Source organism: Aethalodelphis obliquidens, unplaced genomic scaffold (assembly GCF_003676395.1).
Source record: "Aethalodelphis obliquidens isolate GAN/ISIS:26980383/991018 unplaced genomic scaffold, ASM367639v1 scaffold7, whole genome shotgun sequence".
Lineage (NCBI taxonomy): Eukaryota > Metazoa > Chordata > Mammalia > Artiodactyla > Delphinidae > Aethalodelphis > Aethalodelphis obliquidens.
In genome coordinates this window covers 3,088,148-3,157,505 of record NW_020837951.1, presented here as the reverse complement: position 1 = coordinate 3,157,505, position 69,358 = coordinate 3,088,148, and the positions used below count along the sequence as shown (strand labels likewise).

At 54.9% G+C, this 69,358-nt stretch overlaps 2 protein-coding genes and 1 long non-coding RNA gene across 4 annotated transcripts; 1 reads left to right on the top strand and 2 right to left on the bottom strand.

The window, feature by feature from the left end:
• The first annotated feature begins 30,134 nt into the window (after window positions 1–30,134).
• Window positions 30,135–39,428, top strand: LOC113619540 (ficolin-1). 2 transcript variants are annotated; one of them, XM_027104397.1, is made up of 9 exons: window positions 30,135–30,266; window positions 31,620–31,733; window positions 33,199–33,252; window positions 33,725–33,760; window positions 34,536–34,568; window positions 35,006–35,133; window positions 35,638–35,767; window positions 36,643–36,777; window positions 37,865–39,428. In XM_027104397.1, exons 1-9 carry the CDS (start codon window positions 30,164–30,166, stop codon window positions 38,110–38,112), a joined length of 981 nt encoding a protein of 326 aa, XP_026960198.1. In that variant the 5' UTR covers window positions 30,135–30,163; the 3' UTR covers window positions 38,113–39,428. The 2 variants fall into 2 exon arrangements, with proteins under 2 accessions (XP_026960198.1, XP_026960197.1); XM_027104396.1 differs by having other exon boundaries at window positions 33,199–33,261.
• Window positions 34,038–35,009, bottom strand: LOC113619541 (uncharacterized). The gene is made up of 2 exons (XR_003432422.1): window positions 34,724–35,009; window positions 34,038–34,617 (listed from the first exon to the last, which is right to left on the bottom strand). It is a non-coding gene; the product is annotated as an uncharacterized LOC113619541 (long non-coding RNA).
• A 12,905-nt stretch (window positions 39,429–52,333) lies between the features above and the next one.
• On the bottom strand, window positions 52,334–58,951 carry LOC113619382 (ficolin-1-like). Its single transcript, XM_027104096.1, has 9 exons — window positions 58,849–58,951; window positions 58,250–58,363; window positions 56,724–56,777; window positions 56,212–56,247; window positions 55,404–55,436; window positions 54,839–54,966; window positions 54,205–54,334; window positions 53,036–53,269; window positions 52,334–52,581 (listed from the first exon to the last, which is right to left on the bottom strand). Exons 1-9 carry the CDS (start codon window positions 58,940–58,942, stop codon window positions 52,334–52,336), a joined length of 1,071 nt encoding a protein of 356 aa, XP_026959897.1. The 5' UTR covers window positions 58,943–58,951.
• Window positions 58,952–69,358: the final 10,407 nt, after the last annotated feature.

The window sequence follows — 69,358 nt, the reverse complement described above, 5'->3', positions numbered from 1 at the left end:
ATTTATTGCATATCTAGATATGCACGTGTTGTATACATATTAACCAAATGTTCTCCCACCTCCCGGCTCCCATGTCCCCACTTCTAACCTAAGTTGTGTTAACAGCAGTTAATTGTCTGTCTCAGATGGGGGTGGGCAGCCTCAAAGCTGATCCCCTTTTCTCCATATTCACGGCCTTACGTAACCCCCTCTCCTCGAGCGAGGGCTCACGAGTGACTCACTTCCAACAAATGGATAGAATCTGGCAAAAGGGATGGGTTGTCACTTTTGAGATTCCACTTACAAGAAGATGTGGCCTCCACCTTTCTGGCCCCTCAGTCTCTTGGAGCCCTTGCTCCGAGGGATGCAAACTGCCCTTCGGAGAAGCTCATGTGGCAAGGACCTGACCACTCAAGGCAACAGCCATGCAGGTGTGCGTGGGAGCGTCACTGAGCAGGACCCTCTGGGCCCTTCCTGGAACACACCCCCTCCCCTCTATCCTCTGTTGCGTCTCCTCTGAAGTACCCAGCCAACAGTATCTGAGGCACATTTCCTGAGTTGTTTTACAGACGCTAAAGCCACACGAGATGGAAGAAATTAACGACCAGATGACCATGAGCACGTAGTCCCTACACTTACTGGGGCCTAAGGACTGATACTGTGAACCCCTTTGACACCACCCTGTGACCTCACCATCAACTAATCGAGACTTGTGCACGAGCTTCTTCAGACACCCTGGGGCCCCCCTCCCTTACCTGTCCTCTAAAAATGTTTTGCTGAAACACTTCTGGGAACTCAGGGCTTTTGAGCACAAGCCACCCGCTCTCCTTGTCTGGCGCCTTGACGATAAATGCTGCACTTTCCTTTACCACAACCCAGTATCAGTAGATTGGCTTTACTGCATATGCAGGCGAGTAGGGCCGAGTTTGTTTCGGTAACAGAAGGCCCTCCCCCCGTCCAGCCTCCAGAGCAGACAGCACCTGCTGGCCGCTGACTGCATCTCTGTGGGACCTTGGGTGGAGGCCCACAGCCAAGCCACCCCAGACTCCTGTCCTCAGGGGTATCGATGACGCCTCCAAGTTTCGGGGAATGTGTCACGCAGATATAGGCAAGTAATACACTCAGTGTTTAAGTCACAGGAGACAAAAGGGGCATGTGGCTCAGCGGTAAGAGGAACGAACAGCCCCAGAGGGGACGAATGGGCCCCTGTACCCACTCTAGGGAGAAGCTTAGTGTGTTTTCAATTTTACGGAGGTCGGTGGCCTCACACGAGATCGTCGGGATGGACCTTGCTGTTTATTCAGGCACTAAGTCTGTTTTGATGAACTTGGTACAGATGCCAGGTTGACAGGGTGGATGGCAGTGGATTTCTGCTGTGTCCCCTGCCTGAGCTGCATTACTGCCCTTTTCTGTACAGCCGTGGGTTGGTTTGATCCCTAAGAGCAGTCATGGCCAGGATCGGAAGGCTTCAGTGGAAGGTCGGCCCCAGGCACAGGCTGTCTGATCTGCTGGCGCACCTCGAGGGTGTGGGTGGTCAATTCAGCACCTGCCAACTCCTCCCCAGGCCCCGACTCCTGGGCCAGGTGTGTGTTCAGCTCCTGAGGAAGGCCTCCAGCATCTCCCGCAGGGCACCTGGCGTTGAAGCTGGAGGCCATGGCTGTGAGATCACCCTGGAGGTTCCCAGCAGTTTTCCAGGTGTCCTGCTTCTCCACCCAACGTCCATCGCTCCTTCCTGACAGGCTGCCTGCTGACCTCAGGTGCCACCAGTAGACACAGAAGCCAGAGCCCCCCGTAGACTGTGTCACCAGCTCCCACGACTGCATCAGGGCAAATTCTTATAATAAATCCTTTAAATACATCTCCCGGTGGCCCTGCCTCTTTGATCAAAGCCTCACACAGCCCTCATCCCTATACAGTGAAGCCCTATTCTTCTCATCCCAAAAGAGAAGAAAGGTGCTCTCCGTGGTGTGCAGCCACCACCAGCACAATGGTGACAATGTCTGAGGTCAGCCAGACTTTCCGCTAAAAGAATCGCACAAGGACACCCCATGAAATTAATAGAAATTGGCTCTGACTTTTAGAATGCACAGACTAAGGCCCCTGAACCAGGGGAGAAGATGCTCTGTGGTCGCTCTGCTCATCAAATCAAGACGGCAAGGGCTGGGCTTGTGACTAGAGCACACGTGTGTGCAGGCACGCACACACACATGCATGAACACACACAGATGCACACGTACAGAGACACACCAAGACACACACGTACATAAAGATAAAAAAGCTAACTGCAACCCCATTTAGCCCAATGCCAGGAAAATCGCACCTCGAGGGGATCCCGGTGGACTCTTGTCTTTCTTGTTGATTTTCTGAGACTTCAGGAGGAGAAAAGGGTCTCAGAAAATATTATTTCTTGCTGCCATTGACAGACAGTGAAGGTGAGACCAGAATGGGGGAGGTCTTAGTTGGGTGGTGTGTGCCACGTGCTGGAGTGTGGGGTTTCATGGGCACGCTCTTTCCTCCTGGGGCCCACAGCGTGGGCCCACACCTCCGGGGGCCCGTCTGGGTTGCCTTCTCTGCCCCCCAGCTTCCTGCCCAGGACATGGATGGATGCTCTAAACCACAATGGTACAGATGTCCCTGGCTTGGGCCATCGCTCCATCCCAGCAGCTCCTTCCAGGGCACAGGCCACATGGAGACAAGGGAGGCTGGCCCAGAAGCATATGGTGGCCCCGTCTGGCTGGGCACGGCTGTCACATTTCAGCGGCCAGCTGGCCCAGGGGGATGGGGAGGTTGCAACACAGCACTGTGGCCGTGGCCATGGAGAGAGCACAGAGCCGGGATCTGGGATGTCCCGGGGTCGCCAGGGGTCATTCTGCAGGTGCCACACCTGTCAGTCAGCCCTGCTTCCCACGTGGGCCCTGGGCACCAGAAACCTCACTTATCGCCGCATCCAGAATCAATTTCACTCATAATGTATCAGCGTGCGTGCACCTCCATTATCACGCTCCACGTGAAACCCTGCAGTTAGTACAGTATGAATCCGCAGGCTTGTTTAAAGCCAGATGGACAGAGCAAAATACGTGTTGACAGTTAAGGAACCATGTTTAATCTTCACCTTCTTCTGACACCATCTCTTCCAGGTGACAGAGGCCGGAGCTTGGACCCATGGCTCTCGGCCCTCAGCTCTGGTGTCCACCAGCCTTTGTTCCAGCAAAGACCCCACTCCAGCCCCAGGCCCAGGGTCACGTCAGAGTGTAGATGAGACAGAGCGTGGCTCCTCCTGCCTGTCTTACTCTGCCAGCTACCCTTCCCAAGGTCAGTGTCCTGGGCACAGTAAGGCACAGGCACATAGCAGGTCCCTAGTAATGCAAGTCCTCTGGCAAACCTGACTCAGCTGGGAGAAGCCAGCCCTGCCCAGCCCAGACGACTAGTAGAGAAGGCGCTGCGTCCTCAGATAACAGGCCCTGACAGGGCCGATGGATGCAAATCTCCCAACCCACGAGGCTTATGTGCCAGAGGCAGGTCTTCTGTCCATCTCCTTCACTCCTGTTTCCCCAGTGCCTGGCATGGGAGTGGTGTGTAATAGATATTCATTGAACAAATGAACTTGCATGAATTGTAATAAAAACTCTGCCAGAGTCCGTGTTGCTCCCAGATTCCGTTTCTCCTCCTGACACTTGATGGTGGTTCAGTCAGAACGCATGCTCCACCTTTTTTTCATCCGTCCATCTAGCAACGCACTCCTACAGGATTTATACAGCCACAAGTCCAAAAGGAGGGGCCATCTGAATGCCTGTGGTCGGTTTCTGTGTGCTGCTCTTTCCATCCCCCAAGGAGAACCCCAATTAGTGGACTGGAGGTTCTTCTGCCTTGAGGACGTAGGCACTAAGCACTCAGGTTGGTCCTGAGGTCGCAACTTTAGCTGAAGGATTGAGAGCAGTGTAGGAAGTAACTGGTGGGTTTCGTTTGAAATCTTGAGGAGGCAAGGACAGAGGAGGGTAGTGGGGGAGCGTGGGGAAGCCCAGGAAGAACGAGGGGCTCTGGAGACTCGTGGTTGCTGAGAGATTTGTTGACAGAGTGAAGGAAGACTTTGTTTTGGCACCATTTAAAAATAACCACAGGGGCTTCCCTGGTGGCGCAGTGGTTGAGAGTCCGCCTGCTGATGCAGGGGACACGGGTTCGTGCCCCTGTCCGGGAAGATCCCACATGCCGCGGAGCCGTTAGGCCCGTGAGCCATGGCCGCTGAGACTGCGCGTCCAGAGCCTGTGCTCCGCAACGGGAGAGGCCACAACAGTGAGAGGCCCGCGTACCGCAAAAAAAAAAAAAAAAAAACCACGGTGCCCACCGAGAAGATTATCCTTAAAGCAGAAAGACTGGATGCTTTTTGCCTAAAATACAGAACAAGACAAGGATGTCCGCTCTCACCACTTCTATCCAGTGTTGCACTGAAGGTTCTAGCCAAAGCGATTAGGTAAGAAAAAGAAATTAAAGGCATCCAGAAAGGAAAGGGAAAAGTAAACGATCTCTATTTGCAGATGACATGATCCTGTACGTAGAAAATCCCAAGGAACCCACTACTACAAAGACTGGTAGAACTAATAAGGAGCTCAGCAATGTGGCAGGATACCAGATCAATATATATCAATGCTATTTCCATACACTTGTAATGAGCAATCCACAAGTGAAAATAATTCCATTTATAATAGCAGTAAAAGGGATAAAATACCCAGGGATAAATTTAGGAAAAGAAGTGCAAGACTCGTACCTTGAAAACCTTGTTGACGGAAGTTAAAATTAAATAAATGGAAAGACATTCCATGTTCTTGACATGAAAGACTTACTGTGGTTCAGATGACAGCACTCCTCAAGTTTACCCGCAGAGGCAAGGTAATCCCTATCGAAATCTTAGCTGGCTTTGTGTGTGTGTGTGGAAACAGACAACCTGATCCTAAAATTCACGGGGAAATGCAAGAGGTCCGGAATAGCCAAAACAATCTTTAAAAAGAACCAAGTTTCAGGACTCACACATCTGGTTTGAAAACCTCCCATAAAGCTACAAAAAAGAGAGTGTGGTTCAGGCAGAAGGATAGACATATAGGTCAATGGAATAGAATGGAGAGTCTGGAGACAAACCCTCACGTTTGTGGTCAGTTGATTTTCTATCAAGGGTACCAAGGAAATTCAGTGGGAAAGAATAGTCTTTTCAACAAACGGCCCTGGGTATCCACATCTGTGCACAAAAATTATCCACACGTTAAAAATTATCTCAAAATGTACTGAGACCTAAATGTCTATGAAACTCTTGGAGGGAAGCATAGGCATACATCTTTGTCAGCTCAGACCAGGCAATAGTTCCTTTGACAGGACACCAAAAACACAAGGAACAAAAGGAAAAATACATAATTTGGACTTCAAATTAATAACTGTTATACGTCAAAGGACCCAAGAAAGTGAAAAGACAACTGACAGAATGGGAGAAAATATTGGCAAATCATATATCTGACAAGAGGCTTGTATCTAGAATATATAAATAACTCTTACTACCCAATAATAGTAAAAAAAAGAAATAAAAAATCCATTTCTTTTAAAGGGCAAAGGACATTTCTCTAAGGAATATATACAAATGGCCAATAAGCACATGAAAAGACACTCAGGATCGTCAGCCGTCAGGAAAATGCAAGTCAACACCAGAGTGGTACCATGTGATCCCACAACCCCACTCCTGGAGACACACCCGAGAGATGCAAAAACACGTGTCTGCTGGGTCAGCACAGATGTGAGGGGCCCCAAGCAAGGCCCCAGGTCATGGACTCTGGGGTCACGGTTGGGCGGCTAGGAGTGGAGGGAGGGGTTTTGGTTCAGGGTCGGAGTGGGGCAGGGGGATGTGTTCAGGCTCCCCTTCCCGGATGGGGAAGTCTGGGCAGAGGGGCCTGAAGAGGACACCTGCCCAAGGCCTCAGATGACAGGACTAAAGACTAGGGTGTCAGGCTAGGGGCGCAGGTACGAGTGAGCAGGGTGACTGGGGGTCTGAGCCCCTGATGGCAGCTCCCCAGAGACTGTGGTTCATGGCCGTCACGAACTGTGGGACGGGGGGTGGTTCCCCTGTGGGACCCCCAGGCAGAGCCTCTGTAATCAGCCACGCTTGGGCTCCAAGAATCACACAAGAGGCTTTAAAGCAGGAGCTGAGGTCCTCAGTACAGCAGCCGTGTCCACAGTTGCCGAAACGTGGAAACAACTCAAATTCCATCAACAGACGGATAAACAAATGCGGTAAATGCGTACAAAGGAATATCATCCTGCAAGAAAAAGGAACAAAGAACCGACACACACTGCAACGACGGACCTTGAAACCTTTATGCTGAGTAGAAGAAGCCAATCACAAACTCGCACGTTGTGTGATTCTGTGTATGTGGTGTGTCCAGAACAGGCAAATCTGTGGAGACAGTAAGCAGATGGGCCATTGCCTGGGGCTCGGGAATGATGGCCAAGGGTACAGGGTTTCTTTCAGGGGTGATGAAAATGTTCTAAAACTAGATTGTGCTGATGGACGCACCGCTCTGTGAATATAGAAAAACCATGGAATTGTACACTTTCAATGGGTGAATTTTATGGTATGTGAATTATATCTTAATAAAGCAGTTTTTTAATTTTTTTTAATTAAAAAAATTTTTTTTTCTTTTTAGCCGCATTGTGTCTTCGTTGCTGCGTGCGGGCTTTCTCTAGCTGCGGCAAGCGGGGGCTACTCTTTGCTGTGGTGCGCAGGCCCCTCATTGCAGTGGCCTCTCCCGTTACAGAGCACCGGCTCCAGGCGCACGGGCTTCAGTAATTGTGGCACGTGGCCCCAGCAGCCGTGGCCCACAGGCTCCAGAGCACAGGCTCAGCGGCCATGGCGCATGGGCTTAGTCACTCCGCGGCACGTGGGATCTTCCCTGACCAGGGCCCGAACCCGTGTCCCCTGCACCGGCAGGCGGATTCCCAACCACTGAGCCACCAGGGAAGCCCCAATAAAGCAGTTTTTAAATGACAATGACCAGAAAAGACTTGACACTTACCCAGGGCCAGAATCTCAAATGACCAGTGGAATATAAAAGGGAACATGCCGGTCAAAGCAAGCTCTCTCCATAAGCAAGATCCTGCTGGTGGGTGAACAAGGATGATATTTACGTTAAGTGTGCTCTGTTTTCCCTTTTTTTTTTTAGGCATAAACAGACTTTTTTTGGCCATTTCTTTAGCTTTTTAATGACAAATAATATAGAACAGAGAAGTTAGAATAGGTGTACAACTCCCTGCAAATTCATAAAATGAACAGTGTATTTCACATCTAGATCAAGAAACAAAACATTCCAGGAACACAGAAGTTCCTCTCATGTTTCTTTTCCAGTCACCACTCCCTCAAAGGTAGCCACTGTCCCTGATTTCTTTCTTTCTTTTTTTTTTTTATTCAAACAGAAAGTCACAAAAATTATAATCATCTTTAACAGTTCACTCAGTTCCATGTAATTAATTTTTTTTTATCTTGCTCTTTTGTTAGCACTTTTATGAGTTCATCAGTTTTCCATTAGAGTTCTGAAAAGGCTTATTCATTCAGTTCAGCAGTATAGTCAGTTACCAGAAACCTGTACTTGTCAGTCTTTTCCATGAATTCCTTGAAGATGAAATGCTTTTATAGGAACATTTTTGCAAAAGCATCAGAGTACACCCAGGACTGTCTGTAAATGACAGAAGACTTAAAAATGACCATAGTTAAAGATTTGCTGAAAGTTCATAATAATGCAATTGACAAGGAAATTTAGTTATTTCTGAGATATACATTTTTAAAAAATTGAGGAAAAGTTTACATACCAAAAGAAGCACAGATTTTGATTGAATAAATTTTGACAATTATAGGCACCCATGTGAACACCACCCCAAATTATGGAATATTCCCATCACCCCAGAAAGTTCCCTGGAGCGTCTTTCCAGTATCCCCCCTGCCCCCACCCCAGGGATACCCTCATTCATCGACGGCTGTCATTATCATCAGTTGCTCCTGTTCTTGCGGGGGCATCACACGGGAATTCACATCGGGCACGTGTTACTCTTCATACAGTTTGGGAGTTCATCTCTGCTGCTGGGTGCTCCTTTTGTTTGTTGAGGAATATCCCACAGTAGGACCGTATCCCAATTTGCTTATCTGCTCTTTGTGGATGGACACTCGGGTTTCTCCCATTTGGGGTGATCACGAACAGAGTCGCTGTGACTATTCTTGTCCGTGTCTTCCCACCGCCCTCGTTCTCACCTCCTGGGTGGACGTCCGAGTGCCCCCGCCACAGTGAGCGCCTCAAGGGTGGGCCGTCTCTGGATCTGTATCTCCAGAGCCTGCTTGTGCATTTCTTCATCCCATGAACTTCTGCGAGATGCTTTCCAAGGACCAGGAACTGGGTGGACCAGACCCTGCACTCAGTCTCAGGGGGTTGGGAACGCAATGAACAAGGAAGAAACAAACACGCAATAAACACGAGTCTGTGGGGAAAATGCACAGGGATTGGGGTAAAGGGAAGCTGAGGGTAGAGTGGGGATTGTCCCACGGTAAGTCCCAGGGAGGCAAGCCCACCTGTCCCCACACCCGGTCCAGGACCCCAGGGTCGGCACCACCGTGTCCCTGCTTGGTGAACTGCCCCCTGTGCTGACTCGGGGCTGAGGAAACGGTATTGGAGGCTGCACCCCGGTGCCTGGAGGACGGTCTGTGCATCTATGGGTTGCAGCCCTGTGACCCCAGCATCCATCATCAGGCCCACCCAATGGGAATTTGGGGATGTCACAGAGCGTGAGAGAAAGAAAGGGAGCCCTGTGTCCAGCCCAGACGTCGATCGGTGAGAAAAAGGAACAGCCGCCTACCCGGAGAGCTATCGGCGGCAGAAGAAGCAAAACCCCTTCAAGTGGGGAACTGGCAGCTGGCCCAGGGCTCCCAAAGCCCCTCAGGTGACCGTTTCCTGTCTCTCCTTTGTACTCGGCCATTGTTTCAGCCCTCAGTCCTGGAAGGTGAGGAGGGAGAAAGAGGACAGCCCCCATCAACTCCGGGCACACAGGAAAGCAGCCTCAGAAAGCCGTGCACCTGCTCGCCCAGATGTCTGAGCATCTCCTCCCACCCAGGGACCACGGATGGGGTCGGCGCGGGAGGCCCAGACCCCAGCCCTCGCGTCCGGGCGCCCGTGGGAGCCTCACCAGCCGCACTCCCCCAGCTGCAGCCTCTCTACCACCGAGTCTCCCGTGAGGCTGCGCCCCTCGTCAGCAGGGCCTTTGACTCCAGGGCTGTCTGCAGAAATGAGATTTTCGTTGTTGCTTCAGCCATCTTCCCATACAGTTTGGTGCAGGGCCTCCAAAAAGCACACCACGCATTGGGTGGATTTCTAGGGAATCCTGTCACCGCAGAACACGGTATCAGCCACAGTGGTAGTGGAGGGGGGAGGTAGGGTGGCCGAGGTAGGGAGGTAGGGTGGCCTCTGGTGATATCATTTGCTTCCCTTATTTACAGATGCTCTGAACACATCGTCCTCACTCAAGGGCAAGGCCAGTGGCAGCTTCACGTGGCCGTGTGGAGTGGTGCGGGGACGGCCCTGGGCACCCACAAACAAAGTCAGACCCTGGTCTCACTCGCCCCACCTGAGCTGCCGCTCCTGGACTCGAGGCAGAAGCTTCCTCCCCAAGCGATGCCCACAGCTCACCCAGCGTTTACCATCCCCCGGGCCCCAGGCGGGGAAGGCCCCACAGTCCGAGGTGTTAGAGCCCAGCCTCCAAAATCAGCAGAAGGTTCGGTCACAGCTCGACAGGTGGGACGTGACCTTGGACAAGGTGTCGAGGGTGAGCTCGGGTCTCTGCCCGTACAGAAGTGCTAACGGTCGGCCCTTGCAAGGGTACCCTCAACAACACAGGGGAGGGGTGGCAGGTGCGGGGCCCCGGGCGCCACCAGCTGCGCAGGGAAGCAGCAGGAGACACGGTCTGTGCCAGAGCCTGGCCAAGGAAGAGAGGCTGGTCGGGGGAAGGCTCTGCGTGAATGTTCTAGAACCGAGACAGCATGCTGGCAGCCACCAGGGGAATGAGGCTGGAAAGGAGTGTGGGAACACTAACAGTGCTAGTTTCTGGGTAGTTCTAATTGTTTTCTTCGATTTTCCTGCATTTATCCAAACTTCCTATAAGGACCATGCATGGCTTATCAAAACAGAAAACTTTGAGGAAATCTCCGTGATCAAGCCATGGGCTTCAGAGAGGACCCCATCGAGATCTGCCTGGTGCCGGGCTGCTCTGGGTTCTGCATGTGTGACAGTGTCTATCCCTGTGCTCCATCGTACAGGGGAGGCGGGACTCTGGTCAGGAATGCTGTCCCGTCACGCAGCTGGTCACTATTAACTTTTTTTTTTATTTATAAATTTATTTATTTTTGGCCGTGTTGGGTCTTCGTTGCTGCGCGCGGGTTTCTCTAGTTGCGGCGAGCGGGGGCTGCTCTTCGTTGCGGTGCGCAGTCTTCTCACTGCGGTGGCTTCTCTTGTTGCGGAGCACGGGCTCTAGGCGCGCGGGCTTAAGTAGTTGTGGCTCACAGGCTCCAGAGCACAGGCTCAGTAGTTGTGGCGCATGGGCTTAGTTGCTCTGTGGCATGTGGGATCTTCCTGGACCAGGGCTCGAACCCGTGTCCCCTGCATTGGCAGGCAGATTCTTAATCACTGCGCCACCAGGGAAGCCCACCATTAACTTTTAATGTGACCTCGGTGAACTGCACCTGGCTGCTTACAGGACCCCTCGGCCAGGACCGACCCTGTGCGTGGGCCCGAGTAGATTCAGAGGATGAGCGGGACCCGGCAGGCGGATGCTGCCCTGGGAGATACCCTCCAGGGGGCCTGTCTGCGGTTGGTGATGGGCCCCTTGAGGTCCCAGGGCTCACACTCGCGACACCAAAGCAGGTGATGGAGGCGAGGAAGCCCTCAGGGGGCACTCGGGGCTAACATGTGACCCTCACGGCCACCTTCCTGGAGAGGGCTCAGGCCAGACGTGGCAGAGAGGGCAGCCGACTGACCAGAGGCCATGCTGTGACTCCATGGCCCCTGTCCATGGCCTTTGTGAGTGCCATGCTAGTTTTCCAACAGCTGCCCGAGAATGCAGGTCAGCTGCAGGTGTCAGTGTGGCAGGAAGAGTCTTCCAGCACATTCCAAGAAGTCAAAGCCCCCTGCCCTGCTGAGCGTGCCCAGAGACTCCAGGTTCCGGGCGGGTCTCTGGCATCTGAATTGAAGAAATCTGCCGGGGATTCTGACCCATGCAGGCAGCTGACCGGCACTCCAAGCGCTGGCTCTCGGTCTGCGACCCCCAGCCTGCTTCCCCACAGGGCTGTTGGCGGGAGCGGGGGTGCCGCACGTGGTAGATCTTCCTGAAAGCTGCAGGCAGGTGGGTGGTTATCACCACGGGCCGCGCAGTCCACCCGCCCCCAGCGTCCTGGGAGACAGATGGCGGAGCCTGTGCTGAGTGAGGCGGGAGGCTCTCCATCCCGCCTGGAGTCCGGCCTCCGGGGGCCACTGAGCCTGTGTCCCCACCAGGCACAGGCCGCTCCTGGGCATGTGGCAGTGCTGCGGGAAGGAGCCTGGGTCTGCCCGTCCTGGACGGGAGGCTGCTGCTGGTGCATGGGGCCCGGGCGTGTGGGTGTGTGTGAGCACGTGTGTCTGTGCCTGTGAGTGTGTGCGTGCAAGATGTCCCTCCAAGGAGGGTGGCAGGGTTGGCAGACGTGCACAGCCAGGTGTGAGGGCCCCCTCCATCCCTGCTCCAGCCCTCGGGGTGCTGGTGCAGCTGAGCCAGCCTTACCAGGGTGAGCTCTCCGAAGGGCCTCTCAGTTCAGGGCCGGAGCCAAGTTCATTTCCCTTTCTCACCCATCAGCACCCAGCACTTGCACTGTTGTTGAACTGGCAAAACCAAGCCCAAGAGCTAGAGGCAGGAGTTCCAGACGGTCCTTTCGTTCACCAAGGACATCTTAATGCCAAAAACGTGGCGTTAGAACAAAGGGCTGTCTTAGATCAGGTCAGGAAGGGCCCATCCTGCTGCAGACCTGGAGGAGGGTCCCGAGGACCGGCTGCCATTCGGGGGCCCCCTGGAGACCCTGGGGTGGGACGTGATGGTGACCCCAGCCTGACCCAGTGCTGGTTCCCAAGCCACGGCAGAAGTCAGACACCACAAGTCACCTCCCACCTGCCCAGCCATGGCCACCAAACAGTGGCTCCTGTCCCCAGAAGTGGTCCAGCCACGCTTCACGGACCCCAGACCATGATGTTTGGGATGACTAAGCAGTGGGACCCCAGAAGTGCCCCCCAGTACCTCCCCCCAGGCCCCCAGCACGCGTCAGCGGCTCTGCCTCTCCCCAGACAGCGGTCCAGGCCGGGGAGGGCGTGAAGTTTTGCGCTGGGGCCTGAGGCAGGCCTGGAGGTCATGCCTCCTGCAGTGGCCTATTTGGGGAGCGGGGGACTCTGAGTGGAGAGAGGCAAGCAGAGGGGAGCCTGCACATGCGCCGGAACCCTCAACAGAGCCACGCCCCCTCCCATCCCACCAGGCACCCACCTTCCAGCCACGAGGCCACATCTCCTGAACCCGGCTGCTTCTGAGGCATCTGTGACCCGGGCCCCAGGCCCGGCTCAGTATGGACGCCTCATTAGAGTATGTCGTGGGTCAGAGCCAGCCGGGCCTCTTGCAGCCCATGGAGGGGCGCTGGGGCAGAGAGGAGGAGAGGAGCTCCCCCGGCTTGCATTGTGCTCCCTTGGCCCTAGACAGCTTTCCCAGGAGCAGGCTCAGCCCCGCCCCCAGGCGGGGTGAATGGAGGGACTCCTGGAGGAAATCAGGAGCCCCTACGTCCAGCCAGCCGGCCTGGGTCGATCCCTTTCTCCCCTGTGCCTCGGTTCCCCGCTTTGTGGAATGAGCGTTTCCGTGCTCCCTGAGGTCCAGGATCAGATCTTACAAGTACGAGGGCAGGGCCAGGCCACCAGTACCAAAAGCTGGGCCAGGTGTGGCCTCCTTGACCTGCCCGGCTTTCAGGTTCCCCTCCCCCTTCCCAAGCCCCACCTCCCACCACTGCCCGTGCCCACCCACCGCCTGCACAGCAGGCTCCCAGGCACCCCAGCACCACCTGCCAGGCCGGGGGCCCGCGACACTCACGCTCAGGTGGGGTCTGCCTCCTACGAGGGGGGCTGGAAGGGCAGTGCTGGATCAGGGCTGGGGCCTGGGCCCCACAGGGGCGTGCTGTGTGTCCACAGACGGCGGGCAGGGCAGGGCAGCGAACAGAAGCGGGTGAGCTCGGCCTCGGGCCAGGCGGAGCTGCCTCTGTCCACCGAACATCTCTCAAGACTCTGGGCCTCAATTTCCTCATCTCGGCCCACAGGGCTGTTGCGTTGGGTGAGGTGAACAGGCCCACATATGTGTTCGTGTCTCTGTCCCATCCCTACCTGCGCACGGGGCCTGGGGCTGCGGACCTGGCATCCAGCACATTCCTCCAGAGAGCCGGGCAGAGGGTGTGGGGAAACTCTGAAATGAATCCGTCCATCAGTCCCAGAGAGAGGCTGAGCCAGCAGTCCTGGGGACTCACTTCCGAAATCAAACAGCCGGACGGCTCGTGGGCCTCTTGGCAAAGGCAGCGTGTGTGCCTGGGGGCGGCGGGCGGCCCGGTCCCACGCCAGCCTGCTTGCAGCTTTCCTCCCCTCTTTTCCCGTTCAGTCCCGCTAGCAGGGGAAGCAATGCTGGGGTCAGGCTGGGGCTGGGAGAGGCAGCGGCGGGGGCCATGTCTGCGGGAGGCCAGGCTGAGCTCGCAGAGACAGGACAGCTCCAAAGGCAGAAGTCCTGCCACACCCTTGGTTTATTCCTTTTGTCAGAGTCCCGTCTCTCCGCATCCCTCCCCAGCGCTGCCACAGAAACAGGGTCTCCATGGGACACCTTATTCCCACCTCCCTCGGGAGGGGCTGTGGGCTAGGAGGGGAGTGGGGAAAGTCACAGCCCCAGGCCCGGCCCCTGGAGCCCCAGAGCCTCAGGTGATGAGAGCTCCGCTTCCGTGGCTCCCGCCCCGGCCTCAGCGAACCACAGAGCCTCACCAGTCCCAGCTCTTTTCTCATTGGGAAGGGTCGTCTGGGAGCCCAGGCCCAGGTAGGATCCCAGCAGGGGTCTCATTCCTTCTGGGTGGCAGGGGGAAGTGAGGACAGGACAGGTCCTCCACCCATCTGGCCATCGCCCCCCTGGGCAAGGCCAGGTCAGAAGGCAGAGGCAGGACAGACCTGGGCGTGAGTGCCCTGTCAGCACTGCCCACTCGAAGGCCAAGGTCACTCCTCCCTGGGCCCCAGCTTCTCGATGGCCCCACGGGGACGATTTGGGACCATGACACAAGAAATGTCCCCCCAGGCCTGAGGTGGGGCTGGGCCCTCGACGCCATCCGTGTCTTAACTGCCTTCAACAGGTAGCTGTCCACCGGGTCAGCTGCCGCGGGAGCACGGGTGGCCGTCAGGAAGAGCTTCTCCGCCTCTGACGCGGCACACGCCGAGCACCTCGCTTACCTACCCCTGCGCCGCGGGCCTGGTGAGATCCGGCTGCTGTCATCCTCATTTCCAGGCCAGTTCCCACGCAGGGATGTGAGCCGGGCCAGCGGGGTCTGTCTACCCAGGATGCCCATGGCCTCCATTTCCTCCAGGAAGGACCCAGGACCGCGGTGCTCCCACCTCCCTGAGCCGTGCCCAGCACCCCCGGGAGAAACACTGATTCCCAGGATCTGGGCGAGGCCGCCTGTGGGGTTGTCGGGTCGGATCCTGAGCAGATTGTGGTCGGAAACAACGTATTTGGAAAAGAAACTCCAGAAATCTGCTCTCCACTTCAGTCTCCCCCGTGTAAAAGGACCAGCTTGGGCCAACAACTTCTGAGCTCTGAGGATGAGCTCTTTCCTCTTGGAAGTTGCCCAGAGAAAACATCAACGAGAAGCCCTGATTCAGAGAGGACTTCCCCCCACCTGCACACTCAGAGCGCCCCCCACTCAGCCCAGCACTGGCTCTGGTCTGGTTCCTGTCCCGGCCTCCGCACGGGCCCCTTTCATCCACGGCAGGTGCAGGACCACGGCTTCATGCTCTATGCCAGCTGTGGGCAGGGGTGGGGAGTGTAAGAAATGTTTAATTTCTCCCTCCTTCCAAGAACTGGGGAAAAAATACTAATAATTCTGCCTTGAGCCCCGAGAGAATAGTATTTACAGCCTCAGACTTTCACAACAATTTGAATGCAAAGCCGGATGTGCTCTATTTACAGCAGTTTGTCCCAATTGGAAAGGAAGGCACTCGAGAGCAAAACAGTGCTTTCCTTTAAACTGCTTGCTACGAAAATGGTAAGGCTGTCAGTGTTCCAAGGGAGGCTGCGAGCTGGAAATGCAGGTACCAGAGAAAAATAAGAACAGAGGCACATGCGAAGAACCCTCGATGACAGCCACGCGAGCAGAGCTGGGAGCTGGGTGGCTTTCTTTTTATGTAAAGCCATGTCTGAATTGATTCCCACAGTCCTGCCCTGAATTGATTCCCACAGTCCTGCCCTGCCCCCAGAGCGTGGCCCCTTGGGGCTATTTCCACTGGGTACCCAGGGGGCGGGGTGGGCACGGCTGACTCAGTTCCCCTGCTCTCGGGAAGAGAACCAGCCTTTCTCTCCCCGGGGCTGAGATGATTAATGAACAGCAGAGGGGTGCTTTGAAGATGAAAAATACCTTCACCTTCCTGCGGATTAATCATCACATAACGCGTGTTCCGTAACTGTGTGGCGACTTAATTACCCGCAGTTGACGAAATGATTTTCCTTGTGTTCTCCTCTCCGGAGGGAAGCCTCCCACCGTGGAGCCTGCGGTACGGGTTCTCGGCAGAGAATCAAAGCTCTCTCTGCAGCCGCAGAAGAGCTCCAGGAGCCTTTTTATATGATGCAGCCTCAGAGGGAGATGGGCCTCGAAGGCTCCGAGAGGGCAGATGGGGAAGAGGCAGGAATGGTTCTTCGTAGGTGATGAAAACAGGATGGAACCTGTGCCCTCCAGAGCCGGCTGAAAAGTACCCTTGGCGCCTCAGAGAGCCCGTCCCAGATCGGACGGCGGGGGTGTCAGCGTGGACGCCTCCAGATTTGTTCCCTGCGTCGAGTCCTAGTGAAATCCCTCCAGCTAGAAGGGTCCATCCTTCGTGGATATCCTTAACACCTGCTAACACTTCCAGGGACCTCTTTCCCTCTCCAAAGTGTCCTGTCCTCTAGTGTATTGAAAAGAGGCATTTGAACTCGTCTTAAGATCAGATGGGACTTGAGGACTTGAGACCAAGGGAAGCAAGAGGGCCCCGTCAAGGGCAGGTTACATAACCGGGCTCCAGCTCGGGGTCCAGGAGCCTGGCGGAGTCTCCATTTCTGATGGTGATGGGCAAGCAACCTCCCCCGACAGAGCCTCACTTTTGCCACCTGGAAAGTGGGAATAATCACAGGGTCCTCCTGACAGGTGAGCGATGCCCTGTGCAGGGAGCTCCCAAAGCACCCCTTCTTCCTCCTCACGCGCCTGTGACAAAGCCCAGGACCCAGTCCCACCCTCTGTGAGCAGGACGAGGTCCCAAAGCCCTGAGAAGCCGCTGGGGCCTCAATGGACCCGTGCAGACAGACGTCTGACAGCTGGAGAAGCCCAAGGGCTGGGTTTGCAGCCAGGGAGCAGCGCAGGGAGATGCTGAACTGACCGGCATAGGAACCTCAGCTCGTCCCTGTCTGGTTCCCGATCCCACCACATCTGTCACTGTCAACTCCAGGGGAGTACGGTGCAGCCCACACTCCCACTGACAGCAGCCCGCCCTAGCGAGAGCGTGAGACCTCGGAGGGACCACACGCACCCCAAACCGGCTCTCTTTAGTGGAGGGGGCCCGACAACATTCCAGAACCCCAAATGTACCCTGCACACTGCTCTCCTCCAACCTGTGGGGTCGGGGAAGGTAGAAGGGGAGCGGGTATTGGCCTAGGGTCGGGGAGCTGCCCTGATTTAATCAGTTACCTCCCCAATTTGACTGTCTAGTTAGTGGTAGATGTGTGCTCAAAGGGGGGGGCAACACCTCCCTGGAATGTTCCACTTATCGTGGAGAGCGTGGAGATTATTTTAATCGGGTAATCTTTGGGGTCCTTCCAACTAAGCTAAACCAGAGAGATTTGATTGGAAGCAGAACTAACCTGAAATCTGAGCCTCAAAGGATGCGAGCGATGGCAGGGCAGCAGGGAACAGCAGCTGCGTCCTGGAGAGGGTAAGACTCTTCCTCCGCGCAAAGCCACAGTTCAACGCCATGCAGCGCCCATCCTCTCCACCTTGGCTACCTCTGTGACCTCCACCAGGTTGCCTCTGGCTCCTCACATGTTGAATGCAGAATGAACTCCCCACCCCCTGCCAGGCTACAAAGATAAAGAACCACCATAGGGTCACTGGAGCCCTCCCAGCCAGCACACAATGAATGTCACCTACCATGGTGATGTCATCGTGGCTTTTCTTCACATCAAAGGTGGTTGAAACGTGCCCATGGATAGTGCTACCAGCTGTGTGCCATCCACCCTGCAGGGCTCCTCTGTGTCCTCAGTGTGCCCAGGTGACCCGAGGTCCCAGGACCACTCCTGCCATCAGCGAGCTCACAGGGACCAGGGTGGCCCAAATGTCCTCTCCTTGCTGTCTGTGCAGGTCATGCAGTGATCAGGGGGCCACTCAGGCCTTGGTCCTCTCGCTTGAAGGAAACTTAAAATATCTAGATGTCTAGACTGTCCTGGGATCCAGGACCTTCTCCATCAGGAATGGGAGTTGTTATGACCATGTCAGTGACGTTTCTAGGTAGGGATTGAGGAAACTGTTGTGTCCGATACCCAGGTGTGACTGACCCCGAATGTTACCTGAGCAGCTCCAGGTTGGCAACTTTTGAGAGAGGAATCTGCCTCCCTGAGAGGCTGGGGATCAGCAGAGGATCCCAAACTGTGGTTTGGGTTTAACCACGAGATGGCACAGGGACTGACATTCTGCCAAACTAAAAATCGTGAGACCCACACTGACCTGGTTTCAGTTCTCATTTGTTGTCCCTTTTGAAACAATTTGTGGGGAAATTGCTCAAATAGAATGCTTGCAAAACAGGTTACAACATGCTCACAGGACTTGCTAATTGGGTTTGGAAATTTCTAGGTGGATTCCTGAGCTTAGAGTGACCTGTCGTCTGGCTTGCCCAGGACCAAAGTGTTTCTGGGACCTGGAACTTTCACTGCTGAAACTGGGATAGTCCTAGGCAGATGGGACGGGTTAGTCAAGGTTCCCTATGGTGGCCACAGCTGTCTGTGCCCAGAAGCTCCATCGTGATGATTGGCCAGTGGCCAGCCAATCAGAGGCTTCCCTGGGATTCTTCGCTTGGAGTTGCTGGGTCATGCTTTCTCTTGCCTCCCTGGTCACAGGCTAGGATGGTGGTGACTTATTTGTGACTGTGGCCATGTTCTCTCTGCCTCTGGAGGAGGAGAGAAAGAGCCCAGGCAGAGACTACGTGGGGGTAGGTGTGCTCGTTTGAGTCTGCAAACCCACCCACCTGCCCACAGCCATCACTGACATGACTAGGATCAGGGATGCTGGGAGGATGTAAGGCAGAGTGGCGTGTCTAGGCCTAAGCCTGGGGCCCTGTGTTCCACTCCAGTGGGCAGAGAACTTGCTACCCGAGGTGACTGCATGGGAAGAGGGAAGCTGAGGAGACGGTGTTTACGTGCAATAAATGTTGAATTGCACCCAGTGCTTCTTCCATGGCAACGTGCATCCAGGATTAATTTCATCCATTTCACCCACATCTCAATACCCTTCAGCAAGGTTAATCCTGTCCTAATGCAAGTTTAAACATTAAATCCACTGAGATGGACAAATGTCTTGGGCAGCCTCATCACATTCTTTTATGCAGAGTAAATACGTTTGCACAACGGCTCCGGGAACAGAGCTCCAGAGCAGGTAGCGCACGCGCTCAACACGGCTTCAGGCTGCTCTTTTCATGCATTATAGATGACCATCCCCATCCATCTCACCAGCCTTCAAATCAAGAGCAAAGCAGATTGTGTTCTGGTTCCCGGAAACAGGGAGCCATGAAAGGATTTGGGATTTTAAGAATGAGTTTCACTTAGGTGAGAACCGGTTCCTAGATTTTTCTTGTCTTTTCACAAGCTTTAAAAATACCCGCAAGAAGTAAACAACAGCCACAAACACAAAACAAAACAACTCCTGCTTCCGGATTTGTTTTCGCTGAGCGTCCGGAAGGTGAAATTGACCTCTATCCCTTGCAGATCAGGAGGAAGACACTGCGAGGTTTGCCTTCCCCACAGTGTTCTCGGGCTTGTAGACTCAGTTAAGATATTAAACCGGACACGGGCGAGCGGGGTCTCCTGTGGAGCTGCCTCTGCTGGCATCCTCAGCCAGCAGCGCGGTGCACACTCCTCCAATCCCGGGACGCTGAGGGTTCTCAGGGGATGCTCTGCCTTCTGAGATACAAATTCCAATTTACTCTGACATAAATGATCACCCTGCAAACTCTGGTCATCCATCTTCAGGCTCCGGTGGACAGTCTGGCTGGTGTTATTATCTCCGGGAAATTAAAACGCCCGAGGGTGAGGATCACTTCCTGCCAGAGCCTGGGCATCCTGTCTCTCCCGTCCAACCTCCAGGCGCTGGGAGTGGGCAGCTGAGCTCCTCGGGATCCTGGGTCACTGGAGGCGGGGCCCGTGGAAAGCCCAGTGTGGCTGTCAGGCTGGGGGGCAGGCAGAGAAGAGGCTGACGGAGCTGGAAGGGAGACAAGTAGAGAGAAGGGTGACAAGTAGAGAGAAGGGCAGCAGGGGATGGGTGAAGAGGTGCCTGTGCAGAGCAGAAGGCCAGGGTCTCTCCCCAGCCAGCCCCACTGGGCAGAAGGGTCCCCCCACCCCCGTCTAGGTCTTCAGGGCCCATCCCCCATGCTCAGGACCTATGTGCCAGTGTCCCCGGTCCATCCCTCACCTTCCTCCCAGAACGAACCCTTTTTATGTTTCAACAGCTTTATTGAGATCTAATTCACATCCCAAAACATTCACCCTTTTTTTAAAAAATAAATTTATGTATTTATTTTTGGCTGCCTTGGGTCTTTGCCGCTGTGTGAGGCTTTTTCTAATTGTGGCGAGTGGGGGCTACTCTTTGTTGCGATGCGTGGGCTTCTCATCGCAGTGGCTTCTCTTGTTGCGAAGCATGGGGTCTAGGCACGTGGGCTTCAGGAATTGTGGCTCGTGGGCTCTAGAGCGCAGGCTCAGTAGTTGTGGCGCCCGGGCTTAGTTGCTCTGCGGCATGTGGGATCTTCCCGGACCAGGGCTCGAACCCGTGTCCCCTGCATTGGCAGGCGGATTCTTAACCACTGCGCCACCAGGGAAGTCCCCATTCACCCATTTTAAGTGCACAATTCAACGCTTTCTGTGTATTCGCAGAGTTGTGCAACCTTCACCACGTTCCAGTTTTAGAATGTGGTGAGTATTCTATAGTCTAGAATATTCTAGAATATTTTCATCACCTGCAAAGAAAGCCTGTACCCCTTCGCTGTCTCCCCTCTGTGCCCCCCGCCCCCACCCCTGGCAACCCCTGGCCAGTTTCCACGGACTCGCCTCTTCCAGACACTTCGTATCGGTGGAGTCGGGTAGTATGCGGTTTTGTGACTCGCTTCTCCACTCAGTGTGTTTCGAAGGCTCATCCGTGCTGTATCGAGTCAGCACCTCATCCCTCTCTCTGCTCAAATAACGTCCCGTTGCATGGCTAGACCACAATTTGTTTACTCACTTACCAACTGATGGACGTTTGGGCTCTCTCCACCCTTTGGCCATTGTGAGGAGGGCTGCTGTGGACAGCAGGATCACGTTTTCGTGTGGACGTCCGTTGTCATTTCCCCTGGGACGCACCTGGGAGTGGAATCGCCGGGTCGTGTGGTGGCCCTGAGCTCTGGGAGCTGCGGGCGGTGTCCCCAGCGGCTGCCCCTCTTCCCATCCCGGCCTCCAGAGCTTTGTCGTCCCACTTTGTCTCCCACCCTCATGGGGACGAGCCACCCGTGGGCTGGCCCCAATTCCTGCAGAATTTAGGGTTTTTACCCCAAGCAGAGTCCACATACAGGAGCTGGGAGACTCCTGCCTGTTCCGTGAGGCTCGAGCAGTGAAAGTATAACTGGGAGAAGGGCTGGACCCAGCTGGAGGCAGTCCAGGGATGCTGGCGTCAGCCTGCAGCAGCCGGGGTGGGCTGGGGTGGGGGGCGAGTTCCAGCTTCAGCACAGAAGTGTCAGAAAGCACGTCCAGCCCAAACACCCCCTGGCAAACAGGGAAACTGAGGTTCTGAGAGGGCGGGGGTGTCCCTGAGGCTACAGCCCAGCCTGAAGCCTCCTCGTCCTTTCCCGGACCAGGCTGCGTTGGACGCCACGGCCAGCAGGACCTGGAGTGGGAGCGTTCATCTGGCAGAGGGAGACCTGTCCTCCAGAGGCGTTTGCCATCAGGGTCTTGCCTTTCATACTTGGTAGAGAACAGGTGTAAACCGCCCCCCACCCCTCTCCAGGAGGAGAAACGAGGTGATGGCCGCTGAGGCTGGAAAAAAGTAAGGCAGAGTTTATTCCTTTGCTGCCCTGACTCTTTGAACATGTGCTGCATTTCCCCAGCCAGAGCTGAGCTGCAGGTCAGGAGCCACCGCCTGTGTGCCAGCACGTGCCGCTGACAGAGCACGTGCCCTGGTGCCAAGCAGGACCCAGAGGACTCTGCAGGAGAGAAGAGGGATTGGCTATGTTTGCACGCGTGCCTGCATCTATGTGCACGTGTGTGCATGGGTATACATGTGCATGGTGTGTGTGCATGAGTGTATATGAGCAAGTGTGTGTGCCTGCATGCTTGTGTGCATGGAAGTATGTGTGTGTGTGAGAGAGAATGAGTTCTCATTCTAGAAACAAAGGGAACTGGTTCTTCTCAGCTCCATTTTTAGTGAGTCATTACAGTTCTTCCTCGTTAAATCATCTCTCTAGAAAAAAGCCAATAGAACCAGCAGTCGTATTGGATATGTCTGCTGGACATACTGAACCGACAAAAGTCAATAACGTCTATTTTCACCAGTAATGATCAATTAGAAAATATAATTTTTCCAAAGGTGCCATTCATACAATAGGAACAGAAACCATAAAGAATCTAGGAATTAACCTAACCCAAACGTGAAACTCTGATAGGACCCTAATAAATAGAGAGACACCGTGCCCTCTGATGGGAAGACCTAATGTTATAAAGATGCCAGCTCTCTCCGAATTAACCTGTAAATCCAATGCAATCCCAATCAAAATTTTTTTTTTGCAGAACTCAAATGTGATCTAAGATTTATGTGGAGGTATTAAGGCCCCCAGATAGCTACTCCAACTTCATAAAAGAAGGGTAGAGTATGGACTGTCCTGTGAGATAGTAAGGCATCCTGCAAAGATGCAGGAATAAATGCCACGTGGTCTTGACACAGAGCTGTGGACTGGAACCCAGAGTTCAGGGACACACCCACCAGCCGTATGTGCGATCTTACTTCACCACAAAGGTGGCCCCGCAAATCCGATAGGAAAGGACGGTGGTTTGGTAGAAGGTTCCAGAAACTGGCCCGTGAGATGGAGGATAATAATGAATCCCTGTGGGGGGTGGGGTGGGGGGAGGTTACCTAGAGATTAGGAGAACCACAGGGAATTAAGAGCCAGATGGGAGAAACAGGAGAATAAAGTTAGAAAATGAAATGCAGGAGATTATCTGTGGGACTTTCGGGGCGGGAAAGACTTCGTAAACCAAACTTTAAAAGCAAAAACGATAAGCTCGGAAAACTTAACAAGGGCAAAGCTACTTTGATGAGCTTCGCTAAGGGGAGCTGACGGAAAGGGAGCAGATATTTGCAGCGTCTTAAACCAACACGTGATTCATGTCTGGAAAGTACAACGAGAAGGCAGTAACCTCAAGGCTATGGAAGAGCAGGTTATGTAAGAGGAAAGCCTTGAAGGTAAAGCGTCAGGACCGCAGGCAACCGTCAGAGCGCTGGGGAGTGCACAGGTGTGGGGAGTGGAGTGGCCAGTGTGGCCCCCGCCGGGGGCACGTCCCTTCTGAAGAACGGTCCCGTGCTATGCAGTCGAATTAAGGCTCCACAGACCACAGGGCCTGAAAATCCCACTCTTGCTGTGAGCACAGGACCCTGGGAGATTGCAGTGGCCTTGGTGGCAGTGGTGGAGGGCGGGCTTAGAGGTCACCTGGGTGATCGCCTTGGGAACGATCAGGCAGGTTCTGATGATGAACACTTGGCAGTTGAAAGCAGTGGACTAAATGCAGAGACATATATCAAGATGCAAGTTCCTGAAACTCGCACAAACACACACACGCACGCACACGCGATGCCCACGCAGCTGACGGGAGAAAGTAGAATTCGGAATGAGCCCCAGTAAATGCCATTTACCAATGTTAAAAAATACACACACACGGGCTTCCCTGGTGGCACAGTGGTTGGGAGTCCGCCTGCCGATGCAGGGGACACAGGTTCGTGCCCCGGTCCGGGAGGATCCCGCGTGCCGCGGAGCGGCTGGGCCCATGAGCCATGGCCGCTGAGCCTGCGCGTCCGGAGCCTGTGCTCCGCAGCGGGAGAGGCCACAACAGTGAGAGGCCCGCGTAATGCAAAAAAAAAAAAAAAAAAAAAATACACACACACAAATACACTTTCCAAGAGCATCGTTAAAACCAAAAGATACCCCTGCTCGTACCTGAGGAGGAGAAGGGGGAAGGGGCGTGCGAAGGTACGCTCCTCGGGGGTTGGCCAAGAAATCAGGTCATCTTTAGGATTGGTGACACGGAAGAGGTGGTGACTCCAAAATTATGGGGTCTGGGGTGATTCTCCCTCCTGCCCCTGAAGGTATGTTTGGCAGAAATGTCTGCTGACATCTCTAGTTGTAATGACTCAGGGAGGGGATGCTCTTGGCATCTAGCAGGTAAGAGGCCAGGATGCCATGCAAGGATGGTCCCCACGGCAAAACCGGTCTGAGCCAAAATGTCACTAATGCTGAGACTGAGTCAGCCTGCTGTAGGGGCCTTGTTCATGGTGGGGGAGGGGCTGTTTCCGGCCCGTGAGGGGTGGGAAAGAGAAAAACTTCCCTCTGACAGCTGACAGCCTGCCTGCAATGCCAACTCCTCCCCCAGCCCCAGCTTTTCAAGGATGCTCCAGGAGTGTTCTTGGGAGGATCCCCCCTCTGGGGACCCTGGGCACTTCTGCCTTACCAGGCCCCTTCCTCCATAGAAAATATTAAAAATTATATTTTACAACGATGGAGGTTCAAAGATGAAGATAATCTGGGCCGAATTTTATTCATTTTTTTTCTTCTGATTTTAAAAGAATTCAGAATCATTTTCGTGAGCACCTAAAACTGTCAATGGGCTGTAGGCGCTGTGCGCAAACGCCCTCACGGACCAGTGGGGGCCGCGTGTCCACATAGCCCTGCCCACCTGAGGGGCGCCGCCCTCCGGTCCTGGGTCTGTGTGCACAGCAGAGCGGGGGCCCCAGGGACACAGCTCCCGACACCCTCGACGGAGCAGCTGCCAGCCCAGCTGCCGGAGGGCCAGGGAGGGAAACTGGGTGGGGAGTAGAGGTTCCTCCAGCCACCAGCCAGCGGGCTCCACCTCCCAGGTTGCTCCACCTTCCAGGTTGCGAAACACCCATCGCAAACTGAGGCCTAGCACAGGCGGGGGGGGGGGGGGGGGGGGGGGGGGGCAGGCCCTGGAGGGCAGTCCTGGAGCAGGCAGAAACACGGCTGAGAGGGAGTCACGGCCAACTGCGTGGGGAAATGCAGGCAATGCCCACGCCCCCGGTCACTGACCCCTCGGTCCATTCCAGGCCCCACGCTGCTCACTTATTATCCTCACTCCACGAGGTCCTCAAACCCACCCTGTTATCCCGAGTCACGTGACAAAGAAGACTCAGAGAGGTCAAGTGACTGGCCCAAGGTCACACCACTTGGGTCAGGAGAACCCAGGCCTGTGTGGTACTGCCTGGGGCACAGTTCAAGGCAAGCCCTGCGTTCTCTTCCCCCCAAATAGAAAATACCCAGGCAGGTCGGGAGGGTCCCTTTCCTGGGCTCTGGGCTGGACTGGGGTCGGCAAGCAGCCTCTCCCCCAGCTGAAGGGTCCAGGTGTAGATGGCCCTCACAGCCAAACAAAGGTGCCTCAGGGGGATCTCAGGTGTACTGTGTGCAGGACCCCACCAGGTCCGGCCGGCATGTGGCCCCTTTTCCTGCAGCCCTCCAGACACGAGTCCTTCCAGGAGCAGAAAGGAAGGAGGACCAGCTGAGAGACAGGGGACAGCCCAGCTCGGGGAACACGCCCTACTCCTGGGAGGGAGGGGCACACCCCGAGGCTGGCTCTGGTGGCCTGGAGTAGCCAGTTCTCTGCAGGGGCGGGGGGCGGTTTACACCTGTTCTCCCAGGTGCCCTGCTATTCCTGGAGACTCTTGCACAGAAAGATGGAACCTGCAAATGCTGTCGTTACTCATTGCATTTCCCCCAAAGACCCAACAACTCATCAACAGAAATCAGCAGTTTGATTGGACTCCCGTTGACTCAAAGTCCTTTCTCTGCTGCATCCACCGGTCCTAAACAATGAGGTGGCACCCCCTGTCCCAGGCCCCACTGGAAGACCTACCCTAAATCAGACCCACCCTTCCCGCTCTGGAGCTCCTGAAGCTCCGGCGGCTGGTGTGGTCCTTTACCCCCGAGCCAGGACCTGGGTGGAGAGAGAGTATCACCGGGTGCGCTCTGACATCCTTCCTGCAACCGTGGAGTCACGTGCAAAGCCCTCAGGAGAGCTCCACTGTGCAGCCCCTGGTACCGGGATGGAGGGCAGGTGTGCGGGAGTCCCCGGCCCCCTGGGACCACCTCCCCTTAAATGCAGTGTAGCGAGCCACACCTGTGTGGTGACAGCCAGCATCCCAGGAGCTAGGCAGGACAAGGGGCCCTTGCAAATCTCTGTGCTTCCTGGGGACGGCTGCACTGCTGCAGGAAGCAATACAGAATGATTGAGGCCTCTGCACGCTCCATTTCATTTTATTTAAACTTCCTTTCTGAAGTGGAAGATAACACCTCCTCACCAGAGCGCATGAAACGACCCAGATGAAGCCGGAGCCCAGCGCCAGCCTCCGAGCCCCTTCCCAATGCCAAGGCCCCCCTCCCGAGGGGGCTGCCATCCTGACTGGGGGCATACTTGCCCTTCTCTCCACATTCCACTCAGCAGGCACCCCCACTACGGCTGTGCAGAGTTGCCCGCTTTTGAAATTTACTTACAAATGCAATCAAACAATGTTTCTTCCCTCGTGTGGCTTCCTCTGCTCAGTGCCGTGTTCGTGAGTTTCCACGATGGTTCGGAGGAAGCAGAGATTTGTCCCGTTACCCTGTGCAGGTTTCTCCGGCTTGAACACCCCTCAGGCCAGGGGTCCATCCTGCTCTGGGTGGACATTTGGGTTGCTGTAGTTTGGAGTGGGACGTTGTTCTACGTGTCTCCTGTGCCTGGACATGCACTGCAGTGGAGGAGGACTGAGCTCCAGGCTGTGGGATGTCGAGCAGGTACACGCAGGCATTTCTCTGATTTCTAATAAAGTTGAGCACCATTTCACTTTTCTATCAGCCATTGAAATATTCTCTTTTGGAAGTGTCTGTATAAGGCACTTGGCCGCTTTCTGCAGAAGTATTGATTTACAGCAATTCCTTATTTATCCTGGATACGACACTTTGTCACTTCTGTGTGTTGCAAATACCTCCTCCCCCCGCCCCCGGCATGTCTTTTCACTCTCTTGGGGGTATCATTTGAGAGCCCAAAGTTCTTAATTTCAACGTCAATTTTCAGACTTTTCCATTATGTTTAGTGCTTTTCATTCCTACATTCACCAAGGTTATTTGATATCTTACAATGTGGTCTAAAACTATTCCCATTTGGGTCTATAATTCTGCCAACATTGATTTTTTTTTATGATTAGGGTCAGGTTTCATTTCTGGTTTTCCCATGTGAATACCCAGTAGCTCACAGTGTTTATTGAAAGTTTATTCAAGAAGGAGAGGGTTGGAGGAGGGATAGAGTGGGAGGTTGGTGTTAGCAGATGTAAGCTATTATATATAGAATGGATAAACAACAAGGTTCTACCGTATGGCACAGAGAACCATATTCAATATCCTATGATAACCCTAATGGAAAAGAATTTCTAAAAGTATATATATATATATAAAACCATATCACTTTGCTGTACAGCAGAAATTAACACAACATTGTAAATCTACTATATTTCAATTTTTAAAAGTTTATTGTTTCCCCATCGCTCTGCAGAGCCACCCCTGTCACGCACCAAGGGTCCGTTTACGCCTGAATTTGTTTCTAGACCCTTTGTTCAGTTCTGCTGGTTTAGTCTGGATCCTGGAGCCGGTACCGCACCATCTCAGTGACTATATCTTCGCGACAATTATTGACCTCAAGCAGAGCAAGTCATCCTTCCTTGTTCTAGTTCAAAACATCCTAATTATTGGCCTTTCAACTTTTAAACAAATTTCAAATTCACCCTGTCAAGTTTCCCAACAAAATGGGCATTTAATTGCTAATGCAGTGAATCTGCGTATCAAAGAGAGAGAAACTAAGATTTTTACAATATTGAGCATTTGAATCCATGAACGGAGAATATTCTTCCAATTGTCCTAATCTTTTTAAACATCACTCATTCCCATCTGACGGTCTTCTTCTGCCAGATGGAGGACTAGCGTGTATTTTGCTGGAACTATTCACAGTTACTTGATTTTGGTCTCACTATTGCAAATGTTTAAAATTTTATTTTGTAATTCTTTCTGGCTAGCTTTTAGGAACATAATTGGTTTTTACTAAGCTTATTCATTCTAAAACTTTTAATTTTAGATTCTCCTGAATTTTCTACCTAAATCGTATCTTCTGAAAATAATAACGGCCTTGTACCTGCCTTTCCAATTCTTTTACATAGTATTTGTTTTTTCTGCCTTACTGCACTGCCAGTGACACAATGTTGACCAGAAGTGGTCAATCTCTGAGGACGCTTTTCAATTTTCACCATTAACTATGTTGTCGTTTCAGTATCTGTAGCTTCTGGGGATCTGTTTCTATACTCTGTTGTTTCTATTTGTTCTTGTACATGTTGTCTTTTATCCTCATGAACCTGGTTATCTTTTATTGTGTTCTACGGTGTTCAGAACCCTAGGTTCTATGGTTTAATTTGGAAAATATATATATTTGCAGAAATCATTTAAATCCTGGGGTCATACTGTTCTCCTTCTGACAAGATTTGTGTTGGTTTCAGCTCAGAGCAAGTGGATACTAGTGATCTAAGGAAGACCTTATTAGAATTTCAGGAGTTGAGATTTTTTTTCCTGGGACACCTAAATGTCTCAAAACCAGTTTGCAGTCCACATTAGGTCTGCCTATTGATGATTCATCCTTATTTCTAGGAAGAAATGCCTCTGGATCCCACCCCAAATCCACTCCTTTGACAGAACACAGACCCCAAACTTTGACCTTCAATGCTGCAAAATTGTCGAGGTAACTGACCAGCTTCTCAGCTACCGTTGGGGGATTGGCAAAAAGAGACCCCACATGCTGGTTTCCCCTCTCCAGATCTCTGTTGCTCATAGCAAAGTAACCCATTCCTACATGGTCCACTTGACTATGCCTTCAGGCAAATCTCTTTTTTAATGTTTTGTCTTTATGAGGATAGATGGCCCCAAATACCTCACCTGCCGTTGTCAGAAGTCAGATGACCTTGACTGACCCCGCTTTAAGATGTCTGAACTTGGCAGAGTTCTGCATTCTTTTGTATTCTTAGGCCCACATACTCTTAGGAACATTAAAGTGACACCTGAGTGTGCTGGCAACATCTCACCTGCATCCGTTCTATTGGCAATGTGAAAAAGAGGAAGCACCCTAGGATCGGGGTGGGGGGTTGTCACTGGCAGATGGGGTTGAAGGACGAAGACCGGCTGCCTCTCTCCCTGTCCTGACTAAGGCCAGGTGAACAGCCCTGAATGGGCCCCTCTCCAACAGATGAAATCCAGGCCCATGCTGGGGACAGGCTGCCCTGTCCAGGAGCTCAGGGAGGCTGAGCGGTGCCTGAGGCAATGCAACGCCTGAGGCAACACGACCTCTTTGTTCCCTCAGTCTCCGTGGGCTGGGGCCACCTCACAAAAATTTGCAAAGTCTAGTGTCATTCCAGTGCCCATAGAGGTGGTTGCTAAACCTCTGGTCAGGCCGTCCCCGGCTTCTTTCCTAGTTGGACAGTGGATGTGGTTGGGACACCAGCCCACGAACACTGGCCCGGAAAAATATCAAACCACAGAAGAGTTTCACGCTCAGCTCCTCCCCTCTTGTCCTCTTCCTACTCTCCTTAGTGACATTCTACACATCTGCAGAAGCCCTTTATGGAATGCCCACCACATGTCCCGGTCAAGGGTGATCATACTACAAGATGTGGAGGATGGCCTCTGGGATTTGGGGGGAGATAAGACATAGCCTCGCCTTCTGGTGTAATGACCAGACCCAGTGGCCCTTGGAGCACTAGACAGACTTGAGGTAACGTCAGGCTCTTACCGTGTGACTTCAGTTTCTCCACCTGTGACATTTAGATAATAGTGTCTTCCGAATGGGGCTGGCATAAGTAGTATTTGGCACATAAGAAGTGCTCGGAATTTTTTCTCTTCCGCTGTGTTAAGTGCTCAAGGACTGCCTCAGTCATTAGAATATTCTGGAAGTCAGGCGAGGGAAGGAGCATCTCTAGCCAATGCCTCCTTATACCCCAGTCAAGGCCTCAGAGTGTTGTTTGGGTGTAGTTGGGTAATGAGGAGGGAGTCTGGGGGACTGGGCTTTCCTTAAGCCACAAAGAAGGCAGACCCTTTCCCACAGAGGGGTCCTGGGAGCTCTCTCGACTGGGAACAGAGTATCCTGCCAGGGGAAGTGAGCCTGATTCAGCGGGCAGCATGGTGGGGCCCAGCAGGAAGGAAACACCCTTTGCCATCACTGGTACCTCCTGTTGGTGTAACCAAAGAGGCTGCAGGAAGTGGGTGTCCCCCACAGGCCCCAGGCAAGGGCTGGCTTCCCCTGCTCACAAGAGCAAGGTCAGAGACCAGAGGACATGGAGCTGAGTGGAGTGGCCGTGGCCCTGGGGCCCGCCAGCCAGCTCCTTTTACTCCTGTGCTTCAGGACCCTGGCCGCCCAGACTGCAGACACCTGTCCAGGTGAGATGGACCTGAATTTCCAGTCCCTCAGAGCTGGTAACTACCCACTCATTGACCACAAATAGTATCTAGGGTTAAACCCTCCGTAGGCATCTTCTTCTGAAGACTCAACAGCTCAACTTCATCAGCAGACTAGGACACCACAGGCCCAAGGTCACACAGGTCAGAGCGGGGGGAGCAGGAATTTAATCCCAGGTCTGTCCAACTCTCAAGCCCGTGATTTTCCCCACGAGCTTCCCGGCCAGGTCTCGACGCTGCCACCTAGGAGGACCATGCCCATCACTTTCTCCGTCTTCTCCTGGACTTTTCAGAAGGATGTTGGAAGATGTTCTGATCCAAGGGCTCCCACGTTTACTTGGGGTTTGCTAGTGCAGATTTCTGGCTTTTACCCCAGAGAGTGCGATTCGGCAGATTTGGGTCTAAGAGGGGGTTGTGGTCTCCCTCCCGATCCCACGCAGGTGGATGGGGCCCACACCTGGCAAGAGGATGCCCCTGAGGACAGACCCGCCTCCCCCTGAGTGGAGGACGTATTTATGGGGGAAGCATAAGGTTGCCCCCGTGAGAGAGTCGCAGCTGGAGACAGACCCCGAAACGACAGTTGCCTGTGTCTCCGGTGAGAGCACAGCTGATTCCCACATCCTCTAAGTTGTCTCTCGTGACGATATTTCAGTTCTGAAATCAACAAAATTAACTATCTTTTTCTGAGAAGGAAATGAATCTCTGGTTCCAGTTCTTACTGGAGTTTGCTCTGTGTCCTTGGATCAAATGTGTCCCCTCTCCAGGGGACCTACACAGACCCCTTCCAGTTCAGGAATTCTATGGTCAAAAGTCCAAGGTCTGGGGGTGAAAATGTTACTTTGACCCAGATTCCCCAAGTCATTTAAATATTTATTGTTGTTATTTAGTGAAAGCACTCACTGTTTATGAGGTTCTTTTAAAATGCCATGAATTATACTAAGAAGTTTAAATTCTGCATTATCTAATCTAATCCTCCCCACAGCCCTATTCTTGTCTCCACTTGGGCACCGAAGGGACAGAGCTCAGAGGGGTTGAGTGACTTGGCCAAGGAAACACAGCACTGAGACTGTGGGGACGCTGGCTCAGGCAGGGTGGACCACAAGGCCAGGGCTCTGCCCTGCATCACCTCCACACCTGACCAGTGCCCACCAGAAGCGGGAAACTCACTGCCAGGCTGACCCTTCATCTGAGACGGGTGACTCGGGCCACAGCCAAGGGCCCAGGTCGAGGTCGCCGCGCGGCAGATCCCCGTGGCTCGGGTGGCCTGTCGCCGGCTCTGCAGGGCTCTCAGGCCCAGGACGAGTGCCCTGACCGGCGCTCTGTGTCTCTCTGCAGAGGTGAAGCTGGTGGGTCTGGAGGGCTCCGACAAGCTCTCCATCCTCCGAGGCTGCCCGGGGCTGCCTGGACCCGCAGGGCCCAAAGGAGAGGCAGGCACCAATGGACAGAAGGGTACGTGTTTGCGCTCGGGCGTGGGGGTCACTGAGCACCAGCTCTTCTCAAATTAGAGCCCGGGTGAGCACTGCCCCCTGCGGGTCTCAGGTCGGGAGCTTGGGTCATGACCCTGCTCAGAGCTGGCGTCAGGAGCGACCCCCGAGGCCCACCGGGATCTGTCATTCCCTGAGGAGGGGGCTGGTCGCAGCTAGTCTATGAGCTCACATCGGGGTCCACTTCCATAGAACACCCGCTTCCCGGTCCTCGATCCTGGCTTTACGTGGCCGTGGGCCAGATTCCAAGCCACACGTACCCCGGTATTCTCACCTGAAAACTGCGGCCCCAGCGTTTTCTGTCTCTACCGCAGATGAGAAAGCTGGGGCTCAGAGCAGTCAGCCATCAGCAGGGAGGGTGGGGCTGGACCTCAACGCAGTAGGAAGGCCCCCGAGCGCTCCACAGCCCTCTCGTCGATGTGGCGGCCCCCTTGTGGGGTTTCGGGCCCCGAGCCTGGTATGAAGGGCAGGTGTGCACGCAGCTGAGGGGTGAGTGCCCCGGACCTGTGTGTGAGTGGGTGCTCCAAGGGCTGCGGACACAGGGCCAGCTCGGAGGTCCCCAGCCTCTCACGTCCTGGGAGGCATCCAGCTCAGGGGCCGTGGGCACCCAGGGCAGCTCCTGGGGATGGGAGGGCTGCGTGTGCTCACCACGATGGGCTCCAGGCTGGGGCTCCTGCCGGGGGGACACTGGGAGGAGGGGCCGGGCTGGGGCGGCTGCCCACCAGTGGGTGTGGTTGGCCCACCCCAAGCCGAGCCGGTGCCCCCTCGGCCCCACCCCACACACCCACACTCCCTGGGGAGGGCAGCCTGCTGACAGACGCTCCTGCTGCCTTGGCTAAGCCTGGGGCCGCCTCTCCTGACCCTCCCCTCAGTGCTCAGGAGGAGGGGCAGGGCCCTGGGTGGTCCTAGCCCCCTGCTCACATCAGTAACGCAGACCTGGGAGGCCTCGTGGCTCCCGACCCCTCCTCTCTGGAGGTGGAGAGAGAACCACCCCAGAGGGAGGCATAATTGCGCCCGGCCGCCCCTGCGTCCAGGGCTGAGCACAGGGCAGGGCCCCGCCTCCCTCCCAGAGCCAAGGGGCCGGAGGGTCCTGTGTGACAGGGTCTCTGAGGACGTACTCTTGGTCCCAGGCCCCCGGGGGGCTCCGTGACGGTGGCCTGGACCTGGGCTGCTACACTGAGCTGGTCGGGAGCCAGATCGCTGGTGGTTCCTGGAGCCCGAGCTGGGCGCGCCGGCCGGTCGGAACCGGGGGGCTGTGAGCGCTTTGTCCTCACCGCCTGCTGTCACCCTCGGGCTGAGTCCCAGGGCAGTGACCCTGAGGATACCGCAGCTGGGATGGGAGGGTCGGAACTGTATCCTTAGGGCAGAGACGCTCAAGTAGAATTCTTCAGGTTGCCTTTTCCTCAATGATGTATCTTTGGAATTTACAGGAGAGCGAGGTTCTCCCGGAGTCCCTGGGAAGGCAGGGCCGGCCGGGCCCAAAGGTACCAAAGGTGATGAAGAGCTAGGACCCCTGAGCAGGACCCCGGGGCCTGTCTACAGAGACATGAGAGATGGAGACAGACAGAGAGAGGGAGGAGGTGGAGAGAGAGATGGGAGAGAGACAGAGAGAGGGAGGGGGGCCAAGTGAGAGAGGCACCTGTCCTATTTCCTGTTTCCAAAGAGCTTCGAGACAGTGTGTGAACGGGGTCCCGGGTCCGGGGCCCCAGGTCCAGAGCAGCCTCTCATAACCCAGGGAAGAATCCAGGCCTCTGAGCCCCGCCCCCCGCAACTCCCCCGGCTGAGACCCAGGCATTGGAAAAGTGTGGGCCGCGGAGCATGCACGTGTGGTGCCCAGAGCCTCAGCCCCGCCCCCCAGGCCCCAGCTCCCGAGGAAGTGAGCACTCGGGTGGTTTCCAGAGCGGAGGGTCGACGTCCACTGACCAGACGTCCTGTGCATCTCCTGTCTCTCCCCAGGAGACCGAGGGGAAAAGGGCGCAGGCGGAGAGAAAGGTGAGCCCCTCCGCCTCCCTGGGGTCACTGGGCAGGCTCTGCAGGGGGCTGGGGCATCCAGAGAGCTCGGTCACGGCTACCACCATCTGGGGGAGGAACTCAGACCACAGCCCTGGCCCTGGCCCTGCAGCGGATGGGTGCGGGAGGAGGGGCCCCTGAGCCCGGCCTGCTTTGTCAGCGGCCGGTGAGCGCTCAAAGCCCAGAGGCTCCGGAGTTGGACCCAGGTGACTGGCGATACCGCTTTGCTACATGATTTTGGACATTTTGCTTATAATGCTCTGATTTATGCTCATTTATTTAAAAATTTGTAAAAGCAAGAAAAGGCAAAACGCCAAGACACAGTCACATGCTCTGGCTACAAATACAAAGTGCGAGGTTGGGGCCCAGACCCACATCCCAAATGCTCCCCAGTACTTTCCACAAGCAGAGGCTGTGCTGGAGACATGGGCTGTGGAAAGCGATAGGCCTGGGGGCGCTGCACCTCCACCGCCGTGAGCCGTGAAGCCCAGGCGAGGTGGCCGGCACGGCGGTCCAGCCAGTGCCCCGCGGGACGGTGCTGGCCGCCAGCCCCCAGGCAGGCCGGATGCAGTGGGGGCCGAGCAAGCTCAGGGACGCTGAGTCTAGGAGCTGATCCGCAGGGCTGGAGGCTGAGAGTCCTGCAAAGAGCTGGATAATGGTTTCCTTTCTCCACGCTGTGGTCACGGAGCAACGGGGCTGAGGGGTGGGGGCGCTGTTTCCAGACGTGTGACGTGCATGTCCTCGCTCCCCACAACAGGAGATCCGGGAGAGCTTCATTCCTGTGCCACAGGTGACTGCGCACACGCCGACCCCCGGACCTCCGCCTGGACCTGCTCCTGCTGGGGGTGGGGGAGGGGTGGGTCGACCAGAAGGCCAGCTGCACAGACTCAGGTTCCACCTTCCAAGGACAAAACCCTCTCTGCGTATATCTTACTCCCCACTTACCCGAGTGATAGGCAGCCATTGCCTGGATAACTCGAGTATATTCCTGGAGGAGGCCAGGTGCCCAGGAGACTAGGCGGGGGCAGCCCTGGGAGGTGGGGATGGCCAGGTCGTCGGGGCCTGGCCGTCACAGCCGGGTGGCCTTGGGGGCCGCGTCTCTGTCCCAGGACTCAGAGCCCACCTCCCCCAGGCAGGTGTCCCTGCCTCTCCCTCCTCCCCCTCCCCCTCCCCCCTGCCCGCCCAGAGCTCCTGTCCTGGTGTCCATTCCCCGGCTTCCCTTCCCAGGACCTCGGACCTGTAAGGAGCTGCTCACCAGGGGACACTTTCTGAGCGGCTGGCACACCATCTACCTGCCCGACTGCCGGCCCCTGACCGTGCTGTGTGACATGGACGTGGACGGCGGGGGGTGGACCGTGAGTGGGGGGGACCCAGCGATGGCCGTGGGGTTCACCCAGCGATGGCCGTGGGGTTCCTGGCAGGGGTGGGCGTGCCTGGGAGCCTCACCTGGTGGCAGAGCACTGTTTAGTGGCCTTTGTGACCGTCCACTCCTTCCAGGCAGAGGCTGCCCCCGTCCTTTCACTGAGGTCGGGAGAATCAGAAATGTCGGGGGGAGGGGGCTGTGGACCCACACGGGAAGGAGTCCCGTGGCTCAGGGCTGTGGGCTCAGGCCCGGAGGTGCCCACCCCTCTGCAGCTGTGTGGCGTTGGGCCTGTCGCCTGCCCTCTCTGAGCCTCCGTCTCCTCCCTGGTCCCACGTGGGGTCCCTGGCGGCCCCCGGGCTCTTGGAAGAGACCCGCGTTCTGGTCCTCAGCCTGTGATGCCTGTGAACTACCAGCGCTGCTCCCGCGTGCGGCCGGGGTGCCCTGTGGGGGGACGGCAGTGGGGCCCCGTCTCCCCAGCCCTCCCCATCGTGTGCAGGTTTTCCAGCGAAGGAGCGACGGCTCTGTGGACTTCTACCGGGACTGGGCCGCCTACAAGCAGGGCTTCGGCAGTCAGCTGGGAGAGTTCTGGCTGGGGAATGAAAACATCCACGCCCTGACCGCCCAGGGTAGGGCCGCGGCCGGGGGCTCTGTGGTGGGGTGCCTGAAATGCACATGCCCCTGACCTCAGCCCTGGGCCATGTGGGCCAGAGGACCCCGCTCCCCCTGGCCCCCGGGGTGGTCACGTGTGACAGCAGGAGGGGTTATTACTCTGAGAACCTAGGACGTGTATCCTCTTACACTCTCTGAGTGTTCAAATCGGAGGAGGTGGATTATTGGAGTGAAGACGACTTCTGGTCTCGGGACCGATCGTGTCTAGAACCCGAGAGTCGGAAGTGAGGGGGAGGCCATCTGGATCGGGGTGGCCCTTCTCCCACTTCCAACGGTTGGTCCTTCCTTGAAACTGGGATCTTAGGCCCACGGAGCCCCTCCCTTGCCTCTCCCACTCAGTGCATGTGGCGGTCCCCACGCAGGCCCCCTCACCCCACTTCTCCGTTCCACAGAATCAGCTTCACAGCTGGTCCTGAGTTCAACGGCAAACGTGTAAATCCTTTCTTACTCCTTCCACTCCCTCATGGCAACCTTGACGGTGTCCACTCATGTGCCTGAAATCCTTGCAGAAGAAACCACACATACAAAGGTTTCCTGCCGTGGCATTCACAGCTATTTGCAGGAGAATTTAGGGTTTCCCACTAGAGCGAGGCTTCATTCCGTCCAGGTCCACTGACGGTGGAATTTCAGGCATGGCTGATGGAGCAGCAGGGGAGCCATTTGAAAACAGGGAGGCATCCCTGAAGTCCTCCCACCAGCCCAGCCTCTCACACCTTCCCGGTGAATTGTCCCGATGCCAAGTTCAGACGTCCCCTAAAGCCCACATTCCCACCCCCCGTGCCTGTAGGCAGAGGGTCCCTTCTGCTGGGCCCTGAGCACCCACCTCCAACAGGAAGCAGCGAGCTGCGGGTAGACCTCGTGGACTTTGAGGGCAACCACCAATTTGCCAAGTACCAGTCATTCAAGATGGCGGGTGAGGCAGAGAAGTACAAGCTGGTCCTGGGAGCCTTTGTCGGGGGCAGTGCAGGTGAGAGTCCGCGTGGGGCACAGCAGTGGCCTGGGCTTCAACGCGGGGTTTGGGGAAGCAGAGAACCTGCTTAGCATCTTGGCTCTGTCTCCCGTGAGTGACCCTGGGCTGGGGCTCCACTCCCTGGGTCCAGGTTCTCCGTCTTTGGATGCAGACACGAAGGTACCTGAGTCTCTTTGTAGCATGGGGACCAGTGACGCCATCAGTTACCGCTCCCAAGGCTGTGTCTGCAGAGCAGTGAGCTCCTCTGAGTGGAGCTTGAGGTCACTGACCCCTTTCCCTGCTAACACCTGGAAGAGGCCGGTCACGTCAGCCCTTAGAGCCATATTCCCAAACTGGGCTCCACGGAACACAAACCCTATGGGATGTTCTTTGCCAAAAAGACACCCCGGTCACAGGATGTGGGGAGGCATCTCTTATGGCGCACCCTCTTGAGAATTCCCAGTGTGCACTCTTTCAGGAAAGGTGCTAGGAGCCTGTCTGCTTGTGTTGAACCAGAGCTGCAGAGAGCAAGGTCCTCCCGGGGCATGGGGGGGGAGTATTGCTAATGGGAGCCTTCAAGCACCCCTTTGCCACACATGCCTCCTCTGAGCCTCCAGGGAAGGAGAAGGGCAGGGACCCTCCTCTCCATGCTGCAGGTGGTACAGCTGAGGGTCTGGCAGGGGTGAGAAGGGCAGTGGGGTGCTACAGGAACTGGGGTGAGTTGCACACCCAGGGCTGAAAATGGAGCAGGGGGCCCCGGGATGAGGCCGTGCTGTCCCTCTGGGATGACCGCGCAACCCAGGGAGTGGGTATGAAGCCCAGAAAAGCGATGCAGGCTCGGGGAAGGGAGGGCACCTCAGGGGAGAGGACGGCGCAGGTCCTGGTGGTCTTGGGGGAGCCGGGAGGAAACAGGTGAGGCTGGAGGAGGGAGGCATGCGCCCTGGGGCCGAGCTCCTGGACCAGGTGGCTCCATCTGCCCCAGGGTGAGGCAGGATCTTGACGCCCTGGACGTCAGCTCACACGTCTCTAGAGGGAGGTGGCGCTGGGCAGGCGGCAGGGCAGGCTCCCTCTAGCCCGAGCAATACCCCCACTCCCTCCTGAGCAGGTGATTCCCTGACGCCCCACAAGGACCAGTTCTTCTCCACCAAAGACCAAGACAACGACAAGAGTTCCTCTAACTGTGCAGTGCAGTTCCAGGGGGCCTGGTGGTACAACAGTTGTCACTCGTCCAACCTGAACGGCCGCTACCTCGGGGGACCGCACACGAGCTATGCCAACGGTGTCAACTGGAGGTCGTGGAGAGGGTACAACTACAGCTACAAGGCAACCACGATGAAGGTGCGGCTCACCTAGGTGGGCGGGGCCCGCAGCCCGACCCCACGCCTCCCCGGGCCCCCTGCCTGCGGCCTCCCAAAACCCCACTCAGTCCCCAGCGAAGGCCAGCACACATGCTCCCCCGCCGCCCCTTTGCTGAAGAAGACTTGCTTGCCCAGCCCCTTCTCTCTCATCAAAGGGTCCGAACCCTCGTGCCCCACAGCCTCACCAGAAGAAGGATCACGTGTTAAAACTGTTTGCTTTCTGGCAGACATCTTCCCAGTTTTCATTTGCGTCTTCGAACATCAGCTGTTTTGAGTATTTTTCCCAGAGCCCATCCACAGCAGGGGCTGTGGTCGAGTCAGGGAGAGTTAGGGAGCCCATTCAGCAGATGTAACCACTGATGTTCCTAGAGGGCAAGTGGCTGTTCCACAGAGCATCAGCCCCCAGCCTTAAGCTCCCACTTCATTTCATCGACGGGTTGGGGGGGATGTCCCCTCCCTCACCCAAAGTCACCTTCTTCTTCCTGATATTGGTCACAGCATCTTCATTCATCTTTAAACAGGTCACTCTGAGACTAGAAAACTCTCATTAAAAAGAGGGGGGAGGAGTTAAATAGGGACCTTCCCGCTTTCAATCAGTGCTCTGGGCCAGCTTCCCTGGAAAGCAGCTGAAACACCAAACACAGATCCACAGGGTGGGCTGCGTCCACCCAGCGGAGCAAGGGCAGCTGGCTGTCCACACACCATACAAAACCCCGAGGGGCCCGGCCTCACGCCGCACAACCCTCGGCTTCGGGGCGATTGCAGACCTCAGGGTGCAAAGCGAACAGCCTGACGGGAGATGATAAAGGAGAGTTTTCTCAGGCTCTCGGGCCGGGGAGAGGTTTCTTAACTGGGACTTCAGAAACACCAGGCATAAAGGAAAAGACTGATGGATTCAACCCCATTCAATCAAAAGCTTCTGTTTATCAAAGGACACCGTAGGAAATAAAAGGAGAGTCACAGAGGGATAGAATGCCTTGGTCACACGTAGGTTATTAGTTTTCTACTGCTGTCTCTACTCATTAACAACAATTTAGTGGCTTAAGAACAAAGGAAACGTGTTATCACAAAGTTCTGCCGGTTAGAAGTCCGACGTGGGTGTGACTGGGCTGGAAGCAAGTTGTCAGCAGTGCTGGTTCCTCCTGGAGGCTCCAGGGGAGGGTCCGTCTTCTGACCTTTTCCAGCTTCTGGAGGTCCCTGGCACATTCCTTGGTTCATGGCCCCTTCTCCATCTTCAAAGTAGTGACAGCACATCACTCCGACCCTGCTTTCATGGTCCCATCTCCCTCTGGGTATAGCCAGAACAGGTTCTCTGAAGGACTCACGTGATGCGACTGGGCCCACCTGGGTATCCCAGGACCATCTCCCCATCACAAGATCCTTCATTTAACCACACCCGCCAAGTCCCTTTTGCCACGTAAGGTGACATACTCACCAGTTCTGGGGATTAGGGCAGGAAATCTTCAGCAGGGGAAACATTATTCTGCCTACCACAGCCTATTAAAAAATACTATGGTCTCATACCGAGAATATTTAAAGAACTCCTACCAATCAGTAAAAAATTTTAATAGCTCAGTAAGAAGTGGTTAAGAGATTTGAACAGACACTCCACAAAAAATGATATCCATAGGACCAATACGTTTATAAAAAGCTTCTCTATTTTGTTGGTTCTCAGCAAAATGCAAATTATAACCAAAACGAGATGCTATGACACACTCATCGGGACGGCTAAAATGTGAAAAACTGACAACATTAAATGTCAGAGATGCTGCAGGGTAAGGGGGGTTTCATATGCTGCTGGTAGCAATGCGAATTGATGCCACTAACTTGGAAAAGTGTTTGACATCAACTGTTAGAGTAGAAGACACGCATTCCCATAACCTGGCAATTCCACTGCCTGACGTGGAAATAACTGTTGTGTGCCCCAGGGGCCATGCCAAGAATATCTATAGCCAAGCTCTTCACAGCAGCCAAACCCTGTCATCCACCCAAAGGCCCGTCAGGAAGGAGGCAGATAGCAATGCAGAGATAGTCACGCACTAGAAAGCCACGCAGCAGTGCTAACTGGACAGCTACGGCCACACGCAGGACGGACAGAGCACGACGCAGCAGCTGGCGGAGAAAGCGGGATTCACGAGAGTATGTACTGTTGGCTCCACCTTGTACAAAACTGTTTTGTAAGCAAAAATGACCTGCTGTGTTTCGGATGCCTACTTAGGTGGTAAACGTATACCAGGAAAACAAGAAAGTGGTTGCCCTTGGAGTGGAATGGGGTGGTCACTGGGAAGGGACACAGATGGCCTTTGGGGTTCTGGGTGGTGATGACAAGCATGTGGGCCACACGATAATAAAAATACCTAGACTACACTTTTCATTTTATAGACTTTTGTGTACATGTTACGTTCACAATTTTATAACTATTTTTAAAGAGAGGGCACACCCGTGATCCAGGGATGTGGGCAACGTGCACATCTTTTCCTGACGTCCATGGTCATTGACTCAGTAACTGAGGAGAGGTCCCTGCAGCCCACCTGGGATTGACCAGACCCCACCAGGTCCTGGCCACAGTCTCTCAACAGAAGTAAAGTCTGCTAGTTGAAACTGCACTTTTCTTCCTCAGTAGGTAAGCATCTTATAAACCCAGGAAGATTGTAAGTCTAGAAATGATTCATATACTAAAAGCCATAGAATTATGACTTTCATACTAAGAAATCTGGATAGGTTTGGTGTCTCATAGTCTCATAATGTTTAAAGAAGTTGGCCTGTTGTAAAGAAAGTCTCATAAATCCAAAGTTAAATATGTCATTAACTCATTGACTTAGTCTTGTAATGTTATCTGGAAGTACTGGAATATGTAAGAAACTCCGGGCTCGTTGCATTTCTAAGTGAAATCATTAGATTTCTAAAAATTAATTAGTACTAAGAAGGTTTTGTCCACTAGGCTTTTGAAATGCCCAAGAAGGAACTGAATATATTACACTTATTATCACCATTCAAAGTTTTGAAAGTTTAATGAATTAGATTTGTCGTATTCAAAGACCCTTAAAAGCGACTGTTAAGATTTGCAGGTCTTGGGCTTCCCTGGTGGCGCAGTGGTTGAGAGTCCGCCTGCCGATGCAGGGGACGCGGGTTCATGCCCCGGTCCGGGAAGATCCCACATGCCGTGGAGCGGCTGGGCCCGTGAGCCATGGCCACTGAGCCTGCGCGTCCAGAGCTTTCGCTCCTCAACGGGAGAGGCCACAACAGTGAGAGGCCCACGTACCACAAAAAAAAAAAAAGAAAAAAGAAAAAAAGATTTGCAGGCCTTATGAATAGAAAAACAAGATCTGTAAACTATTAGGCTAAGTTTTTGAATGTGCAGCTTTCAGAAACCAAACCTTAATTTTAAAAAGCAGAGTCTTTCCTAAACACAAATGCCTCTCAAACTCAAATCATCAAAACTCAGTGATGTTTCGAACAGCTCCATGCTGGTACCTGGGGGAGGATCAAATACGCGAAATCCCCCAAGTCTGGTTCCCAGCACCCTCTCCTGAGCAGGAGGGGAGGTGGGGCCCCACCAGCAAGGTTTCAGCGCATGTGGGGTCATTCCCCCAGCCTTGTTCTCATCACCTTTTCTCTTATTAGTGAATATTTTTATTACCCAAACTTCCCCTCTACCAGCTTACGCTGTGGAGGCTCTTCCCTTACTCTTGTGGAGTCCGTGTTTGAGACGCCCTGTCCACCCCTGCCCTCTTACGGACCAAGACAAACGAGTCCCTCTACCACTGACCTGGAGGGTCTTTGAGCCCCGGTCAGCTCATTGCCCCTCCTGCCTCCTGTGTCACCGTGTCTGGCACACACTTTATCTCTTTATTCAACACCCCACCAGACGTTGCTCTTACAGGGTTGCACAGCCCATATTCCTCTTGACCTATCTGCATTCTCGCTTTTTTTTTTTTGATTATATATAAATTTTTAATATTTATTTTTTAACTGAAATATAGTTGATTTACAATGTTGTGTTAGTTTCAGGTGTACAGCAATGTGATTCATATGTATATATTCTTTTTCAGATTCTTTTCCCTTATAGGTTATTACAAGATGCTTAGAGTTCCCTGTGCTACACAGTGGGCCCTGTTGGTTATCTAGTCTATATATAGTAGTGTGTATCTGTTAATCCCAAACTCCTAAATTATCCCTCCCCCACCCCCTTTCCCCTTTGGTAGCCATAAGTTTGTTTTCTATGTCTGTGAGTCTGTTTCTGTTTTGTAAATAAGTTCGTTTGTATCATTTTTTTAGGACTCATATAAGCGATTTCACATGATATTTGTTTTTCTCTGTCTGACTTACTTCACTTAGTATGATAATCTCTAGGTCCGTCCACGTTGCTGCAAATGGCATTATTTCATTCCTTTTTATGGCCGAGTAATATTCCATTGATATATGTACCGCATCTTCTTTATCCATTCATCTGTTGATGTACATTTGGGTGGTTTCCACGTCTAGGCTATTGTAAATAGTGCTGCTATAAACATTGGGGTGCATCTTTTCGAATTAGAGTTTTGTCTGGATATATGTTCAGGAACGGGATTGCTGGATCATATGGTAGCTCTATTTTTAGTTTTTTAAGGAACCTCCATGCTCTTCTCCATAGTCACCCATTATGTAGCTCTTACCCCATCTTCCAACTCTTTTTCAGTCTTTCTTGCTGTCCAACAAACCCCCTTTCATTTCATATATATATATATTTTTTGACATAGGTCTGCTGGTGATGAATTCTGTCCTTTTTTGTTTTCTGAAAACATCTTTACTTTGCCTCACATTCAAAAAGTATTTTCACTGGGTGTAAAACCCTAAGTTGGCAGGTATTTTCTTCCAGCACTTTAAACATGTATTTCCGGATTCCATTCTTTCTGCTGAAAGTCTGTTGCTCCTCTGAAGGGAACGTGACTTTTTCCCTCTGGCCCTTTACAAGGTTTTCCCTTTTTTGCCACGATGTGCCTGCGTGGGATTTTCTTTGAATTTGTCCATTCTCTCCACTCTTTCAAAGACTTCAGTTACACACATGAGCCTTTTTTTTCCCCCGTGTTCCACGTCTCTCATGCTATTTTCTGTATTTTTATTCTTTTTTTCCCCTCCACATTCAGTCCGGATATTTTCTGTTGACCTCTATTCCAGTTCAATAATAAAACCCTTTCCTCTGCTAAGCTGTCAAAACACCTGCCCAGTCTCCCAGGATTGGCAAATGACCCCAGGCGAAGATACCCGCAAATACAGCCACCCGATTTCTATTTCCGCTAGACTTTATTCTGGGAATCCCTCGCAATAAGCCATCTTTAACGCTTAGGAAGAGTACCTCTGAACTTTGTCCAGCTTTTAATTTATTTTCAGAGGAAGCGTGGTGCTCATTATCTAATCCATCATTACTGGAAGTGAGAGCCTGAATGTACAGTTTTATCTTCTGATGTGAGTTATTTTCTCCTGGCCCTAGAGTTTGCTTGTTCAGCATTTTTTAAGTCGTCCCTGAACATTCATTTGAGGAAATGGTCATCAGTCCTATGGTTGAATACTTCTATTCCAGCTGGTGTTTCGTGGCCACAATTTCGAATGAACACATCTATGTACACAGCTTTCTCTCATCTGTGGGGTTTTCTAGAAGTAAGTTCCTGGTGAGCGTACGGATTCAAAGTGTGTGCACTTTTCTTTAGGACGTGACACTGTATGTGAAAGACTAAAATCATAAACCACTTCACCATAAAATTATCTGTTTAAGCCGTGTAAAAAGTCACTGTAATAACTCGATCTTAATTCAGCATTTTTTTTCGACACTTGACTTCCCTTTTCATCTGGGTCACTCCTGCCCGTGCTCTGAGGATTGACTGAGAAACTGGGGACATGTGGCTCAAGGAGCCTGGACATGGTTTGGGGACACGGTTGGTCGTCACCTCTGTCCACTTGACATGCGGCCACGCAATTCCTACCATGGCTTATCTTCAGAATCAACAGGAAACTTCAAAAAATACAGGCTCCAGGCATCACCACTGAGATTTTGGTTTTGCAGGTCAGAGATGGGCCTCCTGAATCTGTATTTTTTAAAATTGATTTTATTGAAGTATAGTTGATTTACAATGTTGTATTAATTTCTGCTGTACAGCAAAGTGATTCACACACACACACACACATACGTTCTTTTTATGGTCATTTCCAATATGGTTTATCACAGGATATTGAATATAGTTCCTTATGCTGCACAGTGGGGCCCTGTTGTTTATCCATTCTATATATAATAGTTTACATCTGCTAACCCCAAACTCCCACTCCATCCCTCCCCCAACCCTTGACAACCACAAGTCTGTTCTCTATGTTCTGAGTCTGTTTCTGTTTCGTAGATCAGTTCATTTGTGTCATATTTTATTTTATTTATTTTTATTATTATTATTTTTTTTGCGGTACGCGGGCCTCTCACTGTTGCGGCCTCTCCCGTTGCAGAGCACAGGCTCCGGACGCGCAGGCTCAGCGGCCATGGCTCACGGGCCGAGCCGCTCCGCGGCACGTGGGATCTTCCCGGACCGGGGCACGAACCCGTGTCCCCTGCATCGGCAGGCGGACTCTCAACCACTGCGCCACCTGGGAAGCCCTGTGTCATATTTTAGATTCCACATATAAGCGATATATTTGCCTTTGTCTGACTTAACTTCACTTGGTATGACAATCTCTAGGTCCATCCATGTTGCTGCAAATGGCACTATTTCATTTTCTGATGGCTGAGTAATATTCCATTGTATAAATATACCACACGTTCTTTATCTGTTCACCTGTTGATGGGCATTTAGGTTGTTTCCATGTGTGAATCTGTATTTTAAGTGCCTCCCCAGGTAGCTCTGAGGGACAGCTGGGCTTAGGACCCACTGATATGCTAGTTTCAGGGCTAAGTGTCCCGTTGGATGATTTCAGGGCAAGCAAATGAAAGCCCTGGGCCGTCTGGCCCATCAGAGCAGAGCTTGTGTGAAAGGAGACAGTGGTGCTACAGGGCATCGGAGCTGAGCTAGTTAACAGGAAGGCATTTGGGTTAGAATCCCAGGGACACAGGAGTGGTGGAGCCAGACAGGTTATCAGCTGAGCGACCGGGAGACGCCCAGGCCGCTCGCAGCGCTCGAGCTTGTCAGACCCAGAAAGTCCTGCTTAGTCACTTGGCCGCTGCTCCGAGAGCCTCCCAGCCTGCCGGACAGTCGTGGTTTTTGTTTTGTTTTCTGAAGATGCGCTCTGCCCTTGGTTCCCACGCCTCGGCCACCAGCTGATAAGGCCATTCTGAGGTGGTGGGGAAACAACTTGGACGTCCTGCTGTCCAGGGCACCCAGCCCCCTCCAAGGAAGGGCTCTACGGAAAAGCAGGGCCAAATCCACAGGAGGAGGTGCTCCCGACGTCGCGACAGCTGCCCCTGGCCTCACTGCACGAGTCGTCCAAGGCGACGGCAAGCTTCCCACACCCGCAGGTCTTTAGGGCAAGATGGAACGGGCACCCATCAGGGCTGCAGAGGAGCTGGTTCTCGCTCCATGTGAAAGCGTGGACTGGAGCAGCTGCGCCTCGCTTCCAGTGCCAAGATTTGGTGATTTCTATTCCCACCCCAATTCGAATTTAGGACACCCCTCTTGCAGGCACAGGACTCTGGGAGGGCCGTGTTCGCTCCCTTGGGACAGATGGACGTTCCCAGATGGTGCCTGGTTCTCCCAGCTTCCTGACTGGGACTTGTGCCACAGAGTGGGGTGGGCGGGTGGAACTTGCAGCCTTCTGGGAAGCTCCAGGAATCAGATAACTGGCCGCCCCCCACCCATATGGCTCATGAGTCACGGTGACAATGACAACCAAGTTGAGTAGCTCAAGGGTGGTGGAAGAAACGGATAGGAAATTGACGGGAGGCAAAGTCGGCTCAAAGCCCAGAGTGGGATTCAGGACGAGGATGAGATTGTGGGTTCCCCCCTCCCCTCCCTGCACCCCATCCCTCACCTAGGCCACCTCTTCGTAAAGGTAAGTGACAGCTGACTATTTAATACACAACTTCATACCTCAGGGCTGTATTGCAATACAAACTTGTCTTGGTCGCACAGGGCGTGGGGGGGGCGGGTCAGCCCTGCAGCGATCCAGACACCCACCCCCAGCCCTGGACTCCAGCTGCTCCTTCCTGAGGCACGTCTCAGGTTGCATTTCTTGCTACTTCACCTCCACGCCTCCCTGTATCTCTCATCTTAGGGACGCTTGCTCAGAGCTTCCAGGCTTGGGCAGAAAGGCTCTCACTCCCGAGGCTGAGTAGCTCTATTCCAAAAAATATATCTCTATATACTTCACTGCTCGTTGGAACTCAAGGACTTGCAAAAAGTCCATCTCTTATTGTTTGGGGTCTAGAGCTGTTCGGGGATTTTCCAGCTCAGTAATACCCCAAATTCCTGGACACTTTATTTTTTGCTGCTTGCAAATGGCTCGGGTCTTCCCTAAGCTCTTCTTTTTCTTGTAACGCCTCCTCAGACAGCCAACACAGAAACACACGCCGCTGAAATCCTGGATTTGCAGGATCTGTCCTCGGAGCCCCAGAGGACACGCCATGGGACTGCTTTCCAAGTTTTCAGAAGCAGCACTTGAATCAAACAAAATTTTCCGTCCTCGACGCCGTGCGCTGCCTGCCAGGCTAATGCCGCCCACTGAGACTTGGTTGCAGTCGCACTGCTCTCCGGATGCAATTTCTGTTCAAGACTTCCGGGATGACAGCTGCTGCAACAAGCAGCCCTCACACTGCAGTGCAGGGCACGTGCGTGTGGGCTGAGGGCCTCGGGCTTCTCGACTGGGAGGCGGCCCGGGGGTCTCTAGGGCTGGTCCAGCAAGAGGCTGCATGACGTCTGTCAGCATTCCATCTGTAGCTGTTATGAATGTGGACGTCCAGCCAGGGTGGGCAGGCAGTGAGGAGGTGACGGAAGTCTGACTCCTGTAAGGACTCACAGCTTCAGGCTGGGCCTGGAAGAAAGAAACACAGACATCCCTCGCGTGTCACCCACTGCCTGAGTCTTTAATTTATGACGTTTGTAGGACGCCCCCTCTAGACCAGGAGCTCCTTCAGCGGGCGGATGGCCTCACCTGCCCGCCAAAGAGGGCTTTGCGGTCGCAGACGCCTCCTGAGGGATGGCGAGGTGGTGGCTGGATTCTGTCTTTCCTCATTAAGCAATTAGAACTGCTCTAGTGGAGCAGAGAGAAGGCCTTCCCTGGCCTTGAGGGAAGGGGGTCCAGGTTTGGGGTTTTTGCTCTGTTGCTAGTGGCTGGGCTGCAGTTTTAATGGCCACTGAGCCTCCTCTCAGGGTGACCAACCCTCCTGGTTTGTCCAGCTCTGAGGGGTTTCCCAGGATGTGGGAAGTTCGGTCACCGGGAAGACCCAGGGTGACCAGGACAAGGTGGTCACCTCACTCTTCCTGATCGGAGGCTACAGGGAGAGGACAGAAGCCATAGGGCAAAGGGCACTTTGGGTGCAGGGGGAGGAAGGGATGGGAGAGGGGCCTGTGAGCCCCAGGGGTCCAGGGCAGTGATATTCCTCTGGGGATGGGGTCACGCTCCCACAATGCACAGCTCTTGCTTGGTGGCAGGCTGTCCTCTTCTCTGCCACTTTCAACCGTTTCTAAGAATGTCGTTCCCAGCTCTTTGATCCCATCCTAGGTGATACCCCCTCCTTGGTTGCTTTAAAGTGCAAAACTCAGAACCCAGGGCACAGGTGTGGACCAACCTGTGCAGAGAGGAGCACGGCTCTCTCCTCCCTGGTTCTAGGCTCTATGCCTTCATTAATGCAGCCCCAAACAACATCCCATCTGTGGTGAGCAGTATCGTGCTCCATCTGGACGCAGCGGAGCCTGAAACTGACCAGATGGCCCCTCCCAGGTCCTTTTCTGGTAAATAGCTCTTAAGGCGTGGGATTGTTGGGAAAGCTTGTAACCTCAGGGTGAAGGAAAGGCGAAGGGGCCCGAGACCAGTGGATTCCGGTGGCCAGGGCAAGAGTGTCAGGCTGGTTTCGGGGTTTGGGGCCAGTCCCAGCTCCCAAAGTTCAGCTCTGCTGGAGGGAGGGGTGACGTTCCAGCAGAGAGGGGGAGGATTCTGAGGGCAAAGAAGGTAGACAGCAAGGCTTCAGCTCTGACCCCGCAGAGCACACCCCGCGCGGGTGTGCGCAGAGGCGATAGAAGGACAGAGCCTTTGCCAGAACCCCGCCCACCGACGGGCGCCGCCCTCCTGTCCTGGGTCTGTGCGCACAGCAGAGCGGGGGCCCCGGGGACACAGCTCCCGACACCCTCGACGGAGCAGCTACCAGCCCAGCTGCCAGAGGGGCAGGGAGGGAAACTGTGGGTGGGGGGGTGGAGGTTCCAACAGCCACCAGCCAGCGGGCTCCACCTCCCAGGTTGTGAAACACCCACCGCAAACTGAGGCCTGGCACAGGCAGTGGGGGGCGGGGGGAGGCCCTGGAGGGCAGCCCTGGAGCAGGCAGAGACGCGGCCGGGAGGGAGTCACGGCCAGCTGTGTGGGGAAATGCAGGCGATGCCCACGCCCCCGATCACTGACCCATCGGTCCGTCCCAGACCCCACGCTGCTCACTTATTATCCTCACTCCACGAGGTCCTCAAACCCACCCTGTTATCCCGAGTCACGTGACAAAGAAGACTCAGAGAGGTCAAGTGACTGGCCCAAGGTCACACCGCCTGGACCTGGCAGAGCCCAGGGAGTCCAGGTCTGTGTGGACACAAAGGCCTTGCCCTTCACCAGCTGAAACAGAAACTTACCAGTTCTTGAGATTGGCCAGGTCCATTCTGGGACCCCTCACCTTGGGAGTCCCGAGCCCCAGAGCCCACAGACAGTACTGGGTGGCCAACACAGGCCCTATAAACCTGTGTTGACAGCTGGCCAGGGCAGGGAGCCCAAGGTGCTGGGTGGTCACCAGTGCCAAGGCCAGGGAGCCCGCAGAGCCCCGGGCTCGGCCCCCCAGCCTGGCCTGGACTGGAGGGGAAACTGGGTGGGGGCCAGACAAGAGCAACAATTGTGTCAAGAGCCCCAAAGCCACTGGGTGTGGGGATGGGGGTTCCTAAGGGTTCCATCCATAGGGCCACCCCCGCTGGACGGGAGAAGGGGCCTTCTTCCCATGGGGAGAGTGTAAGGTAGACAGAACCAGAAATCAGACTGGAGTCTGGGAGGAATTGTCAAGGGACAGAGTAGAAAGGGGAGGGGACAGGGGTGTGTGATGCTGTGGGGAATGGAAATCCGGGGGAGGGGGTGCACCCTGTCCCGGAGGCGTTATCACTTCAAAGGAGGGGGGCGTCTCTTGGAGATGGAGGCCAGCCTTGCTCACCTGCATCTGGACGACCGCCTCCCCGCTGCAGCCGGGATTTTTGGGTGGGCTGTCAGGACCTTCCAGATAAATGGTGTCTCGGTGAAGCGCATTTCTCTACCAATCATCAGGGGTCCCTGCCACCAGAGCAAGGCCCCCCCAGGCTGGGCCTGTGCCCTCCCAGACCACAGAGGTCATGGCCACAGTGAAGAATCTGAGGCCTTTGCTCAGGACCCCCCCAGTCCTACGCCTCCCTTTCTGCCAGCACAGACACCAAACCCTTGGAGAAGCAGGAGGGCAGGGCAGGGCCAGTAGACGGATGGGGAGAGCCCAGACCAGGGGACACGCCTGGCCCGAGCCCAGGCTCCAATCTTGCCCCAAACCCCTGCTTCCGGGGGGCAGCCTGCGGCCCTGAGACAGCTCTGGTTGGCCTGCAGGAGCCAGCTCTCACAGGGGGCCAGAGGAAGCAGGACCAGAAGCTTCTCTCCCCAGGGCCACCCAGAGCCGGCTGTCCTACAGTGACCTACGCAGCCTAGTTCCTCAGGTGCCCACCAGCCGGTTACACCTTCCCATGGCCCCACATGTCCAAGCACGCACTGTATACAGGTGGATGCACGTAAAATGCAAGTGAATTATTACATGAGGTCAGTTCCCTAAGCCCCTTGCTCCCCAAATCCCTCGGACCTCATTTTCATAAGTACTTAAAAGAAAAGTCTTAGCAAGTCCCCAAAGCAAGAGTGTTTGCAAATAAATTACAGCAACAGTCACATTAAATGTTTCTAAAAATTGTCTTTTTTAACTCTTAGCCCATCTCTCAATTAAGCAGGTTTTATACATAACACTTTAAAAAAATTTCTGGTTTGCCAAGCAAAGCCTGTTTCTGTATTTAATAGTTTTATTTTTACCTTCCGCAATAATGACGGGACACTTAAGAAATTAAGCTTTTTCTCAAGAGGCATTTCTCAAGATTTAATTTCACAACATGAATTATAACTTCAAAGTTAGGACTTCTGGAAGGGAGGGTCCTTTCCAGGAAAATCTTGGTTCTAGGACCGAAAGGCTGAGACACAAGATCAAATTCCTGTCCTGCCTTTTCCAGCGGAGGCAGTGGGCATCTCTCCGCTGTTGAAGGCTTAGTCCCTGTGAAACGCAGTTCGTAGGGGCAGGTCAAGGTGGAGGGTGCCTAGGAGAGTCCCCAGCACCAGCTCACAATCCTGACCGTGGCTCCTGGGTCATGCAGGTGAGGTCTTTGCTGCTCTCGAAGACTGGGCAGCAGAGCCTGGGGCTGACGTATGAAGAGTTGCATTATGTGCTCCCTGGCAAAGAGACCGCACCCCTCCAGGAACTGTCATCCCGCCAAGACCTCAAGGAACCAGGTCTTCAAGAAAAGAAAGAGATGATTGGGTATCATTTTATAGCAGCGGAATCCTGCACCTAACACTAACCATTGTGTTTTACGGTTTGACAGCTTCTGTCCTGGGGACCGATCGGGGCGCCTGGCTGAGCGGCTGTGGCCCCGTCCTCGGGCTCGGGGGAAGGAAGGGCCGCCCCCCTCTCCTGAGCCCACTCCCCAGGCTGTCCTGCACTGGCTCGTCTCAGGCCTCTGGGCCAGCGTGAGAAGCAAGAGTGGGGGTGCATTCCAGGAGCAGTGGCCCCTGACCCTCAGGACACGGCACCTTCCGGCAAGGCGAGACCACCATGGGCCCTCTCCCAGAAAAATCCCGGACATGCCACGTTCTATGTGGCTTTGCACGGTTCTTAGACCCTTGGGGGCAAGGATGGTAGTAACCACCTTGCACCTTCCTAGATTCTCTCCGAGTCGATGATGCTGCTAGAACAGACACAAGCGGGCTTATGAGGACCCAAATAGTCAGGCAAGGGTTAGGGAGAGGCCAGCGCCGGGACAGCCTGGCCACCTGAGGATGGGGGGCTTCTTGGCGTCTGGCGGTGGAGACAGTGGGAGGAGAGAGCGGGACCCTCCTCAGCAGACACAAGCACAGGTGCGGAGGGCACTGGCGTGTCTCTCAGAGACGGCTGCCTGGAGAGCTGGAGTCTCCCCGCCTGCAGGTCTGTGCTGGCGCAGCTGCAGGGCGCTGTGCACTGAGATCACCCTCCCCTCTCCTGCAGCGCTCCGAGCAGCCCCAGCCGCTCCTCTTCCACTTCCTTCTTTGTTGGTGGCGAGGGATTCCCAGGCCGCCATCACCCTTTGTGGATAGTGGGGGCCCAGGAGCCTGGGCGGTGTGGACTAGCTGGGGCCGGGAGGCTGGGACTGCGCAGGACACTTCACCTCTGAGCCTGGGGTCAGAGGACACTTTCTTGAAGGGCTGAGAGTAAAGACTTTAGGATGTGTGGTCACGTGGCTCGGCCTCTGGCCCTCTACTCAGCCTGAGCTCGAAAACTGCCTGGAGGCAGACAGCAGCCCGGCCCGGCAGGGAGAGTGACACTTGACTGGTACGCAGCCCCACGTGCGGGCCCTGCTCTGTGACTCTGGCCTCAGACCGTCGGAAACACCTTCAGGCCAAAGGGCACCTGCAGAGCCAGGTCACGGGGACAGAAGGACAGACAGGGGCACAGGTCAGAGCATGGAAGTGACGAAGGAGTCCCGCGCCTGCTGTCGGGTAAGCAAGTGTCTTTATTGAGAACATGTACGTCTGGCAAGATCTGGATTAGCATTTTCTCTTATCCTCGTGAGTGGGACAGAAGGGTTGCAAGTCAGTGGAGGCACAGAGAGAGGGCCTCCTGCCCAGGGGACAGGATGCGGCTCTGCTGCTCCCGTGACGACAGTGACACGGAGGTCCGTGTCACCTTCCTGGGGAGGGCTCTGGACCGGCTGCCCCGCCGGGCTGTGTGCAGAGGGAGCTGCTCCCAGAGGCTCTGGCCGGCCAGCCCTGCCCTAGGTGGCCCGCACCTTCATCTCCGACACCTTGTAGCTGTAGTTGTACCCCTTCCCTGACCTCCAGTTGATGCCGTTTGCAAAGCTCTCGTGGGGCCCCCCAAGGTAGCGACCGTTCAGGTTTGACACGTGACAATCCTTGTACCACCAGGCCCCCTGGTACTGCACGGCACAATTGGCAGTATTTTTGTCACTGTCTTGATCTTTGGTGGAGAAGGCGTTGTCGTTGTGGGACGTCAGGGAATCACCTGCTCAGAAGGAAAGGTCGCCTAATTGGCACACAGGGCTAAGAGGTCCCCGACGCTGGTCCAGGTCAAAGCTGCTGTGTCCGGGTGTGCAACTCCAAGGGGTGCCCCTCACATGACCCCAGGGAGCATCCCTCTGCTGATGGAGTGGCCTTGGTATCCCCTCATCTGGTCTGCTCCTGCCAGCTAACAGGCATCCTCTCACTTAGGGGGAGAACTCTTTCACTCCTCAGGGAAGAATTCCAGTCACAAGAGTGGGAATGGAGCCTTCAGGGAAATGGGCTCAATTATCATCCTTCCCCGTTTTTCATCAGAAATGGTAGTTAATAATAATGCCACAGCTTTTTGGACTTGGTCATGGGTCACATCAGCCTTGTGGGTACACTTAGGTGTGCGTAGTATTACCTTACCGTGTGGATAAGAAACTGGTGGGGTTAAGTCCCCAAGAACGTCACACACAGAAGAGGCAGAGCCAGGACGCTAAGCAGGTCCTCTCTGCTTCCCCAAACCCCGTGCTGAAGCCCAGGCCACTGCTGTGCCCCACGCGGACTCTCACCTGCACTGCCCCCGACAAAGGCTCCCAGGACCAGCTTGTACTTCTCTGCCTCACCCGCCATCTTGAATGACTGGTACTTGGCAAATTGGTGGTTGCCCTCAAAGTCCACGAGGTCTACCCGCAGCTCGCTGCTTCCTGTTGGAGGTGGGTGCTCAGGGCCCAGCAGAAGGGACCCTCTGCCTACAGGCACGGGGGGTGGGAATGTGGGCTTTAGGGGACGTCTGAACTTGGCATCGGGGACAATTCACCGGGAAGGTGTGAGAGGCTGGGCTGGTGGGAGGACCTCAGGGATGCCTCCCTGTTTTCAAATAGCTCCCCTGCTGCTCCATCAGCCATGCCTGAAATTCCACCGTCAGTGGACCTGGATGGAATGAAGCCTCGCTCTAGTGGGAAACCCTAAATTCTCCTGCAAATAGCTGTGAATGCCACGGCAGGAAACCTTTGCATGTGTAGTTTCTTCTGCAAGGATTTCAGGCACATGAGTGGACACCGTCAAGGTTGCCATGAGGGAGTGGAAGGAGTAAGAAAGGATTTACACGTTTGCCGTTGAACTCAGGACCAGCTGTGAAGCTGATTCTGTGGAACGGAGAAGTGGGGTGAGGGGGCCTGCGTGGGGACCGCCACATGCACTGAGTGGGAGAGGCAAGGGAGGGGCTCCGTGGGCCTAAGATCCCAGTTTCAAGGAAGGACCAACCGTTGGAAGTGGGAGAAGGGCCACCCCGATCCAGATGGCCTCCCCCTCACTTCCGACTCTCGGGTTCTAGACACGATCGGTCCCGAGACCAGAAGTCGTCTTCACTCCAATAATCCACCTGCTCCGATTTGAACACTCAGAGAGTGTAAGAGAATACACGTCCTAGGTTCTCAGAGTTAATAACCCCTCCTGCTGTCACACGTGACCACCCCGGGGGCCAGGGGGAGCGGGGTCCTCTGGCCCACATGGCCCAGGGCTGAGGTCCTCTGGCCCACATGGCCCAGAGCGGGGTCCTCTGGCCCACATGGCCCAGGGCTGAGGTCAGGGCATGTGCATTTCAGGCACCCCACCACAGAGCCCCCGGCCGTGGCCCTACCCTGGGCGGTCAGGGCGTGGATGTTTTCATTCCCCAGCCAGAACTCTCCCAGCTGACTGCCGAAGCCCTGCTTGTAGGCGGCCCAGTCCCGGTAGAAGTCCACAGAGCCGTCGCTCCTTCGCTGGAAAACCTGCACACGATGGGGAGGGCTGGGGAGATGGGGCCCCACTGCCGTCCCCCCACAGGGCACCCCGGCCACACGCGGGAGCAGCGCTGGTAGTTCACAGGCATCACAGGCTGAGGACCAGAACGCGGGTCTCTTCCAAGAGCCCGGGGGCCGCCAGGGACCCCACGTGGGACCAGGGAGGAGACGGAGGCTCAGAGAGGGCAGGCGACAGGCCCAACGCCACACAGCTGCAGAGGGGTGGGCACCTCCGGGCCTGAGCCCACAGCCCTGAGCCACGGGACTCCTTCCCGTGTGGGTCCACAGCCCCCTCCCCCCGACATTTCTGATTCTCCCGACCTCAGTGAAAGGACGGGGGCAGCCTCTGCCTGGAAGGAGTGGACGGTCACAAAGGCCACTAAACAGTGCTCTGCCACCAGGTGAGGCTCCCAGGCACGCCCACCCCTGCCAGGAACCCCACGGCCATCGCTGGGTGAACCCCACGGCCATCGCTGGGTCCCCCCCACTCACGGTCCACCCCCCGCCGTCCACGTCCATGTCACACAGCACGGTCAGGGGCCGGCAGTCGGGCAGGTAGATGGTGTGCCAGCCGCTCAGAAAGTGTCCCCTGGTGAGCAGCTCCTTACAGGTCCGAGGTCCTGGGAAGGGAAGCCGGGGAATGGACACCAGGACAGGAGCTCTGGGCGGGCAGGGGGGAGGGGGAGGGGGAGGAGGGAGAGGCAGGGACACCTGCCTGGGGGAGGTGGGCTCTGAGTCCTGGGACAGAGACGCGGCCCCCAAGGCCACCCGGCTGTGACGGCCAGGCCCCGACGACCTGGCCATCCCCACCTCCCAGGGCTGCCCCCGCCTAGTCTCCTGGGCACCTGGCCTCCTCCAGGAATATACTCGAGTTATCCAGGCAATGGCTGCCTATCACTCGGGTAAGTGGGGAGTAAGATATACGCAGAGAGGGTTTTGTCCTTGGAAGGTGGAACCTGAGTCTGTGCAGCTGGCCTTCTGGTCGACCCACCCCTCCCCCACCCCCAGCAGGAGCAGGTCCAGGCGGAGGTCCGGGGGTCGGCGTGTGCGCAGTCACCTGTGGCACAGGAATGAAGCTGCCCCGGGTCTCCTGTTGTGGGGAGCGAGGACATGCACGTCACACGTCTAGAAACAGCGCCCCCACCCCTCAGCCCCGTTGCTCCGTGAACACAGCGTGGAGAAAGGAAACCATCATCCAGCTCTTTGCAGGACCCTCAGCCTCCAGCCCTGCGGATCAGCTCCTAGACTCAGTATCCCTGGGCTTGCTCGGCCCCCACTGCATCCGGCCTGCCTGGGGGCTGGCGGCCAGCACCGTCCCGCGGGGCACTGGCTGGACCGCCGTGCCGGCCACCTCGCCTGGGCTTCACGGCTCACGGCGGTGGAGGTGCAGCGCCCCCAGGCCTATCGCTTTCCACAGCCCATGTCTCCAGCACAGCCTCTGCTTGTGGAAAGTACTGGGGAGCATTTGGGATGTGGGTCTGGGCCCCAACCTCGCACTTTGTATTTGTAGCCAGAGCATGTGACTGTGTCTTGGCGTTTTGCCTTTTCTTGCTTTTACAAATTTTTAAATAAATGAGCATAAATCAGAGCATTATAAGCAACATGTCCAAAACCATGTAGCAAAGCGGTATCGCCAGTCACCTGGGTCGAACTCCGGAGCCTCTGGGCTTTGAGCGCTCACCGGCCGCTGACAAAGCAGGCCGGGCTCAGGGGCCCCTCCTCCCGCACCCATCCGCTGCAGGGCCAGGGCCAGGGCTGTGGTCTGAGTTCCTCCCCCAGATGGTGGTAGCCGTGACCGAGCTCTCTGGATGCCCCAGCCCCCTGCAGAGCCTGCCCAGTGACCCCAGGGAGGCGGAGGGGCTCACCTTTCTCTCCGCCTGCGCCCTTTTCCCCTCGGTCTCCTGGGGAGAGACAGGAGATGCACAGGACGTCTGGTCAGTGGACGTCGACCCTCCGCTCTGGAAACCACCCGAGTGCTCACTTCCTCGGGAGCTGGGGCCTGGGGGGCGGGGCTGAGGCTCTGGGCACCACACGTGCATGCTCCGCGGCCCACACTTTTCCAATGCCTGGGTCTCAGCCAGGGGAGTTGCGGGGGGCGGGGCTCAGAGGCCTGGATTCTTCCCTGGGTTATGAGAGGCTGCTCTGGACCTGGGGCCCCGGACCCGGGACCCCGTTCACACACTGTCTCGAAGCTCTTTGGAAACAGGAAATAGGACAGGTGCCTCTGTCACTTGACCCCCCTCCCTCTCTCTGTCTCTCTCCCATCTCTCTCTCCACCTCCTCCCTCTCGCTCTCTGTCTGTCTCCATCTCTCATGTCTCTGTAGACAGGCCCCGGGGTCCTGCTCAGGGGTCCTAGCTCTTCATCACCTTTGGTACCTTTGGGCCCGGCCGGCCCTGCCTTCCCAGGGACTCCGGGAGAACCTCGCTCTCCTGTAAATTCCAAAGATACATCATTGAGGAAAAGGCAACCTGAAGAATTCTACTTGAGCACCTCTGCCCTAAGGATACAGTTCCGACCCTCCCATCCTGGCTGCAGTATCCTCAGGATCACCGCCCTGGGACTCAGCACGAGGGGACAGCAGGCGGCGAGGACAAAGCGCTCACAGCCCCCCGGTGCCGACCGGCCAGCGCGCCCAGCTCGGGCTTCAGGAACCAGCAGCGATCTGGCCCCCGACCACCTCAGTGTAGCAGCCCAGGTCCAGGCCACCGTCACGGAGCCTCCCCGGGGGCCTGGGACCAAGAGCACGTCCTCAGAGACCCTGTCACACAGGCCCCTCCAGCCCCTTGGCTCTGGGAGGGAGGCGGGGCCCTGCCCTGTGCTCAGCCCTGGACGCAGGGGTGGCCGGGCGCAATTATGCCTCCCTCTGGGGTGGTTCTCTCTCCACCTCCAGAGAGGTGGGGTCGGGAGCCACGAGGCCTCCCAGGTCTGCGTTACTGATGTGAGCAGGGGGCTAGGACCACCCAGGGCCCTGCCCCTCCTCCTGAGCCCTGAGGGGAGGGTCAGGAGAGGCGGCCCCAGGCTTAGCCAAGGCAGCAGGAGCGTCTGCCGGCAGGCTGCCCTCCCCGGGGAGTGTGGGTGTGTGGGGTGGGGCCGAGGGGGCGCCGGCTCGGCTTGGGGCGGGCCAACCACACCCACTGGTGGGCAGCCGCCCCAGCCCGGCCCCTCCTCCCAGTGTCCCCCCGGCAGGAGCCCCAGCCTAGAGCCCATCGTGGTGAGCACACGCAGCCCTCCCATCCCCAGGAGCTGCCCTGGGTGCCCACGGCCCCTGAGCTGGATGCCTCCCAGGACGTGAGAGGCTGGGGACCTCCGAGCTGGCCCTGTGTCCGCAGCCCTTGGAGCACCCACTCACACACAGGTCCGGGGCACTCACCCCTTGAGCTGCGGGCACCCCTGCCCTTCATGCCAGGCTTGGGGCCCGAAACCCCACAAGGGGGCCGCCACGTCGACGGGAGGGCTGTGGAGCGCTCGGGGCCCTTCCTACTGCGTTGAGGTCCAGCCCCACCCTCCCTGCTGACGGCTGACTGCTCTGAGCCCCAGTTTTCTCATCTGCAGTACAGACAGAAAACGCTGGGGCCGCAGTTTTCAGGTGAGAATACCGGGGTACGTGTGGCTTGGAACTCTGGCCCACGGCCACGTAAAGCCAGGGCTGGATCGAGGACCGGGAGGTGGGTGTTCTATGGAAGTGGACCCCGATGTGAGCTCATAGACTAGCTGCGACCAGCCCCCTCTTCAGGGAATGACAGACCCCGGTGGGCCTCGGGGCTCGCTCCTGACGCCAGCTCTGAGCAGGGTCGTGACCCAAGCTCCCGACCTGAGACCCGCAGGGGGCAGTGCCCACCCGGGCTCTAATTTGAGAAGAGCCGGTGCTCAGTGACCCCCATGCTCGAACGCAAGCACGTACCCTTCTGTCCACTGGCGCCTGCCTCTCCTTTGGGCCCTGTGGGTCCTGGCAGCCCCGGGCAGCCTCGGAGGATGGAGAGCTTGTCGGAGCCCTCCAGACCCACCAGCTTCACCTCTGCAGAGAGACACAGAGCGCCAGTCAGGGCGCTCGTCCTGGGCCTGAGAGCCCTGCAGAGCCGGCGACAGGCCACCCGAGCCACGGGGATCTGCCGCGCGGCGACCTCGACCTGGGCCCTTGGCTGTGGCCAGAGTCACCCGTCTCAGATGAAGGGTCAGCCTGGCAGTGAGTTTCCCGCCTCTGGTGGGCACTGGTCAGGTGTGGAGGTGATGCAGGGCAGAGCTCTGGCCTTGTGGTCCACCCTGCCTGAGCCAGCCTCCCCACAGCCTCAGTGCTGAATGGTCAGCCGGGCAGTGAGGTGTTCAAAAACGTTTAGTCTCCGCTTTTGAGAAGTGATGATTGCAACTCACTGTCACGAGGAATAAGGATATTGTCCAGAAGGGCTTAGCTCGGGGCCCAGCCCAGTTGGCTGTTAGCGCACGGGGCCTGCGGCTTTCAGACCCGACCGCTGTCAGGTCCTACTCACCTGGTGTCTGACTCACCTGGACAGGTGTCGGGGGCGGAGGTCACGGCGCACAGGAAGGTGGTGGCCAGCACTGCGGGCCCTATGGCCGTGGCCACTCCACGCTGCTCCATCGCTCTGCTGTTGGCCGCCCAAGGAGCCCTGTGCTCTTATAGGGCTGTGGCCACGCACTGTCACCTCTGGCCCTGTTTCTCCTCCCGGTGGGGACAGCCAGCTCCTCCCCCGGCTTGTGGCGCCAGCTGGAGGTGGAAGCAGCCTCAGCTGGTTCTCTTCCAGGGCCCAGATCCTCCTTTCTGAGCATCTGACTTCCGTGCTCCCTGCGGACCAGCCCCACTTCCCCTCGGCAGGGACATTTCCCTCCAGCCACCAGGCCCCCTAGGCCCTGCATAGGGAAGGGCCAGCCCCGCCCCCCTCCATCACCCAGCTCAGCCCAGGCCACATCTGAGGCCTTCTGGGGGGGGGGGGGGGCAGGGTTTGAGGAATTCATTTGCATTTTATGGGCTTCAAGTCTACAGAAATTTAGAAAGTTCTCCTGGGGTCTAGGGTGATTAGAGGGGAGGGGCGAGGAGAGCAGGATGTGTGCGGCGGAGATTTCCCCAGGCCGGTGTGCCGTGGGCGTCCGACTGCAGTGGACATGCAGCAGGAGAGAAGCAGGGGCGGCCAGGCCAGGAGCATCGCAAAGCGTGGCCCTGGGACCTTGACAGAGGCTGGACGTGAACCCGACTGCAGCAGTTCCAGCCTGGGGGGCGTGGAAGCGGGGCCAGGTGTGGCGTGGGGTGGGGGAGGGCATGAAATTGCTTGGGGGGGCATTCAGCACCCACCCCAGGAGGGACCAGGCTGTATGCTTTTCCCACACCTCCCAGGGAAGGGCCACACGCTGAGGCTAGCTGTCGCCGGGACTCCCGTTAGAGATGGAGGTGGCAAGTCTGTTCCCCCAACCCCGTCCCAACAGCCCCTGCCCAGGTGGGGTGTTGGGATCCTGACCCCAAGTCAGACAGACTCATGTGAGTATCAAGGGTCCATCGGAGACAATTTCAACGTCCATGGGGTGTGTGGCCTGAGTCTATGACCGCTGCTCAAAGACCTCCACTCTGCAGGGGAGAAAAAGTAACATTCTCCCCACCCTCTGTGTTCTCAGCTGAGACCCCTGTAATGCAAGACAGAGTAACAAGAGAAAAGCACAGAGAAGGTTCTTAGCACAGGTACTCTGTCCATATGGGAGACACCCCGGGGAATGAGTAATTCCCCGAGGTGGCTTAGAATTCAGGACACAGTACTGTCTCAGTAGGGGAAGGGGGGGTGGGGAAGGCATCTTAGACAAGAGGAAATGGTTTTAGGAAAGGGGCCTGGGCCTTGCAGGGCAGGCGGAGGTCGGCTAGTTTGTGACAGTTTGAGTGTGGTGTCCACCTCTGGTGTCCTCTCCTGTAACGAGTCAAGGGTCCATCTTCCTGGTTGATGAGGCCCCCGGGAGGGGCTGACAGCGGAGTTTCTTGTGGAGGCTCTGTCTTTAGGCAAAAAGAGGGAGTGCACAGAAAGCTCCCCCTGTATTTGCTGGTTTTCAAGCACCCACAGCTCAAAATAATCAATAGAGTGAAGTGTGTCATGCAGCGGATTGACGGGGGTGTGTACTGCTGCTGGGATGTAAACTTCGCAAGAGCAGGGGATGCCAGACCCCATCCATCGTGGGGACAGACTCGGCCGGCAGAGGTGGGCTCCCTGGGGATGTGCAGACAGAATGCGAGAGAGACCCCCCCGAGCTGGGGCTGGAACAAAGCCCCTTAGCACCTGTGCTATGTGGGTGAGGGTTGCCCTCCTGGCCGGGGCTGCGCTTCTCACTGAGTGTAGACGGGGCGAGAGGCTGACATTCACAGTGTTCATACTGTAGCGTCAGTAAACTGATGTCCATTTGGCATTTGGGGTGTTGGCTTCATTTAAGAGAACTTGGCCTGTTACAGTAACAGCCTGATAATCCAGTTGCAAGTGCGACCTTGAATGATGGAACGAGTTAGTGATTTTATGCGGAAATCTTGCTGTGCTTAGAGTTGATAGTCGAGACCCCTAAATTCATCACGTTCATATGTTTACGTTAGCAGATTTCTAAAAATGAACTTCTACTCAGAAGGTTTTGTTAAAGGCAGACAACTGAAACCTGAAAGCACAAATGTGAATACATTCATTTTGAAAATGCAATTAAAACGTTGAAAGCTGTTAACTTAGTGCATTAATCATAGGCCCCTTAAAGGAAGTGATTCAGATGGGCCTGTTATATAGAGAATAAAGTTTATAAGTCCAACTTAAAAGCTTCAGGTATCACGGGACTTTTGAATTGATAATGTTAATATGTTAATTAATGTTAACATATTATAATGTTAACATAACATAATGTTAATATGTTAATGTTAACTGAACAAATTGCATTTGATTTAATTTAAAAAGACAGAAGCACACCGAGTAATCTTCTCTGTGCCAGAAAGGAAACAAAAGTTAGCGATGAAGCCCCACGGAGGAGAGAGCGCCCCACACGGCAAGCTCAGGCACTGCTCAGCTGCGGTGCCTCTGAGGGCATCTCCTGTTAGAGACGGGACACTGAGACGCAGAGAAGGAAGGATGCTGTCTGGGGACAACACAGCCTGCCAGTGGTGAGGCAGGATTAGAACTCTCTCCCCAGAGGTCCTGGGATGCTATGTCCTGCCCCCACCCCCTCCCATCCTCCTTCCCCGTCCTGACTCCCCAGCACCTGCCTGCCGGTGCACGTCTCCGCCCCCCACAGTGAAGGGTTTAGGAACCTGTGCTCAGGTTACTGGTCCAGGGCACCTTTTCCTGCTCAACCCTCATCTTTAATGGCCCCCGCACAGGAATTAGACATTCCCAGCATCCGTGCAAGGCTCCCTGCTGGAGCTGAAAGGCTGCTCCCACGGCAAGTGAAGGATTAATCCAGGACGATCCGAAATGAAAGTCTGGTCATTGGCTGCCTTGCACCTGGGCTATTCCTGCTCCAGAATTTCCGAACTCGGATACCGCTGGTGCCCCATGAGCATCCCCTGGGCCAGCGCACAGGGATTCGGTTTCCCGTTCAACTGGCCTCACCAGCAAGAGAGAAAGGGATGTTTAGTGAACACCTGCTATGTGCCCCGTGCTCCTCTGGGCCCCGTGACACAGGGGGAAACAGAGCAGACGGCCCCTGCACGCTTGGAGGGGACTGTGTGCTACTGAGGGGAGACAGAAAAGAATCAAAGAGACAAACAATTACATCATACGAATACAGTATGAACTGTGATGTAATTTGAAAGCAACGTGCGCTCCAAGGAAATACATGCAGGGCATCTCGTTAGGGGTTAATCAGACTGAAGCATAAAACCTGAAATCTCTGTGACCTCGCATACAGTGGTCCTAACAGCCCAACGAGTCGGGGGTGACTTCAAGACCCACGTTCCTCCGGCACATGTCTGCCACCTTCCAAAGACGGCTGCTGTCCTGAGGGCCATCTTCATCCCAGCCAGCAGGGTGGGAAAGAACATGGAGCGCCCCACGGGGGCAACATCGGGCCTGGGGGGGCACCTCCCTCCCACCTTCCTTCCTTCCGCTGGCTCTGGACCACGGCCCCATCTGGCCACCAGCGTCCTGGGGAAGCAGCCTGGTCGTGTGACCAGGGGGTCTCTTCCGGCGGGTGCTGCCAAGCACACAGGACAATGGACTGAGACTCCGGAGGGTGCATTTTTCAAGGTCACTGTTTGCTTAGTGTGTGTTTTTCATTCATCAGCTTCCGCCCTGCCGTCCCTGTGCGGTGCGTTTCCCGCCAGCAGTGCATCGCGGATTGGATTCTCATCTGCGCTCACGTGATTGACACAGCGTGATCGCTGACGTCCCTGTGTTGGGTGTACCCATGTCCTCTTCCATTTACATCCCGTCGTTTTTCCCTTGTGCTTTGCTTCCTTTGTGTTGGTCGAGCATTTTTAGTATTTCATTCCATATCTGCCTTGAATTCGGGGTTCTTCCTCTGTGTTACACTGAGCGGTTGCCCAGGAAATACATTATAAACGAATGCCGTCCCCCTCAAGGGGCTTCACCCATCACGTACCAACCCTTCCACAATCCTTTTTACTACTGTTGTTGTAGAATTTGTTTCTACCTATAGTTTAACCACACAGTGCGTTTTCATTATTTTGGTCTTAAAAATTCAAAAGTCTTTTAACAACATTTTTAACTGAAAAAGAGAGTACTTTGCACCTATCCTCGTACTGACTTTCTGTCACCCTTTGCCTCTTCCTAAGAATTTGCTTTTTCAACTGGGATCCTCTCCCATCAGCCTGAAGAACTTGCTTCCTCGTTCCTGGTTACGTAAATCTGCTTGCAACAAATAACCTTTATTTTTTAAAAAATATTTTTTTGAAGTACAGTTGATTTACAATGTTGTATTAGTTTCTGGTGTACAGCAAAGTGATTCAGTTATGCGTAAATATTTTTTTTCTTATTCTTTTCCATTATAGGTTATTATAAGACATTGAATATAGTTCCCTGTGCTATACAGTGGGACCCTGTTGTTCATCTATTTTATATATAATAGTTTGTATCTGCTAATCCCAAACTCCTAATTTATCCCTCTCCCCGCTTCCCCTTTGGTAACCATAAGTTTGTTTTCTGTGTCTGTGAGTCTGTTTCTCTTTTGTAAATAAGTTCATTTGTATCATTTTTTTAGCTTCCACATATAAGTGATATCATGGTATTTGTTTTTCTCTGTCTGACTTACTTCACTTAGTATGATAATCTCTAGGTCCATCCACATTGCTGCAAATGGCATTATTTCATTCTTTTTTATGGCTGAGTAGTATTCCGTTGTATATACGTACCACATCTTCTTTATCCATTCATCTATCGATGGGCAGTTAGGTTGCTTCCATGTCTTGGCTATTGTAAATAGTGCTGCTATGAACATTGGGGTGCATGTATCTTTTCAAATTAGAGTTTTCTATAGATATATGCCCAAGAGTGGGATTGTTGGATCATATGGTAACTCTATTTTTAGTTTTTTGAGGAACCTCCATAGTGTTTTCCATAGTGGCTGCACTAATTTACATCCCCACCAACAGTGTAGGAGGGTTCCCTTCACTCCACACCCTCTCCAGCATTTATTGTTTGTAGAGTTTTTGATGATGGCCATTCTGACCAGTGTGAGGTGACACCTCATTGTAGTTTTGATTTGCATTTCTCTAATGATTAGTGATGCTGAGCATCCTTTCATGTGCCTATTGGCCATCTGTATGTCTTCTTGATCCAGTGAATTTTTTATTTCATATATTGCAATTTTTAGTTCTAATATTTACAATTGGTTCATTTTTTAGCTTTCTTTTCTCTCTTGAAACCCCCATTTCTTTACTCATTATATCCATCTTTTCTCGTATATTATTGAATATATTTATCCTACTTATTTTGAAGTCCTTTTCTGTAAATTCCAACATTTGAGGCACCCATTCATTTGTTTCCATTGACTTTTCCCCTCTTGATTATGGGTCATGTTTTCCTTCTTTTGTGTGTCTAGTGAATCTTGATTCTGTGCCAGACATTGTGGATACTGTGTTACAGAGACTCTGAATTCTGAGCTCCTCTCTCAGAAGAGAGATGAACTTGGTGCTGGCAGGCAGGTGGGTGGGATCACTTTGAGCCTGGGGGTCTTGGCTCTAGGCTTGTTATAATGGCTCTATTTTGTCCTTAATCCCAGGGCAGAAACTTCAGCCCTGGGATACTGTCCTTCTACTTAAGGGTTGGGCTCCCTGGGGGAAAGCCTGAGGTGTTTATCAAATCCATCCAAAATGATGGGACTTGAGCTCAAACTATACCCCGACACTGGGCAGTGCTGAAATCTCCACTCAGCTGTGTTGGCCTCCCGGCCAGTTCCCCCAGTGCACCATGGGCATCTCACCTCACACATGTTCAGATCAGCCATCAGCCAAGGACAGGAGAGGGTCTGTAGCAGATTTAGGGGCTTTCCTGACGTGGCTTCCTCTTTCTTAGGATTTCCAGCCCACTCCTCACCTGGTAGCCTGGATCTCTTACCCAAGTCCCCCGCCCAATGAGACAGCCTCCTCTGCTTGAATGATGCTACCCCTGCATCCCATGGACCGGGAGGGCCCTCAGGAGAAGGTCAGAGTAACTGTCGATCTTACCCCACATCCAGTTTCTATCTGCTTTTAGTCCCTCTCCATTGCCCTCTACTAGTTATATTTTCATAGATACTCTAGACTTTATTGTTTAATTGGCAGGAGGGTTAATTCAATGTATGCCATCTTCCAGTGATTGGACCCTAGAAGTCTGGAGGGTAAGTTGTTTTAAGCTCTGAGTTCCACAAAGCCTCTCGGAAGAGGTGGCATTTGAGCAGGGAACTGAGACGCATGGGTCGGATATGCAATGTTTCAGGTGAGAGTCTTACAGCAAGAGGAAGAGATCTTGGTGGATTTGTGAAAAAGCAAGAAGGCTGGGGTGTCCGAGACAGTAAAGACGAGATGACTGGTAGGAGATGGCGCAGTGAGACCGACATCACCCCTGCCGCAAGCAGGACATTGGTGCAGGGCACGGGCATCCCCTCCTTCAGTCACGCTCTTTCCTCCCCACTGCACTGCTGAAGGACCTTCAATCAGGCCTCCCTCCACACTGAAATATCAGGTCCACATCTCTTCCACTCAGCCCTGATCACGTCCATTTCCTACTCCCCAAACCTTTCCCTGGACGTCCGTCCTTGACTCCAGGACAGACTGTCCGCCCCAGAAAGCGTTCAGAGCCCCCATCACATCTGGGCCAGGCCCGTATCCTTGTCATCTTCGTTATCCTTTTGTCCCCTGGCCAGCCTGGGGATGCTCTCTTCACGACACATGGCACATGTGTCCCTGTCCCATGACTCTTCTCACGGTGACCGCTCAGCTGCAGTGCCCCTTCCTCCCTCCCTCACCTGTAAACCTCTTCTCACTGGGTCATTTCATTCTCTTCCGCCTGAGCCCCATTCATGTCATCCCAGAGGGAATGTGAGGTCAACCCGGGTGGAACAAACACCATGGGCGGCCCTGATGCTCCCCATCCGTGGTCATGTCCACTGGGGTCTCAGGCAGGAGAGAAATACACCCTCGTCCTCTGACAAGCGGTTAAAGAGGTGAAATCGACCCCACACTTATCACCTCCGCCCGTCAGAAGCATCCTGCATCCTTTCCTTTCCTCCTTAAACTCTGTCTTTCTGCACCAAATTCCACTCTGAATCAGGCTGTCAAACTGATTTCTATCGAAGGATCACTGATGAGAAGAAACACCGCTCAAGTCTTTGAGAGACTTGCATTTTAAAGAGATGCACTTTATACAAAACGAACAAATTTCTTTACAGTGTTTTTTTTTTGTTGTTGTTCTGTACGCGGGCCTCTCACTGCTGTGGCCTCTCCCGTTGCGGAGCACAGGCTCCGGACGCGCAGGCTCAGCGGCCATGGCTCACGGACCCAGCCGCTCCGCGGCATGTGGGATCTTCCCGGACCGGGGCACGAACCCGCGTCCCCTGCATCGGCAGGCGGACTCTCAACCACTGCGCCACCAGGGCAGCCCCACAGTGGAATTTTAGAATCAGGGGAGCCGGGGCTGGAGGGGATCTGGGTATGTGCTCGAGCCTTTGCAAAATCCAGCATGCAGGAGGTACCTGCCTTTTCTGTGGCCAGACTGGCTTGGGGTCAAGACCGGAAGAGCTGCCGATGATACTAGTGCTTGTGTGTTTCCAAGCAGCAGCAGGATACCTGGGAAATTTTGGGAACTACAAGTTCCAAGCACCAACCAGAGCTGCTGAATCACCAGGGGAGGGACGGCCCAGGAACCTATGTTTTAACAAACCTTCCAGGTGACCTAGATGCGGGCTTCTGCCAGCACTTTCCAGCACCTTCCAGGCCCTGAGCTCTGAGTACACAGGATTTCTGTGCGCATGAGGAAGCACCACCTCCCTCCCATGACAAACCTCTCTTCATTCTGAAGCTCTCGTATTGCCCGGTCCCAGAAGCCCCATGCATGGAGCCCTGGATTGACACGGTCTGTGCCACCGGGAGCCTGGCTATGGAGCCCGGACGGACAGTCCACTCCACTCCCAGCCAACTGTCACCAGAAGCAAAGCCTGGGCCAAGCTGAACTCTCGCTGATAATATTACCAGCCTCTGCCTCTAAAGAGTGTGCAGCCCGGGGTGATCCCAGCTCACTCACTGTACAGCCTTTGTGACGTGCCAGCCTCCACACTGAGCGATTCCAAGCCCATCGTGGGGGCCGGTGAGTAAGACTGCAGGACCTGACCCAGAGCCCCAGGCTGGGTGGGGGGAGACCCGCCTGGGGGAGCACGTGGTGGGATTCACGTGTTGCCCATGCAGAGACGAAGCGGCAGGATTCAGAGAAGCCTGAGCCCCAGGGCTCTAGGGGTGGAGTGGATGTGGTGGGGGTGAGCTGGGATGTTTGCCAGCCGCCCCAGCTGGCTCCGTGTACACTCCTCCAGGCCCAGGAAGCCCCTCGGAGGGAGGGTCCCAGCCCAGGCGGGGGCTTCCCCTGAACTGAGCTGGGACAGGCAGGATCACGGGAGTCAGATCCAACCCATCGTCCCGACCTGGCCCGAATCCTCTTCCCCATGAAGTCTCCTGAGGATGGGTGTTCGTGGGGACCCCACCCTTCTCCAGGCCTGGCCCTCTTTCCTCAGCTTGCTGGTGCCTTTCAGGCAGCGCAGCTCACGAGACGAGCAGTGAGCACCTGAGAGCCCCGTTTCCATGTGCACGTGGACCTCCGCCTGCATGGGGGCACCTGAAGTCAGGGCCTGCGTCTCCTCCGCAGTCACAGCCCTGTGGCCTTTGCTGTGGGCCAAGGTGGCGGCTGGATCAAGGTGGACTGGCGGTATGCGCCCCAAGCCCCCCACACAGGCTGCTTTGGCTCCAGTGGTGGAAATGGGGTTCCTTCTGCCAAGCCATGGACCCTGCCTCTCTTCACTTTTCTCCCTCATCTTCCGGAATGTCAGTTGCAGAGGATCAGCTCCAGCATCCAGCCTTCCAGTGCAAAGGGCCCTCTCTATCGACAAGCATTCCAACCGTCTTTTGGCAGACAGACAGACAGACAGACATCCCAGAGGTATGCACAAGGAATCCCAAAGGAATCTTCTGCACATCTCCAAATTCTACCCACTGTCCGAGGCTCGGTCACACCTCCTGCTCACGCCAGCCCGCTCTCAGCAGACCCACCCCTCAGCCTGTGGATCTGATCACCGCTGGATGTTTCTCCGGAGTGGCGGCCGGGAGTCTGGTGTCTTCAGATGCACTTAGGCTCATGGGAAGCAGGATGTTCTTCTCTTCCCTCTATCTGCTCCCTTGCCAGCCCAGGGCTGCAGGCCCCGCAGGTGCTGGACACTTAGAGATTGGTCAGTGGTAAACGTCAGAGGCGTGACGCCCTGTAACCTGAGGTCACCGGGCTTACACACAGGGCGCGCACAGGTGGGGTGGGTGCTGGGGATACAGAGCTATCACACGGCAGGGACGCTGAGGCCCCGGGACAAAGCGCTTCTCGTGCATGGTCACATTTGACTCCACAGCCTGGCGCAGCATTTCACAGGTGAGGGAACCAGGCAGCTGGACACCTCACTTCTGACCTGTCCCCGTGCATCACGGTTTGAAAGATGCCTGAGGCCTCAACGTCGATGAGGAGCACGCCCAGGACGTGCACACACATCTCATGGGATCTTTCCCCGGTTGGGTCTCCAGATGAGACCTTAGTCATATGGTACCTTGCTTGGAGATCTGTTAGAAACCCTGACGTGGGGACCAGACAGCTATGTCCAGGTCCCTGACCCACAGAAATGTCAGACGATGCCTGTGTTTTATTTTCAGCTACGTTTGGGGGTAATTTGTTATGTGGCAATAAACGATACAAATGCTGAAAGTGGTGTCCCTAGTCCGCCTCCCACAATTAGAGTCTTTTAGATCGTCCTAACCATTGAGGTTTCTAGTTTTAAAATGAACTGGAGAAAGTCCCAAGTGAAGCAAAATTCTTGCACCATCAAACACGTCAGCTCCCAACAGAGGCCTGGGAATTGGACTTCTCCCAAATCTACGTGATCTCCACTTGTCAATTTGGAAAAATAAAAATAAAAAAAGCAAGCAGGATGTTTTGTGCATGTAGCTTTTGTTGACGTCTTGACTCCTGGGGGATTACTGGGAAGTGGTTATCTTCCTGGCTGAGGCACCAGCTGAGTCCTGCCTTCCCTTCTCCCTGGACCACTTCTCAGAGGAAATCCAGGCGGACGTGCACCACTTCCACATGGGCACGCCTTCCTCCTGCATCATCCCCAGGTGCTGGGTAGGCCTTGCACCCTGAGTCCTGACACAGCATCATCAGGCTCTGTTTCCCCTTGTTCTGTGTTTCCAGGTTACTGTGTTTTCAAGTCAGTATGTCCACACTGTATCCATCTGAGGTCCTTGTCACCCCTCTTTTGGGTACCAGTACCTGGCACAGAGCAGGCACTCAATAAAGCGGCATTGAATGAATGA

Coding starts and splice junctions, on each gene's coding strand:
- LOC113619540 (XM_027104396.1), top strand. CDS start 30,164: ATGGAGCTGAGTGGAGTGGCCGTGGCCCTGGGGCCCGCCAGCCAGCTC. Junction 31,734..33,198: donor AGGCACCAATGGACAGAAGG/GTACGTGTTTGC, acceptor TGGAATTTACAG/GAGAGCGAGGTTCTCCCGGA. Junction 35,134..35,637: donor TGGACGGCGGGGGGTGGACC/GTGAGTGGGGGG, acceptor CATCGTGTGCAG/GTTTTCCAGCGAAGGAGCGA.
- LOC113619382 (XM_027104096.1), bottom strand. CDS start 58,942: ATGGAGCAGCGTGGAGTGGCCACGGCCATAGGGCCCGCAGTGCTGGCC. Junction 56,248..56,723: donor AGGGCCGGCCGGGCCCAAAG/GTACCAAAGGTG, acceptor GTCTCTCCCCAG/GAGACCGAGGGGAAAAGGGC. Junction 53,270..54,204: donor CCACGCCCTGACCGCCCAGG/GTAGGGCCACGG, acceptor CACCTCCAACAG/GAAGCAGCGAGCTGCGGGTA.